The sequence below is a fragment of the Gossypium hirsutum genome, chromosome D03 (assembly GCF_007990345.1).
Source record: "Gossypium hirsutum isolate 1008001.06 chromosome D03, Gossypium_hirsutum_v2.1, whole genome shotgun sequence".
Classification (NCBI taxonomy): domain Eukaryota; kingdom Viridiplantae; phylum Streptophyta; class Magnoliopsida; order Malvales; family Malvaceae; genus Gossypium; species Gossypium hirsutum.
The window spans coordinates 44,528,147-44,600,235 of NC_053439.1; the positions used below are offsets into that span (position 1 = coordinate 44,528,147).

Here is a 72,089-nt window from a genome sequence, read left to right on the forward strand (position 1 = left end):
AGAAATAAATGGGCCCATGAAATCGATACCCCATACATCAAAGACTTCGCATACATGAATTGGGGAAAGGGGCATTTGATTTCGTTTAGTGATGTTACCTGCATGTTGGCACCTATCGCAAGACTTACAGAAGTTATATGCGTCTCAAAAAATTGTGGGCCAATATAGCCCACATTCTAACACCTTATGAGTGGTCCGCTTAAGGCCAAAGTGACTTCCGCAAGCTTCAGCATGACAAAAATTAAGGATAGAGGTTACCTCAGTTTCTGGAACACATCTTCGTATTATCTGGTCTGAACAGTGTTTCCACAACTATGGGTCATCCCAAATGTAATATCGAGCGTTGCGTCTAAGCTTTTCCCTCACGGAACGTGCTAACTCAGTGGGTAATGATCTTGTGGCTAGAAAGTTTACTATATCTGCATACCATGGGAGACGTACCTCGGTCGAGAATAGGCTCTCATCAGGGAATTCTTCCTTAATAGGGATGTCGTCAAAAGGTACTTTTATTCTGCTTAAGTGGTCAGCCACTAAATTCTCGCATCCTCTTTTGTCTCGAACCTCAATGTCAAATTCTTGGAGCAGCAAAATCCACCTAATGAGCCTCGGTTTTGCTTCTTTCTTCGCGATCAAATACCTGAAAGCTGCATGATCAGAAAAAATAATCACTTTAGTTCCCAATAAATAAGGTCGAAATTTATCTAAAGCAAATACAACGGCTAAAAGTTCTTTTTCCGTAGTGGTGTAGTTGCTCTGCGCAGCATCTAGGGTTTTCGAGGCATAACATATGACATGTGGTTCTTTGTCTATCCTTTGCCCCAACACGGCTCCTACACTGCGCTTGCTGGCGTCGCACATAATTTCAAATGGGTATTTCCAATCTAGTGGTTGTACTATAGGAGCGGAGACTAACTTTTGCTTGAGTGTATCAAATGCCTCCTTACATTTTGGGCCAAACTCAAATTTCTTATCCTTCTGCAACAACTCATACAGTGGTTCAGCTACCTTCGAGAAGTTTTTTATGAAGCGCCTGTAAAACCCTGCATGGCCAAGAAAAGAACGAATTTCCCTCACAGTGGAGGGATAATGCAAAGAATTTATAACATCAATTTTGGCCTTATCGACCTCAATTCCATTAGATGAAACAACATGACCTAGAATTAAACCCTTGTCTACCATAAAATGAAACTTTTCATAATTCAAGACAAGATTAAATTCTATACACCTACTCAAAATTATCGTTAGGTTTTTAAGGCATTCATCAAAACAACTCCCATATACAGTAAAATCATTCATAAAAACTTTGATAATTTTTTCCACATATTCAGAAAATATACTCATCATACATCTTTAGAAGGTGGCTGGCGCATTGCAAAGACCGAATGGCATCCTTCTATATGCAAATGTACCGAATGGGCATGTAAAAGTGGTCTTTTCTTGGTCCTCCGGTGCGATTGGAATTTGAAAGAAACCTGAGTATCCATCAAGACAACAAAAATGAGTTTTTTCAGCTAATCTTTCAAGCATTTGATCTATAAAAGGAAGAGGGAAATGATCTTTTCTAGTGTATGAATTCAACTTCTTGTAATCAATGCAAACGCGCCACCCATTTTGTACTCGGGTAGGTACCAAGTCACCTTCAGCATTTTTCTTTACTGTCACACCTGTTTTCTTGGGCACGACTTGAACCGGACTTGCCCACCTACTGTCAAAAATAGGGTAAATTACGTCAGTGTCTAAAAGCTTAATTGTTTTCTTTTTTACTACCTCCATCATATTCGAATTTAGCCGTCTTTGCGCCTCTCGCCTCGGCTTCATGTCTTCCTCCAAGTAGATCATGTGTGTGCATGTCAAAGGGCTTATCCCTTTTAAGTCGGTAATGGTCTAGCCAATCGCCTCCTTATGACTTTTTAGTATATGAGCCAAACTTTCCTCTTCATGTGTGGAGAGTCTATTGGAGATTATGACTGGTAGGGTATTACCCTTCCCCAAAAATGCATATTTCAGATGCTCAGGAAGTGGTTTCAACTCCAACGCTGGTGCCTGTATAACAGAAGGTAATAGTTTAGTATTTGGAGATAATAACTCATTAACAAATTCAATTTCATCAAGTTCAGAATCATCTCCATAAATTGACTCATAATTTTCCTCCACCAAATAGTCAATTATGTCGATACGATTTACACTCAAGATTTCGCTTGGATGGCTAATGGCGTCGTAGACATTAAATTTTACAATCTCCCCATCAAACTCCATCGTAAGAGTTCCACTTCAAACATCAATTTTAGTACTAGCTGTACTAAGGAACGGTCAACCCAGTAGGAGATCTGAAGATCCAGGAGTGATATCTTCCTTCATTTTGATCACATAAAAATCTGTAGGGAAAATAAGCTCGTTAACTTTTACCAGAACATCCTCGAAGACTCCTTCTGGGTGCACAACAGTCCTATCCGCCAATTGAATGATAACATCTGTTTTTGTCAAAAAACTCGCATTAAGTGATTCATAAATAGAATATGGCATTACATTTATAGAAGCCCCTAGATCACACATAGCCTTCTTAATTCCCAGATGGCCTATTTTGCATGGTATTGCAAACATGTCCCTATCTTTGCATTTTGCCGGCATTTTTTGTTGTAACACTGCGGATACATTCTCACCAACATTCACCCTTTCATTACCTGTCAATTTTCGCTTGTTAGTGCAAAGCTCTTTAAGAAATTTAGCATACCGTGGTATTTGCTTGATGGCGTCCAACAACAGAATATTGATCTCGACATTCCTAAATGTTTCAAGAATTTCCTTGTCCTCTTTACCTCTTTGACACTGATTGAATCGTTCTGGAAATGGAGGTTGAATTTTAGGCAATGGAGGCTTCAGTCGGACCTGTTCGTCTTTCTCGGGTTTTTCCTGGGCGATTTCTTGGGCAAGATTCCTATCAGGAATCGATTCCAGTACCTTTCCACTTCGCAACATCACTGTATTTACATTTTGTCTAGGGTTTGGTTCTGTTTGTGACGGCAGCTTCCCTTGAGAGGTCAATTTCTCGATCGATGTGGTCAACTCTCTTATGGACGCCTCGGTTTTCTGTTGGAAATCCTTCGTCTCTTTTTGGAAATTAAGAGTTTGCTGTTGAAAATCAAGAACATTAGCTGCTAACTTATTGACCATGGTTTCTAGAAAATTACCTAAACCTTGTGGCTGTTGCGGAAACCGATTTTGGTATGGCTGGTTATTTCGTGGATTGGCCCCATAGCTTAAGTTAGGATGGTCCCTCCATCCTGGGTTGTAGGTATTAGCGTAGGGGTCGTACTGCCTTTGTGGTGGCCCAGGGAAATTTCCAACAGCATCCAGATGGGCCGTGGTATCATCATACAAACTAGGACATGCATCAGTTGCGTGATCAGGTGTAGCACATATTCTGCATAATCGAGCTGTCTTCGCTTTTTCTGCAATAAGAGAATTCATCATATTAGTAAGTCTATCAACTTTATCCTCTAAGGTTGAATTACTTAGCTGGTGAACCCTTCTAGGGAGTTCAGTATTGGCTCGGAACTGCTGAGAATTTGCAGCCATCGTGGAGATCAAGTCTCTCGCTTGTTGGGGAGTCATGTTGACCAATGCTCCTCCACTAGCAGCGTCTACCATATTCATCTCCATGGGCTTCAAACCTTCGTAAAAGTATTGGAGGAGAGATTGCTCTGTTATACCATGTTGTGGACAGCTTGCATACAACTTTTTAAATCGCTCCCAATAATCGTAAAGGGACTCAGCTTCTTTTTATCTTATTCAAACGATTTCTCTTCTTAGCTCAGCTGCCCGAGATGCTGGAAAAAACCTATTCAGAAACAAACGAGATAGATCAACCCAAGTTGTAATAGATCCAGTGGGTAGATAAAATAACCATTCCTTAGCAGAATCTGCTAGGGAGAAAGGGAAAGCACGCAATTTAATTTGATCCTCAGTTACCCCCTGAGGTTTCATGCTAAGACAAACCATATGAAATTCTTTCAGATGCTTGTGGGGATTTTCATTTTGCAACCCACGATAAGTTGGCAGTAATTGGATTAAACCTGACTTCAACTCAAAATCAGTATCAATAGTAGGAAACACGATGCACAATGGCGGTTGTTCTGTCGGAGCTTCGGCCAGTTACCGAATCGTTTGAGCCATTGGTTGGTGTGCTTGATTCGGGTTTACGTTAACCCTAGCGTTAAGCACTACTTCTGGTGAGTCGACTTCTACTTTTTCGCTTTCAAGTGTTCGAGTAGGGTTTTCGTTAACCCTAGACTCAGCTTCGTCGTCGACTTCGATTTCTAGCGGTGGGTTACTTTGAGTTCCAACCACCGCTGACTGCTTTTTCCGTAACTTTGTCTCTTTGCGATTGGCTCTAGTAGTCTTCTCAATTTCTGAATCGAACGCAAGAGTACCTGGAGCAGATCTGGTCATAAGAAGCAAAAAAACAAGATTAGTACGTTGCCAATCCCCGGCAACGGCGCCAAAATTTGATGCGGTCGTTGAAAGCACCAAAAATATCCTATCCCTAATAAATAATGAAAAAGAATAGTAAAAGGGAAGTAGGGTCAAATCCTCAGGGACTGGACTTGCAAAATATCTTGTTCCGTGAAATCCCAAGCAGAGTCTTGCCCAAGACAACCTGCGTTCCTGAAAAAAAAAGAAAAACAATAGCAGAATTAAATTATTGGATCTAGAAACGAAAAATAAAATAAAAACAGAATTAAGAATATTGAATTGAAAATTCGAGAAATTAAAAATAGAGTTAAGAGAAGGAAAATTCTTATGGGAGATTCCAGCCTCCAGTTGTCTCGTTCCGCCTTGGGTTCAATCCTCGGCTTTTAGATGATCCTTCCCAAACCGAATAAGCCACTTATAGTGGAAGAGGACGTCTACGACCACCAGCTCCAAGGATTTAGACTTACAATTTAGTGGAACCTAACTCTAGCCAACAATCGCTTCTGTGGGATCGTATTATGCTAGATCAACGCTTCTCAATGGCGAATCCCATGCCATTTTGTCTCTTGGGCTCGCCAACCTCTGACGCAGTAAGCTAACGAACCGACTGTGCAACCTCCCAAAACATACAAAGCAGTCGTCTTTGCATACGTTGAAAAACTTACTTCTTAAGGGACTTGGACGGAAGCGTCAGCCCCGTAGTGCGGAGAAACGATGAGTACTCAACGAGGAGGCTAAGTACGGATTCTAAGCCTCATGAACCCTTTTGGGGATTTTTGACAACTTTTAGCTAGATGGGTTTAATGGCTCATGGTTGTGGTAGAAAAGAAAATAAATAAAATAAAAATAAAGATTTTATTGAAAGGAAATATGAAGAAAACAAAAGCCTAAACTTTTGGGGAGAGAGTGTTTACAGAAAAAGAAAGATGATATCCCTTTTTGAGTCACTTCACCCCCTATTTATAGTGCTAGGAGAGATATTCTAATCCTACTTAAATTCCTAAAAGATAAATACATTTAATTGAAGATAAATAAAGATAAAATAAAATCCTAAAAATAATCTTTAATAATTATCTCAATATTAATTATCTTAATATAATTAAAATAGAGTTTAATAGAATAAAATCTCTTCTTTTTGCATTTCAACCCTTATGTCCTCCATGCTTGCACTTTTGGCACAAACTTTTCCTTGTGTCCCACATTGGCCCATTTTATCTCTAAATTCATGCTTTTGGCCCTTAATTTCACTTTTGCCTCAAATTTAATCCCTATGAGATAAAAGATCATAAATAGCTCAAATTAGCAGGATAATACTCAGAATAAATACATAAATAATACATAAAAATACGCTATTCTAGAGTGTTATCACTTAGTTTCTTAAATTCTAAGTCTTTATTTCGTAAACTTACTCTTAACCAACCACCTCTTTAGATTGTTCAATTTTCCCGGATCAAAATCAAGACGATCCACAGATCTCTCCTTTTTGACCGATATAGAGGTCGATCGACATAACATATAAAATCGTCAAACTCGTAAAAGGAATCATGATTCTTAATTCATAAGGGTTATCCATTGGAAATATCTAAGTGTAGGCATCTTAGGGAGTTGTAACACATCGGATCTACAATCAGGTGTGGGTTCTACATTAATTAAAAAAATGAAAATATGTTTCATGTTGTTAAAAATTTATTAGTATCACTAAATGGTGTTTATCAAGAATACTCTATGTATTCGAAAAGAGGAATAAAAATCTATCAAATTGGAATATCTAAGTAAGTGAAACTAAACCGTTGCTTTTGTGATTTGTATGATCGTAATTATTATTATTGATATAAAATGTATGAAAATATCATTCTCATGTTAAGTGATATTATGGCATATGTGAGTTTCGCATAATTTATAAAATGTGAAATATTAATATATATGTATATATATTGTGTAAATATGTGATTAGCATGTGAAGCATGCCTATGTAATTTTAAGTGATGAGCGATATAATGAGCATGCCTTACATGCCAAAGTGAAAAAATTGATTTTTAAAGTGAAAAAGTGATTTTTGGTCATATCACATGCATAAGGTGAGATATGTGAAATGAGGAAGAAGTGGAAGTTTATTTGCAAAAGTGGTGACTTGTCCACAATATTATAAAGTGGCAGTTTATCTGCAAAAGTGGTGACTTGTCCATAATTTTATTAAGTGGCAGTTCATCTACAAAAGTGGTGGTTTGTCCATAATATTATTAAATGGCAGTTTATCTGCATTACTGTGACACTGTTCACAAATTGGAGTGTTTGGATGGACAAGTTTTGGGGAACTCGATTGTGTTGTGTAGCGGTGATAGGTAAGATGTTTTAAATAAAATTGCATAAATGTTTTATAAAACAACATCGCCATAACCATGTGCATAAAGTGAAATATTTACTTGATTGATGATTATGTGTTCATTTACATTTATTTGTTAAAAGACCCACAATGGATTTTAAAAGCTCACCCCTTTTAGTGTTATAACCTTTTAAGAAATACTCGGACATAGGGCTTGGATTCAATATTCGGTGGAGCCTCTCGGATGGTTTATTTTATGGATTTTTAATAATGGTTTTTTAAACTATGTGGTTTTTGTTTGTTGACTTTGGACTTTGGACTTTGGACACTTCTTTTATTTTGGGTTGTTGGTTATTTTATAACTTAGAATTGCTATGCATGCATGAAGATTTTATGCGACTTTAAGTATTTTAAAATATGGAGTTTATTTAAACTATTTACGATTTTACGTGGTTAAAACAAATTTATATTTCTAAGTAGTTTAATGAAAGTCCGTTGCAAAACATTTTTACCCAAAACCTTTTTAATAAATTATTATAATAAAAAACCTTTATTTTCAAATAACTTAAAATGGCATTATAATATAATGTCGTACTTTACTTTCAAAAGATTATATTTTTAATAAGTATTTTTTTTAAAAAACAAAATCATTAAATATTCAAAATTTTAAGTTTTCACAAAACACCTCAACCCTAGTCAATTTCAAAATGTAAATAATTTCAAGCGTTGTTAATGTAACTTCTGAGATTCGGTCATAACGTCTAGGCCGGGTTTGGGGTGTTATAGAAAGAATTAAGTACTAAAGTTGTTTTGATTGATCTTTAAAATTGATGAGCTCTCTACTTCTTGTAGGACCTTTGAAAAATGGTATTTATACCCTCTAATACATTTCCAACCGTTGGAGTTGTTGTGAAAGTTAATAGAGTCGTTGGGGATGAAAATACCATATAATTAAATTCACCTGTAGCAAAAGGTATCGATACTTTTTTTGTGAGTATTGATACTGTTAGCATTTAATGCCTGATTCAGTGACCGTTGAAATTAGTTTACAACGATACCAACAATAAATTATCGATACATGGTAAAAGGTATTGATAATTTTTGTAAAGGTATCGATACTTTTTGTGTAAATTGAAAATAGAATGTCAAATTAGTATCGATTTTAGAATGGGTAGCGATATCTTGAAAATTATTGATACTTGGTCAAAAAGCATCGATACTTTTTGGCTTGGAGCAATACTGACTTGTTTAAAAACAATTTTAACATGATTGAAAATTTTTAGCTCAATTGAAATCATTTTAACTTGATTTTATCAATTTTTCCAATTTTGTTCAACTTTAACTTTTATTCAAAAACACTTTAATTTGTTATATCAAAAGATATTATTAAATAAAGCTTGGTTTAACATTTTAACTTAGCCACACATCACAAGTCAGTTGTTGTTGTTGTTGTTTTGTCTATCTCTTCTTCTCATGTACAAACAAAAAGAAAATTGAACAAAAATTATTTTATGAATTTTTTCTTCTAGTTTTCTTTTCAATATTGAGACTGAAACTAAAAGAGGATGTGGATCTGCATGATCAGATAGCTAGCGCTATCTTGGCAAAGTGGATCTCAACCTTACAAAGGTTTTCTAAATTTCTAGTGTGGGTTACCATTAAAGGTCGGACATGTGGACATCAGTTGGTTTTCGACAATTGAGCTCAGTATTCTTATGAAAATAGAGAAATAAGTAAATGAGGATGGTGACCACCCTTGTTTCAGGTGTTATTCTTCTATTGTATTTTGTGTTTCATAATGTGATAAAATCGTTCAAATTTATCCTTGATAGGATATGATTTGTTTTATGTTTCATGTTTCCACTGCATTTAATTTGATTCTTGTTTCAATTTTATTTGTTGGCTATAATTAGGTTTCATGATTTTATCTCATTGAGTTTTTCCTAATAAGATTTTAATGAGACACATTTTCGTTGATGAACGTCCAAAAGAGCTGTTGTAAACCCATTGTTAAATGGATGTCCATATAACTCTCAAAACTCTCTAAGAACTTATTCTCTTGTAACCCCTAAAGATTTGATAAGGTTCATTAAGTTTCTTATTTATGTATTTGTAACATATGGTGATTGAGACCCTATAAATAGAGGGTATATATAAGCTTATTGCATTCTAAGTAAAAGATGAATTATACTTTCACTTTTTGTCTAATCTTCGCTCTTGTTCGTACTATAATTCCTCTAATTTCATAATAATATATAAAGTTGAAGCAACACCTTATATTTTGCTTTAAAGCGTGTTTGCTGCAGATAATCTTATATTCCTAGAGCTAATGTAAGATCTTGGAATAACATTTTCCGTTTGGATTCGAAGATTATCTTAAGCCAATAATCCTAAATTCCTAACGTTTTAGAATATGATAATCTCAATAACACATTTTCCTCAAGTAATCTTATATTACCTTGATAATGTGAAATTTTGTACTATTTTACCTTTTTTATTGACTTTTATCAAATTTACTTTAACAAAAACAAAATAATAATGAAAGTAACATTTATATTGAAATCATTAATGAATTTCTTAAAAATCAAATGAATTAAAAAAGTAATGTAGCTACCATCCAATTAAAAAAAGAACACATCAGTGGAGTTCTATAACTGGAATTATTTTTCGGCGATGAGTGATTCTGAAAATTTGTCTGGTGATCGGGTTGGGGCCGAAAATGATACCAATGGGGATCGTAATACCAAAAAAGTCAGGTTTAAGGATGTGGGAAAGGATTCCACAAAAAACATACTGGTAGATATACATCTAGTGAGTGGTGTTTCATGGAACGATAAACTTTTGGGAGGGAGAGGTTCGAGACCCTCTGATGGTGCTACTGATATGGATCTTGAAATTGAAGATGGCGACATTCTTCGATCCATATTTAATGGTATCCCCACTCTTGATTTTTCGGAGCGGTTAAAAAAAATCCTGGTAAAAGACATGGAATCGACTGTTGTCGTCAAGTTGCTAGGATGCAATATTGGGTATGGGGTCTTACATAATCGGATCTCCAACCTTTGGAGACCTTCTCAACCCTTTCGTCTGATGGACGTGGAAAACGGGTACTATCTTATCTGATTCTAGAATAGAGTAGATTATGATATGGCTCTAACTCAAGGTACTTGGATAGTGTTTGGGCACTATCTCACAGTCCAGCCATGGACGGTAGATTTTGACGCTCTAAGACCTTTTCCAAGCACGATTTTGGCTTGGATCCGCTTTTCGGGACTGCAGGGATTTTTGTACAAAAAAAGTGTTAAAGGAGATCGGAAACTTGGTGGGAACAGTGGCAAAAGTAGACATAAAAACAAATAGTGGAGTAAGAGGGCAATTCTCCAGAATGGCAGTGTTTGTAGATCTGGAAAAACCGCTTACCTCGTAAGTGTTGATCAATGGCAGAATTCAATGAGTGGAGTTTGAAGCTCTACCCATGGTATGTTTTTCCTGCGATAAATATGGCCATTTTAATATGTTTGTTCTTCCTTTTTGACAGATCAGAGTACTCGCGGTAGAAAAGAGGACTCGACCGAAGTGATGTACAATGAATCAACTCAAGCAAGGACGGGAGGTCCTTGGATGGTAGTTGAGCGCAAATATAGGTGAAATCAATCTGGAAAATAGAATCAACATGCAAGATATTCGGAGGAAAATTCAATTGGAACCAAACTTACGGCGTTATCCTCTCTGGAAGATCAACCGGTGGGATTGTTGGCTGATATTTCGGACTTGGAAGGAACGAAGTTTAAGTAGGTATAGTTTACTAAGAAGGGTAAATTACACTAACAATCACTCAACTTTGAGGTAACTAACAAAACAGTCACTTAGGTTTCATTTCAATCAGTCAATTTTAGAAAAATAACAAAACAGTTACTAACGTTATTTAAAAGTGACAAATTAGTCACTCATTAACATTTTCTGTCATAGGCTTAACGAGATAGATGACGTGGCCAATTAACTAGCTGATGTGGTCAGATAATTTGCCACGTTAGACGAGTAGTCAAAGAGTCAAAGAAGAAAAGAAAAGATGATTGGTCCTTCTCTGTGTCTTTTTTCTTTTTCTTTGCATCTTTCTCTTCATCTTTTTCTCTCTCAACCTCTTTTTCTATCTGCTTCTTTTATTTTTTTTCTTGTTCTTCTCTCCTTTCTCTTCATATTCTTTCTCCCTCAACCTCATCTTTTACCATCTCTTGAATTTGGGTCTTTTTCTTTCAATCCAAATGGGTTATTGCTAAACAAAAACCAAAAGGTCAAACCCATAACAGAACAGTGGCTACAAATTAGGAGCCACAACAACAGTTGCTGAACAACCCCAAGCCACCCGCATCCCTAAAAAACCAAGCACTCAAGCACCATGGAAGCCAATGGTTCCAATCAAACATGAACAAACTATAGGATTCAAAGAAAAAGAAAGGACCAATAATTGGTAAATACAAATTTCAAAGCATTAGATGACATAACATGGTACTAATTTAGATTTCAATTTCCATAGGAACAAGTAAAATAGGTCCATAATACAAAAATCCAAATGGATATTCAAATGAAGAATGAACTCAACATTACACATTTGAAGTTCAACGGCAAACAATATAAATGGAGGTAAATAAGTAGGGGCTTGATTGTATTGCTGCACGAAACTTAGTTCATATCTATAGGGATCTCACTTTTTCTTTTGCAGCCTCTCCAGCTTTGGTCTGCAATGTGGGAAAAGTCACAAATAATAGATAAAATAATTTCAAGAAAAAACAGTTGAAAAAACAAACACCCCAATTACCTTCTTTACACCTCTGACTTTCTTAACCCTGTTTTTCCTTTTCTTCATCTATTTCTAGACTTTTCAACCTTGGCATCAAGTCCATTCTATCATCAGAAGAAAAAAACTTCAAAATCAATGCACAGACTGCATATGTGCATTAGCACATGCACTCAACTTGTGCAGCGGAGGGCGTTGGCCATGGAGGTGTCGGTGCTGTAGAAGCGTAGTCGTCTTTGAGTTCCTGAATTTTGACCATTGGCAATCGCTGATACGAAGCTCCTTTCATTTTCTCTTCTTCTTCTTCTTCTTCTTCTTCTTATTCTTATTCTTCTTCTTCTCTTCTTCTTCTATTGCCCAGGGCTCTTAAATGGGTTTAAGGTTAAAAAGGACTGTTAAAATAATAGCTAATTCACCGTTAAATGCCATGTCATTTTTTCATTACGTCTGTAACGGGAAATGGTTAAAAGGATTGTTTTGTTATTTTTTCAAAGTTGAGTGACTGAAATAAAACTAGGTGACTGTTTTGTCAACTACCCCAAAGTTGAGTGACTGTTTGTGTAATTTACCCTATTAAGAAAATCAAGAATAATAGGCTAGATGTTGGGTTAGTGGTGGAAAAGAATAAAGAAAAAAAAGTGGTGGGCCATGGTATTATGAAGGGCTTGTGGTGGAAAGGAAAAAAATAAATAAGTGGTGGGCGAATGCATTAATGAAGTGCATATGGTGGAAAAGAATAATGATGAAATAGTGGTGGGCGAAGGCATTAATGAAGGGCCTGTTGAACGGTCAAATGGGTTGCTAAGAAATGAAATTGGGTTAAATGGGTTATTAAGAAATGAAATTGGGCAAGATCCTTCATGTTTGATTTCAAGGTGCGCCCGAGATAGCCCACCTTTGGGGGAACATTTGGGTCCAAATCGTCAGAAGGCCAATGCCCATTTACAGTAGAATCGGTTTTAGAAAAATTTAGGGATAAGGAATAGACGGTATTGGTGGGCCCCGTTTTAAAAAATAAGAAAACCATCATTCTTTGCACTTCAATCCCACCTTCGAAGGACAATTGGAATCGGTGGTGAATTTAAATTCAAATTTTTTGGATTCCAAACGACACTCAGTAGTAACTTTCAAAGAGAATTTAGAGCCTAATTCGAACCCACAATAGGTGAATAAAAAAGGAAGTGGGCGTAATGGAAGATCTTTAAATAAAATGATTCGTGGATGTGCGGAACGTTTTAAACTTGTTGGAAATTCACAAGTCTCTCTCTCAGAAGCCATGAATTCTATGGCAAAGCTTATCGGTGAGCAAGTTGAAATTCTTTCTGATAAGACTGACGTCAAACACGGGGGTGAATATAATAAAGAGCATAGGCCAGATTTGGTTAGCCTATTAGAAATGAGGGTTAGTGGAGAAAAAGCAGATTCGATAAAAGCAGATTCGATTATCGCAAGGCTTAGTTTTCTGTTTTCTCATCGAGTAGAGGCTATTGGGTTTTTGGGAGGTATCTGGATTGGATGGAAAGAATCAGTTTTTGTGGAGGCACTTAAAAATCATTCCCAATTTGTTTTAGTGAAAGTTTCTGATAACTACTCCAAGCAGCACTTCCTGGTCGCCTTTGTTTATGGTAGCCCTAATACAGAGATATCTTTGGGAGGCTTTACGAAGAACTATTCCAATTGATTGGACTCCATGGATGGCGATAGGTGACTTTAACGCCATTATTTCCTCTAATGAAAAGAGAGGCAGACGGATTTTAGGGAAAAGCTATCCTTTTTTTTGGTGAGTTTATGGATGCAGGCCAATTGCAAGACTTGGAATTTCGAGGTTCATAGTTCACTTGGCAAAGAGGGGGGATTATGTAGTGTTTAAACAGGGCCATCTGCAATAACGTTTGGTACTCTAAGTATCCAAATTCTATGGTCGCTCATTGACCGCTACTCAAATCTGATCATAGGCCTTTAAAATTGTCTCTGATGTCTGATCACTATGCCCTCAAAGGACGTCCATTCAGATTCTTAGAAAGTTGGACTGTGCACCTAGGTTTTTTGGATTTTGTTAAGGAAAATTAGAGAGTCTCTAGTAATATGTCGATGGTGCATTCTGAGTTTACAGAACAGGTTAAAAGGTGGAATAAAGATGTGTATGGTCATATTTTTACTCGTAAGAAGCTTCTGACTAGGAAGCTTAAAAGCATTAAGATCGAGCGGGATAGAAGGGAATCTTCTTATCTTAATCAGGTTGAGATGGAAGTGGGAGAGGAATTGGAAAATGTATTACACCATGAGGAGGTTCTTTGGCGTCAGAAGGCACAATGTGATTGGTTGGTTTTAGGGACCGACATACAAAATTTTTCCACACGTGTACGCTAAGGAGGAAGAAACAAAATAAAATTACCGCCTTAAAAAATGATTTGGGTGATTGGATTATGGATAAGGATCAACTGAAGACTGAAGCGGTCAATTTTTATAATACTTTATATGGTGAGCACCCTAGCCCGATGAGAGGTCTACCTCCTAATTCTTTTCCTCGCCTCAATGACGAGTATTTTAATCTCCTTAATAGACCAGTCTCTGATGAGGAAATCAAAGATGCTTTTTTTGACATGACACCTCTGAAGGCTACAAGAAGTGATGGATTTCATGCCTTATTATATCAGAGTCAGTGGGATTATGTAGGTGCCTCCGTTTGTAGATGGGTTAAGGGTGTCTTTGATGGCAAAAGCATTGATTCGGAATTGAATAACTCATTTATCGTGCTTATCCCTAAAATTTAAAATTCGAAGGGCTTCACTCACTTTCGACCTATTAGTTTATGTCCTGTCCTTTACAAACTGGTTATGAAGGTCATTGCAAATCGGTTTAAGGTGGTTTTTTCGAGAATTATAGCTCTTGAACAGACTGGTTTTGTAGTAGACGGAACATCACGGATAACATCATCACACAAGAGGTTATACACTCTATGATGAGCACGCAGAGAAACAGGAGATGGATGGCCATAAAAATTGATCTAGAGAAAGCTTATGATCGGGTACGATGGGATTTCATCGACGCATCACTTCAAGCTACGTGTATTCCTAATTTTATTCGTAATGTTATTATGTCTGCAATTTCTAGCTCTACTATGCAGGTTTTGTGGAATGAGATTCCAACTCCTAAATTCCGTCTAGTTAGGGGCATTCGCCAAGGATGTCATTTATCTCCTTATTTGTTTATCTTGTGCATGGAATGGTTGGGCCATAGAATCCGTGTTGCTATTGATGCTGGTAACTGATCCCCTATTCGATTAACTCGTAATGGTCCACCACATCTTTTTTTCGCGGATGACTTGATTCTTTTTGGCCAAGCTGAGGAACATCAAGCTCGGGTAATAAAAGACATTCTCGATGAATTCTGTGGTTACTCAGGCAGAGGATTAATATGAGGAAGACAAATATTTTTTTCTCTAGGAGGGTTGATGGCAGTGTAGGGAGGAGTATCAGTAGATTTTTTGGTTTCCAGGAGGTGAGTAACTTGGGAACGTATCTGGGTGTGCCCTTTTTCCATGAGAAGGTTACCAACAATACATTACACTTCGTGGTTGATAAGGTGCGTAATAAATTGTCTAGCTGGGATGCAAGACAACTCTCTTTAGCAGGAAGGGTGAACTTAGCTCAATCGGTTCTGCTTTCAATTCCAATTTATTTTATGCAGACGATGATGGTTCCCAAAGGCCTATGCGAAGAGATTGAACACATTGTATGGAAATTTGTTTGGGGATCTTCTAGAGGCAGTGCAAAGATAACCTTGGTAAGTTGGGATTCGGTGTGTCAACTGAAAACTCATGGTGGTCTAGGCCTAAGGTATTTGAAAGATCACGACACCTCTTTTATGATGAAGGTTGGTTTCAATGTTAAATCAAATGGTGATGCCCTTTGGGTTTGGGTTCTTCGGTCGAAGTACGGGGTTTTTAGTGGATTGCCTGAGAATTTAGCATGAGGAAGCTGCTCTTTTTTTTATGTAGATCCATTTCTAAGGTATGGCACCGTATTCACAAAAACCTTTTATGGTCTGTCAAAGATGGAAATAGTATTCAATGTTGGTGTGACCCTTGGATTCCAAACTGTGATCCTTTATTTGTACAAATTCCATCTCTTACTAACCTTAATATGGATTGTCCTCTTAGTAGTATGGTTGCAGGTAATGGATCATGAAATTTGTACCTTTTCAGACTGTGGGTCTCAAAAGAGATCATTGACAAAATTGCAAGTGTTCCACCATTGCACCCCTTTTTGAGTCCTGATAAAAATAACTTGGGGAGCTACTTCGACTGGTTCCTTTTCTCTTAGGGTTTAGGAAAAGCACTTATAGGAAGATTTGAGAATGTACATTGAATTCGAAAGATCAAATTTAGATCAGATTTGAGAGATACCTTGGAAATTTAAGTACTATAATTTTGGTTAAAACTTAATAATAAAAAATTTTCAAACTATTACCAAATCCATTTTTACAAAACATATTTTCAAAAAAAAAATCATCTAAACGCGCTAACTTCTAAAAATCTGAGAAATAGATGAAATAAAATTTGACAAAGCATATTTTCTTAATAAAAAGAAATTATGTAATTTGTATCCTCAAAATCAGCATCAATATCAAAACGTACAAGATTAAGTTGCACCTTTGACTATGACTAATAATATTTAACATACAAAGTGGGTAGTATGTAAGGAGACACTTCTTAATAAAACATATAAGCATTTTAACATTAAAAAAAAAAACTAATAAATTTTCAAATTAATATTTCGTTGTGTTTTAAAATGACGCATGAATCATTTCTTTTGTTCCTATATATGGTTATAACATTACCCATATCCAAATTATCTCGTTGTAATCATCGACAAATGAAAGAGATCTATGGTCTGAAAAAATAAACTTTAGGCTGAAGTTAAGACAATTCATCCAAGAAAAATCCAGTGTACACCTATGATACAGCTGAAAGGACTCGAGAAACAATGGATTCTATGATTTGCCACAGAATCTGAACCCAAAGATATTACAAAAATGCATCAAGGTTGAACAGCTTCTAGAAGTTTCTCATACACCTGTCTGGCAGACAAATCCTCAACCTGATGCAACAATCAAACGTTAACGTCCTTGCCTCGTCCTTGAAAATGGAGTGCAAATTATGTAAAAGTAAAACACACTATTTTGCCAGGATAGAATTTAAGGTGAAATTTTTACCAGACGGCAATGACAATTCAACACTGAGAGATCAAATTCAATAAGGGAAAGGATGTGAGATTAGCATGCATTCTAACATGAAATTACGGGCATTTGATTCAACTTACCACGAGAAGCTTTGATTTGTTATTCCATCCTCTCTGAAGAGTCATCTGGCTAAGTCTCAGTCCAAGCACCTGCGTAAAAGACACGGATGATAACTTCAACAACTTAGCTTCCCTATACTACATAATAGTCGATCTTAATTGAGTAGCTTTGGATAAATACTGAAGAAAACCTTTCCCATGAATTCCAAAAGTTCATTGTTAGCTTCACCACGGGCTGCAGGTGCAGCCACAGTAACACGTACATCATCTGCATTTACTCCTGGAAAGAATAAAAGGCCAGGAAAAAGTTATACAACCATGACTATTTCAAAATATCTTCATCCTTCATGGTTTTAATAACTAACACATAAAGCATCATTAAGGGTTACAGATAAGATGTCAAGAAAAGATGGATTTTGTCTGTAAAGGTAAAATATTTGCTTAGCTGTGATAAAGCATTTTTCAAGAATTCTAAGAGTCTTAGTCACTAATATAGTATTGTTTTTCCTTTGACCTTGTTTTAAGTTAATGGTTCCAGTGAAGGTAGCATGTCCATGGAGGTCTCAAATCCTGCCTCAGATTGTGATGCTGTGGGCTTTAATGTTTAACGGTCCAAGAAGGGGCAGTGATGGGACCAAGAAAAGGAGATCATAATGCTGGTACCATTCCCTTTGAATGCCATTATTCTAGAACCAAAAGCCGAGCTAGGAGCACTTAATGTTTTCCAAGGCTCTAGTGACAGTCAATAACAAGTAGCACTACAGAGATAGTGGTTCCAACTCCGTAAATGTTAGATAAGTTTCCAAACTCCAGAATTAGTTGTGGGCAAAATCATCCCCTTCAATCAAATCTCTGAATTGGTCACTTTTTTTTTGGTATAACCACAGGTGTCCTCATCTGTTTTATGGTCTGAGCCTAGCTTGTTCGGGCTGAGATGGTATTCAGGTAAAGCCCTCCCAAAAATGTCGACTCCAGGATTCAAACTTGGTCCAAATACATGGAGAGGAAATCATTTCCACTTCATTCAACCACTTGGTCCACTTCATTCAACCACTTGGTCTGAATTGGTCACATTAAGTGTGAAGAAAAAGGTCCCAAAACACATATATTGGAAAATTAACTAAATGATATATTAAAAAAAAGGAAAAAAGAAAATTAACAAAATGATGAGAATTTGACTTAGCTAGTAAAGTCGTAACACATTCAAGTATTACAAGAAAAAAAATTCAGGAAATATATGACTCTAAAAATATGGTGTATGTAAAGAATATAAATAGGTGATTGAAGAAGCCTATTACTTGTAATTGCTGAACGTTGTGCACGATCTTCCACCTCTATTGCCACCTGAACAAGTCCTCCCTCTAACTGGGATATGCAAGGTGGCACAGGAGCATCCTAAAACACAAAATAAAGGAAACCACAAAAAGGAAGTATTTAAGTTGTACTGATATTTATAGTAGCTGTCCCTTGCAGAAAATCAAATAGGAAATGAATTTGAGCCAAAAAAAGATGTGTGCACCAGACCTAGAGACAAGGTATTGGAAAATTCTAAATAACTAAAGGAACAAAGATGATGATGACGATGATGATGATGATGAAAAAATATTGTTTGTAATTGTACCTGAGGGTTGGTTTCTGCTGCAACTGTACTAAGGGCACCATCAACAGCATAAATGAAAGACGCAGTTTCAAGATCTTCTTCAGCCCGATAGCAAACAAATAGGCCACAACCTATACAATTCATACGGAATTGCTTCTCCAATTTCCCTTCTCCCCTAAAAGAAGTTAACAAACATAAAACATTGTGCAACTGTAGTTTAATCACTAAAAGTTAAAGCAAGCAAGCATCATAATTATGCACGTATATTATAAAAAAATAATAAACACTTACCTCTTCAAGAGAACTTTTCCCGCCTCGCTGATGTTAAGCCTAGCAAGGTGCTTTTTCTTGTCTAGCACATCTGCTTTATCAGTCTTTCGCTTGGGCATTTTCTGCAATTGGGTATCTTATAACAAATATTTTTCAGCAACAGAAAAAGCAATATGTAAATTAATCAAGCAACTAAGACATTCAATCTATAAAAGATTAATCAACCAGACCATGTCAAAATAAAGAGCTTTAGCAAGATAAAAGGAAAGCTTTCTATAGCGGTCAATTCCACTGCCATGCTTTATATATCAAGGTAGAGGTTTAGGCTGCTCCATTAGGATGCATATGATTTATTGAGTCACATACAGTCATTGAGAACGGAACTACTTGTCCATATGTAAAATCACATAAAAAGGAAATCTTTTGTAACAACGCAAATAGGAATGAAGTGGACCATTCAAGAATCTAAATTTCATTAGGCATCCTTACGGTTGCATTTATATTTAATAATGTCTTAATCATTGCAAAAAACTCACGACAAGGTTGTATCACGAACGACATTTCAAAAACCTTTTGAACCTATTGTAAACTCATACCAAAGATAACAGTTGGATAACACAATAAACTAACGGCCACCTAACTAGACCCGTAATCTCACTAATGCAAAGAGAGCAAAGATTAATAATCCTCACATAAAAACAAGGTGAAACCATTTTATTGTTCAAAAAATGTTTAATCTAGATTCGGAATAGGTACTAATGGAGCTATTAGTACAAGATTTCTTTAAAATAAAACCTAGAAATCGAATTGTAGACCTAAACAGCGAAATTAGAATATTTGGATAAGATAGAGAGAAAAGAAGAAGGGGGGAAGAGTAAACCGGTAATAAGGACGTGGGAACCGCAGTGCTTGCAATAGTAGACGAAAAGATCAGAGTCAGGTCCATCCGGTGCTGCGTCTTCGCTTGAGTATGTGTGCGTTGTTCTCTTCGGCATTTTCGCCTTTTTCTTTTTCCCTTTTCTCTATTGCTTTTTTTTTGCCAATTATATTCCGCCGGCGAAAAAGAGGAGGAGTCAACTCGCGACCTAAATCTGATAACTAAGTGATGTCGTTTAGATGACCGGATTTGTATTGCGTTATTGCGGTTTGGTTAGGAAAACGGGTAACTAAGGTATTTCGAATTTAAATTAAGTTCTGTTCGTTTCATTTAAAAACAATTTTTGAAAACTATATTAATTTTATAGTAAAATTGATTTTTTTTTACATTTGCATAATGTTACTTAAAATAATTTTTTATTGTTTCACAAATTTTTAAAATCATTTTCTAAACACAACATACAAAATATTATCTCTTTTTTATAATAAAATAATGTTTCATAATATTTAATATCATATATTTAAAAACTTAATAATAAACAATGCCTAATTAAAACTTAATTTAAATACAAAATACTAAATCTAACTGAAACAAATAATATATTTATATAACTAAAATATTCATATTTTAAACTATAATTTTTTTAAATAAAAACATTTATTATTAAATATTTATAAATTGTAATATATTTATTATTAAAATATTAATGTAAATATTTTTCAATAATATATTAAGAAATTATTAAAATAAGTTTTTATATTAAATAAGTTATTAAATTATTAAGTTATATTATTAAATATACAAAATTTAAATATATATGTTTAATAATATTCAACATTATAATATTTGATATTAATATTTTAATACTTTTAAATATTTTAAAATTAAATTAAATTTTATTTTTAATATAATAATATTATGTTTGATTCAAGTTAATTTTTATATAAAAATATAAGTATTCATAAAGGAATTCTTCTCGAAAAATACCTTATGCTTTTCAAAAGGGCAAAGTCAATTTACATGAAAATTAGTTTATTTTCCATTAAGCAAGTTGTTTTTCATGAAACAAACATAGGGAAATATAGAAAATATTTTCCCTATGTCATTTTTTGTAAAACAAATGCACCCTATTTTAATTTGAATCATAAAAATAAGGTTTTGTGATTTTTAGTGTTTAATTCTCACCATGTGAATTTAAAAAACATTAAGTTTAATTTTTTTTAAATTTTGTTATATTAACTAAATTAACTTATCAGATCAGCTCAGTCCAAAACTTATTATTCAAGTGTATATATAAGAGTGTTTTTTCGGCTATTTTACCCAAATAGCCCAAAAAATATTTTATTTACAAAAATAATCCAGATTTAAAAATAATAACGAAAATAACCTAAAATGAACAGTAAAATCGGGTTGTGGCCTGTCAATGGCCAGAACCAACTCGTATTTTGGACTCATGATTGCCTAATAATTGTGTCAGACTAAAAAAATTTAATTTTTTTGGTTTTGGCCTGCCAATGGCCGAAACCAATGTATTTTTTTAAGATTGTATAATACTGATATACAAAGAAGAAAAAATTAAAAAAATTTTGGGTGCTGGTCTGTCAATGGCCGACACCCCTGTACACAAAAAAAAATTCGATTTTTGGTCTGTCAATGGTCGGTACTAGAGTACGAGAAAAAGTAAAAAAAAAATTGGTGGTGGCCTGGCAATGGCCGGCACCACCTTTTAAATTTTTTTTTTACTTTTTTTGTGTTAGATAAGATATCAGTATACAAAAAAAGTAAAAAAAAAAATTGGTGGTGGCCTGGCAATGGCCGGCACCACCTTTTTAAAAAAATTTACTTTTTTCGTGTCAAATAAGATATCAGTATACAAAAAAGTAAAAAAAATTACTTTTTTCGTGTCAGATAAGCTATCAGTATACGAAAAAAGTAAAAAAAAAATTGGTGGTGGCCTGGCAATGGCCGGCACCACCTTTTAAAATTTTTTTTTTACTTTTTTCGTGTCAGATAAGCTATCAGTACTTCTGTACTCGGAAAGTCTCCAAGTCACGCGAATACAATTCTGCGTTCATTGTTTGTGCCCTTCGACTATTTACCGCCATGGCCTTTCGGACGACCTCTACGTACACGTGCCCGGCCTTGGTCTGCTTAGCTTGTTTCAACCCAATCTTAGGCATCAATGTCGCCAACCTATAGAATGTTGCCGAGAATACAGCAGAAATCGAGAGATGGCGTGTGCACCTCAATACAGAGTTCACCGCCTCCACGAGGTTAGTTGTCATCTGCTCATACCGATACCCTTCATCGTAACTTTGAGTCCATTGCCAGTTTTCCATACTCCCCAACCTTGTCCGGAGATTTGTTGGAAAAGATGACATCTGAGATTCAAGTGTTGCGAACCTCAGCCTGAATCTTCTTGGTTCTAACTCATAAGCTGCATATTTAATTTGACTCCACCAAATTAAAAACAAAAAATATTTGAAAAGTAATTTTTGAAATAAATACAAACAAATATTTTTACCCATGTTCACGAGCTCTTTTTTCCAATCTTTATTCTTGTAATCTTTATGAAAGTTTGTCGCGATGTGCCGGATGCAATAAACCGATCTCCATGGAACCCCCAATCGCCTTATCGCAGTAAGTAATCCTTTCGAACTATCTGATATAAGGAAAAAATATTGTCTTCTCTGACAACGTGCCTCCTCAGATTTGTGAGGAAAAACTCCCAAGACTCGAAGCACTCACGCTCCACGATGGCAAAAGCGATCGAAAGTACATTTCGATTGTCGTCTTGTGCAACAGCAATCAGGAGGATTTGCGTGTATTTGACATACAACCATGTCCCATCCACCTGCACCATTTGCTTGCAATAAGGGAAGGCCCTAACACACGGTTCAAACATCTAAAACTGTCGGTGAAAAAATCGTTTCCCCGGTTGTATCTCCCCATCAGGGCTTTTATACGGCAGTGTTTGCAAATCAGTCACTGTACCAGGCACATACTCATGCATTCCAGCTATCCACCCTTGAAGCTCGTTTTATAACACATCCCAGTCACCATACAACTGTCGCATCGCCATTTGCTTTGCCCACCATGCCTTTCAGTACGACACTTTGTACTTGAATCGAGCTTGCATATCCGCAATAAGGACCGACACTTGAATGGTGGGTGACTCTTTCACCAAAGGGATGATGTAGTTGCATATAGTTTTTGCATCTAACTTTCTATGGTCTTGCGACATATGAGCGGACGTGCATGTGTGTGGACCTTCTAGTTTCCTTATCATCCACATCTGTGTCCGCTGCATTAACGCGGCTCGGACACGCCATTTACAACCACTTGATGCTTTCCAACATTCTCCTGTGTACAAAGACTGCGTCGACTTCGTTACTTTATAATCCACACCTAACTGCAAGCTAAGTTGTTTGATAGCATGTAAACAGTCTTTTTTGTTATCAAATTGTTGCACTACAAACAACTCTTCTTCATCAAATTCATTGTCAACTAAGTGAGTCGGCACAATATTTGGGTATTTCGAGAACTCACGTGCAAGAGCCGCATCAGGATCCACGTCGCTCATGAAGGTTCCTGGATTATTTCTTATAACTATACCAGGGTCTGTGTTTCCAGATGAATGGGGGTTCGCATTTTCACCCTCTACCGGCCCTTCCTCGTCTATGTCTTCAAGGATATCATCCAAATCAGGGTCACTAAAATTATCGTTGGGGTGGGACTGGTCATCATTATCGGACCCTTCATCACAATCTTCTATGGTGGCCAACACCTCTGGATGGATCTCTAGACAATGACTCGAGTATGGGGTGTTATACGAACACCCACCAGTGTTTGGATTTTCAGGAGTTGGCGCTAACCGTACAAAACCTGACTAATCTTCCTAAGAGACGTTAAGATCAAAATCAATTCCGGAGCGCTGGCTTGTTGGAATTACCATTTGAATAGGATCCGGTTCAACTATCTCCGCGAACAACTCAACTGGACTGGGATTTTCTATTCCAAAAGGGCAATAAATTGCTATCATTGTACCTAAATCATCATCATCTTCAAGCTCCATATCTGAGAACTTTAGTGGATCAGTTGAAATCGGAAATCTGTAAAACAGTCTCGACATTTGTTTTCCGCAACGGCTTGCTATCTTTGTATTGATTTTTCGTTTGAAATCCGACAGTTGAATCTCATTCCTATTTTTTTCCGGCTTTGAAATACACATCCTTCTTCATTTGTATTTATCATTTCACCATCGAAATGAATATAAACAAACAATAGTTGAGAACTCATTTTTTTTAAAAAAAACTATTTTTTTTTAAAACTGCTTTTTTCTAAACAGAGGGAAAAAACTTTTCAAACTAGACAAAATGGAAGGTTAAATACCCTATATATATTTTAAAAAAGGTGGTGTCGGCCATTGGCAGGCCACCACTAAATTTTTTTTAACTTTTTTCGTATACTGATAGCTTATCTGATACGAAAAAAGTAATTTTTTTTAAAAAGGTGATGCCGGCCATTGGCAGGCCACCACAATTTTTTTTTACTTTTTTTGTATACTGATACCTTATTTGACACGAAAAAAGAAATTTTTTTTTAAAAAAAGGTGGCGCTGGCCATTGCCAGGCCACCACTAAAAAAAATAATTTTTTTTTTACTTTTTTCGTATACTGATATCTTATCTGAAACGAAAAAATTAAAAATTTTTTAAAGGTGGTGCCGGCTATTTCCAGGCCACCACGAATTTTTTTTTACTTTTTTCGTATACTAATATCTTATCTGACACGAAAAATGTAATTTTTTTAAAGGTGGTGCCGGCCATTTCCAGGCCACCACCAAATTTTTTTTTTTTACTTTTTCTCGTACTTTGGTACCGGCCATTGACAGACCAAAACTCGAATTTTTTTTGTGTGTACAGGGATGCCAACCATTGACAGGCCAACACCCAATTTTTTTTTAATTCTTTTCTTCTTCGTATATCAGTATTATACAATCTTAAAAAAAATACACTGGTTCCGGCCATTGACATGCCAGAACCAAAAAAATTAATTTTTTTTAGTCTGACACAATTATTAGGCAATCATGGGTCCAAAATACGAGTTGGTTCCGGCCATTGACAGGCCACAACCCGATTTTACTGTTCATTTCAGGTTATTTTCGTTATTATTTTTAAACCTGAGATATTTTTGTAAATAAAATATTTTTTGGGCTATTTAGATAAAATAGCCGTATTTTTCCATTTGAGTGATAACATTAACAAGTGGTTTAATGGAATGGAATAAATAAGGAATGTAATAATTATAAGTAAGAATAGAATGTAATAATGGAATATAAAAATAATAGATATTACATTGTTTAGTTGAATGGAATAAACAAGTAATACTATTAGCTTGTATGGCTGCTAAATTGATGGTAAGGAATAGATAAAGAATAAGTGTTAAGTGATATTATTACCCTTAAATTAAATAATAATATTTTTATTATTCTATTATTATTAAATGTTTATATAAATTTTATTTAATTAATATAATTCATAAAAAACAATAAAAGTAATATATGAAAATTTTAATATTGTGATTGAAAATTATAATTTAGTAATATATAGTATAAATATATTTAGTAGTATAATATATTATTTATGAAAATATGATTTATTTCTTAATAACTTTATAAATATTATATTAAAAATAATATTTGAAAATAAATAGTTCTAACATTTTATATTTAATAATAGAAACATTATTTAACAATAAATTTAATTTTTAAAATTTAAAAATAAATCTAAAAATCATATTTAAAATTATTTTATTATATTTAAATATTTAAAAATATTATTAGAATTCTACCTATAAAAGTATAAAATTTTATTTTAATATTACTTTAGCTCTTTTTTTTTCTCTAGAGTTCTATTTCTCTCATTCTTGAATGAACTTTGATTTTTCCAAAGTCTTCCCATTTCTAGCTCACCACTATCGTAGTTGTTGTCATTGTCATTGTCAAATTCAACCACTGTCAAACATCGTCGGAGCTTCACGAAAATCCTTTTTTCTAACTGGTATAATAATATATTTAGTTCTCAATACTTATATATTCTATCGATTTAATTTAAATTCTAAATAATTCAATAAATTTAACCTTTCACATTTACAAGTTTTATCAATTTGATCCTCACACTTCTTAATAGAAGCTTTCAATTTTTAAGAGGCATTCCACATTTATAAATTTGTAAAACCCCAAAAAGGAAAAAAAACCTCTCTTTTTTGAGTCAATTCCTAATACCAATAAGTTTATCCTAAAACTTTATTCTTTTATTTTTATTCTAAATATGATATTCTATAACCCTTTGATTGATAAAATTTTAGTTAAATAAAATGGGAAAACCTTTAAAAAAAAGAGCACTTTAAATTTACTCTTGTTGTTTACGGTATGTCATTTCCTTCAAGGTACATAAAAATAGTCTTCGAAGTTGATCCTTGAAATTAGAAATTAAATCCAAAGTTAAAAATTATGGCTTTGAAAAATCCAATTGTTCAATCAATAATTATATAAGAAAAAATTATGAAAATGTCTATTTTCTTAAGAAAAAAATGTGAAAGAATTAATTGAATTTCCTTTTCTTCATTGATAATGATTTTTTTAATTTTATAAATTGATTAAGAGATTATTATGTTTTCTTTTTCTTTTTAATTATTTGTTTTTAATTTTTAAATCAACAACAAGCAATATGTATCACTAATAATTTGATTTAGTGTCAAATCATTTACAAAATTAATTTTAAACTAAAATTATGCTAATCATAGTGAAAAAATATTTTTTTTACAAATATTAAATTATTTATATAATTTTATTATATATATTATATTTTTAAATTTTGTATTTTCTATTATTTTTAATGGTTTTAGTTCATTTCTACCACTAACTTCTTAAAAATATAAATAAAAATGATTATGTACCGAATTGGATAATTTCCCCCATAAATAAAACAATTACTAGATGTAGAATGTCTTTGTTTTAAAACCTGAAAGCTTTGGTTACGAAGTTTGAAGACCAAAATGATAGAATTTGTCAATGTGAAGGGTTAAATTTATTGAAATATTTAGAATTAGAATCAAGTTGATAGAATATGTAAGTGTTGAGGACTAAATGTGTTATTATACCAGTTAGAAAAAAAGTTTTTCGTTATCAATTTAAAGGAGAGTGACCAAAACAGGAACAAATTTAGACGTTAGTACCTAAATTAAAAATTTTTAAAGTTGAGTGACCAAAACAAGAATGCAAACATACTTGGGTGACCATTTGTACACTTTACCCTAAATTTTAAAAATTAGGGTAAACTACAACATTAGTCACTAATCAATGGATAAGTTTTCGTTTTTGTCACTTAATTAAAAAAAGTTACAATTTGGTCATTGAACTATTAAAAAGTTTTCATTTAAGTCACTGGGCTGTTAAAATCGACGTTATATGACTTTCTCTGTTTGCACTACCTGCACCAATTGAAAGATCTCTTTCTCTTCTTTTCAACAATTTAGTTTTTTTTTCCATGAAATAGTTTTGGACGTCACAAATTTGCGAACCAAAATTCAAACAACTTTTTTCTCCAATCTTCGACATTAATCGTTAGATCGATTGGGTAGGGGTGAGCATTCAAATGAATCCAGTGAAAAAATTTTGCGTTAATCGAGTTGACAGGTCCTATTTTATCATCCTAACTCGATTTGAAATTTTTTTGAATCGAGTCTTGTGAAATGAAATTCGAGTCAAGTCAAACCGAGTGAAATTGTTTGAGTTAAATTAAAATCTTGTTACAGTATAACTAATTACATATTAGAGCATATAAATTTGAAATCATATATATTTGAAAACTTTTTCAAAGCAAAAAAAAAGATACTTTAGTATGATAAACTTAAATCATTAATTAACTTATTTACGTCCCTAAAACTTGAACCATATGTATTTAAAATTATTATTTAGGTACCAATCGTTGAATCACCGCTTGAAGCTCACTAGCGGAATTAAAAAAAAAACTTAACAACCCAATGACAAATAAAAAACTTTTAAATAATTCAATAAATAGTTGAAGAACGAAATTATAATTTTTTAATTATGAGAATAAAATTAAAATTCACCCATAATTTAACGAGGATGTACATATGGTTTTACAATAATTTTAACTAGACGAGTGAAGAATAAATGAGCTCTCAATTATTGAATATACTAGTAGTAATGTCAAAAAATTAGTAAACGTCATTTCAGACAAGTGGGATCCATATTGAGCTGCATCATTAATATAAAAGAGAATATGACATCATTAGATAAAATAAATAAACGGAAATTAGAGCCTTAGAATATTATATTCCTCTAACTTTGATTGCTTCACCTACAATCAAACGAATTTTCAAGTACTTGGGGTTTAATCCAAAATCCAAGAGCAGAGCTTTGGAATATGAGGAGAATCAAAGTTAGGGGATTTGGAGGGGTGCTCTCATTTACTTTTGTATAAGCAGATTTAATACAATGGATTTGCATATCCTTTCCTCAACAAGTTCCTGCTTTACAGGTCTCAATCATGGAAAACAGAGACCTTAATAACTCTGGACCCATGAAGAATTGGCTTCTTAGGTGGCTTCATCATGAGGGCTATGAACTTCATTGCTTCCTTCTTTGTTTACCCCATAATGCCCAAGAGGACCTTTCACAAGTATTAAATTCTATCTAATTGTTGGAATTTGGGATATCTTTCAGGTTTTAAGACGCAATTGATTGATTTAAATTTAGGTAAAAGTGTTATACGGTTGTTTGCGCGAGGAGTTAGATTTTATTTTATTTTTATTAAAATTTTATTTATTTTTATTATTAAAAATTGATCTCTATATATCAACGTGAGTTACACTTGGACCATCATTCCATCAACTATGCAAATTTTTAATTGTACTAATGGATAAAATTTTTAATAGAAATGTCTAATTTATTTTTAATATAATGTACATGAATTAGTTCATCTATATTTTAAGTAAAAAGAGTAAAATATAATTTAACTCTTAATACATTAGGCTACAATATACGTTTCCCCTAAATTTAATTAAAATTTAAATCTATTAAATATTTCATTTTGAAAAGGTGAATGTGATGCTAAAAGATTTTGTAAGCTGGCACCTAAATTCAAGGTGCTTGTTCTTTTCTCCCAGTTTAAATAATATTAAAAAATATTATATGAATAGATAGATGATGAATTTTGTTTTAAAAGTACTGTTGAAGATTTTTTTCCCCTTTTGTTCCTTTTAACAGCTTGTCTACAAAAATAATGGTAATGTATATGACTTGATAATGTGGTCCAGGCAAAAAACTTATATGGTTCATATTTGTATGCATTTGATATAATCTAACTATTGGTTATATGTTATAGGTGGGTACGAGTTGCAGTTCATTCTTTTTTCTATGGTCCCAATATCATTGAAAATGGATATACGATTCACTTTTTGAAATGGTTGTAATTTATTGGATATTCAATACCTTAAAATAACCCATAAGTTTTTATACTCTTTATAAAAAGTGAAATTTAGTTATTCTAATTTCTTTTAGAAATTTATTCTCATATTTTTTTTAGATACTAAAATTCATTAACATTGTTATTTTTTGGTTAAATTGATTGGTATGACATTTTAAAATAAAAAAATATTAAAGTACACTTATGGTCACTTTAAAATAGGGTTTGTCTTATTTTTGTCACTTAAATTTTTTTTTTCAATTTAATCATTCTAAATAAAATAATTGTGCGTGTGACACCCCAAACCCGGCCGAGATGGTCTGGTCCGAATTTCGAACGACACATTAGCCACTGAGGTGACTCTTTGAAAAACTACCACAAATTATCACACCAACCAGCCATACTCACCATACGTATACATAATATTTCACACAAGCATTTAGTCCCAAGAGTACGCTTTTTTAAATCAAACAATAAGTCATATAATAAACGAAATATGACGTACCTGAATTTCGGCATACTCTACTAGTTGCAAAATGTCTTGTTAGTTCTTATAGACAGTATCATATAATTCAAACAACAATTTCAACCAAACAAGCAAACACGGAGACCAAAAAGTCCCAAAAATTAAACAGACCAAAAAGTCCAATTACACCCTTTAAAAAAGAATTATTTTTAAATTGTCTAAAATTATCTAAGTCCCATTCTAAGTCTCTAGCTCGGGTATGTCCTACATTGCCTTCCTGGGGTTTTATAAGCTCAGCGCACATACTGTAGAAAGAAAGTTTGTGTGAAGGATTACTGAACTGTCACCCTCCTCGCTATCCCACGCACTACTTATCTAAAAGGGGAAAGAAAGTAAAGAGAAGAGCTTGGGAAAGCTCAGTGAATACAAATGTAAACCACAATAGAAAGCATAGCAATAGTTCACATACCAAACAACCCCATATAAACAAATCACATATAACAATAGGTGGTTCGCATTCAATTAGTTCGCATATCATTAGTTCACATATAACAAACCCAGTTCAATTTAGTGATATAATGGCAATTCGTGAAAAAGAAACATAATAAAATGTTATACTCATTGGATAAACGAATATCCCAAACACACCCTAAGACTCATAGAGTCACTCAAGTCGCTATATAAGTGTAACACGAATGCTCACACTCCCCGAAAAACACACCCTTACGATCTCCGAGGAATGGAGTATTGCTCAACATTCCCTTATTTCTCCATCGAATCACTGGTTCACAATGCCCTATCACACTATATGGGTGAGCACTCACAATTTAATGGCATGCCAACTATATCTAATGGTTCTAAAAATTCACAATGTCAATATATCACAATATTACACATTTACAGATCACGTCATTTTAGACTGAAAATTTTAATGAGCTTGCAATACCACAACATGTCATAATATAGTTCACACAGCATTAAGCTCTCATATACAAAACATCAAGTATAAAATAACAGGGTTCACATATGACATATGTTCGCATGCAATGTGGGTTTTCATAATATTATAGGTTCAACGACATGGTAAACCTCACATATCACATGGGTTCGTAGTTCACTTTTAAAGGTTCGCACATAACATATATACATTTATATACATTAGACAATACAAAACCCTTTTAATGCAAAGATATATATTATTTATAATAAAACCTGCATAAGCATTCATTGTATATAGTAGTACCCTTTTACATCATGATTATATATTATATAAATTAAGTCCCATAAACACCTATATAATATGTATAACAGTACACATATGTATATTATATAACAAAATTTAGACTCCGATACATAGAGTATATATTTAACCTAACCCTGGATGCATATATACATTTATTTCAAGGTTCGCATAACATGTAAAAACTCACGTTTACAGATTCTTGCTAAGGGTTCGCACAATGCGTAGAAAAGGTTCGCACATGCACATGTTTAATTCACAACATGAAGATAGGGTTTGCACGTCTTACTTGGCTTCTAGTAGAGTGCGATCTCATTTTCAAGTGCAATATACAGAGTACTCACCTTAGTTCACCACAATGTTGACAATGTGACCTTCTCCTTGCCTTTATCTCTGCTAGTCGATGCTCCTCCAAAATTCTCAGCTTCGCATGAACAATTACACATCACATAATTGTTTAAAATAATTTAATTCATTCTTCGTTCAACTGCAACCCCTTATTTACGTTAACTATGACAGATTCTCACTATGCTATTACTTGACTTTATTTTTCTAATTTTTTGACCATCCTAACTTACATATATTTGCAAATCTAGACTATTAATTAAAGGTAACCTCACTAAATCCTATTCTTTCAAAATAACCACTGTTCATCATCTTCTTCAAGAGCAAAACCCTTCTGTTTATAAGTTTTCTTAAAAACTTTGCTAAACAGGATCGTAAACCTTTTATTTTTTTTTATTAAAGCTCTTTGAAAATCATTTTAGAAAACATTTCATAGATTTTCCAGCTTCGATCCACCATTTTCATGAAGCCAAACATATAAAAAAATAAAGTTTATTTATAATTATTATCTAAATTGTAGATACTTTAGCCAAAATCATTTCATGCGGATTTGATATTATGAGAATAGATTGTTTACATTTGATCTTGCTATCCTCCGTGACTCCCGAGTGGTCCGCTCAATAACCGAACCAAACCTTAAGAGAGCAAATGGTGTTTTGCTTGAGAATTTAAAGAAGAAAAGGTTGCTTGGTTGCTCAGAAAATGCAATGCGCAAGAAAAATTTGAAAGAAAGTTAACTACCAGTTGTAACAACTTTTGAAATGAAGAAAGTGTGAAAAGAGAGAAAATTATAATAAAAAAAGGAAATTATATAGCCAAATTCATTTATAAAGTTGGTTTATTTATCCTATAGATCCCTCCTAACTCTACCATTGTTTTAATAAATCCCCCACTAACCATTAGTCCTAATTTGCCTATATAAGTTCCCCACTTTAGCTTCTATTCCTGTTTAGTCCTAATTACTAACTTGTTTTCTATTTACTCTATTTTTAATCTATAATTTAATGTCAATACTACCGACCCTGTTTCTAGGATGTGACAGTGCAAATTAATCACTGTCGTTAAATTTTCTATTTTTCTCTAACGGATTGCACAATCAACAATCCATCTAATTATTTTTCCACATAATACATAAATTTTCTTTTTTCCTTTTTTCCTTTTTCCCTTTCTTTCCTTTTATTATTTTTTTCCTTTTTTTTTCTTTTTCTTCTTAGCCCTAGCTGTTGTCATTGAGGTTGACCACCACTGCCGAATCCAACCTCCGTATAGGCCATCAATACCATTGGACGAAAGCATGTACTCTCCTCTCTCTCAATCTACCAATGCCTATCTTCCAAGAAACCAACTCCAAATCTTCTAACAACATTTAAAGCTTTGAACCACTCTTTCTTCGATCTCTGTTTTGCACCGTCAGATCATCGTCGGTCAGGGATATGTTGTTCCCCACGATTAAATACGCCTCCTCACCATTTGGATCCTCGAATGGGAATTCAATGCTTAAGAATCTGGGTTCAAACTAAGATAAGTACTCTGGCTTTTCTTTTTATTTTTGCATCTCCTTTTTTATTCTCCAAGTTTTTTCTTTTTCTATGCTTGCAACTAAGGTTCAAAGATTGTCAAATCCTTTATTTTTTTGCTGTTTTTTTTATTGTGTTTATTGGCTTCCAGTTTTTTGGTATTCTAGGCTGTTGAGGGTGAGTCAGGTTAAGGGTAAGATTGAAGTAGCCAAATGGTTGTTGTGTTAGGATCTAGTGCCCTTAGTGTAGTATATTTGTCAATTTGTATCAGTAATTTTTTGAACATATTGGTTTAAATTAAAATTCCATTATACATTAATATCATTTCTATATGTCTTCAATGGTTTTTGCATACAAAGAAAAATGTAAGCAAATATTAGCTCATTGATTATCTAATATTTAACTAATATTATGTTGCATTATGTGGTCAAATCATAATGCGAGAAGACATATTAGTAGATAACCTAAACAGTCAATAGTCTAATAGAAATTGAGCAAATCGATTGAAAGACTATTATGTTGTCTATCAAGTCAAATTAGGGAGATGCCTTGTCTTGAGTATCGGAATGAATGACTCCTAGAAGATAGAGACATAGATGTCATTATCTAGACTAAAAATACATCAGACTTAACCCAAGTTGAAATTATCCTAGATTCGTTTACGGATTTATTCATTTGTGACGTCCATAATGTAGCATACCTTAATCTTGAGTGAATGATGGACAATTTATGTGTAACTAGTATACTTTGATCTAAATGAAAATCTGAGTTCAAGTAGATAAGGAACTAAAACTTAGTGTGTTGGGTATACGACTTCTTTATAATATAGTATCATCCCACAATAGTGGAATTCATAGTCCAATAAAAGGGGAAATGATATCCTCTCATTGACATTACATGATTGATGAAAAAGGAATGTGATTGTAGGTAATTTGTCATAAGAAAAATAATTTAATTACTATGTGTTAGTAATTGACTTTTTCATATAAGAAGGTGTAATAGAAACTATGGGATAAAATAGAATCATACTGAGAGAATGAATTTATCCTAAAGAGATTAAGGGTATATTATGAGTGTAACACATTTATGACAATGTCATTGGACGAACACTTAATAAAGTAACTTTAGTAATGATATATAATAAGAGGGCATTCAGTCATGGTACTATAGTGGAATGACTCTATGATTAAATGAGTTGTAATTAATCGGCGAAGAGCTAAAACTTAATTACAAACTATTTGAGCCCTAATTATATATGTCTAATCGGTCCCTCAACTAGCTCGAGATAACTTGAAATGAATTGCATGTAGATTTGATAGATTCTGAAATGAATGAAAACAACAAGTAAGAGAAATAAATCGCATGTATCACTATGTGCAATGAATGCATTTTCTCACTAAGTATAAAAGGTGACTTAGAAAATTAATTTAATTTATTCGAATTATTATTTAAATTGATTGTAATTAAATCATTGAAATTTGAAGTGAGAATTAAATTAATTAGTCATAATATATTTGTTGAATAAGACAATTAAATTAAATTTCTCATAGATTCTAATATGGTAAAGTTGTCATGACTTTAGTGAATTTTAAATTGGGTTGAGGAAATAATTTAATTAAGAAATTAATTTAATTAATTAAATTAATTGATTAAATAAATAATCTTTTGGGTAATAAAAAATATTTATTGTGTTGGATAAATTATACATGTTGAATAAAAGTCCAAATAACATAATTAGACCCAATACATGAAAGACCCAAATAGCCTGGAGAATATAAGGGGTGGCAAGCCTTAGTGTATACTTGGGCATGCTGCCGTCCCCTAGTTCTACTTAGTAGAACTCGTATTTTTTATTAAAATATTATTGTTTAATTAGACCTTATTCGAACAGAACTCTTGTACTGTTTCTCTATAGATAGGAACTATGAGTTAACCTACTGACATACACTTTTTGAGCACTGATATTCTGTCGAAATTAGTGACAATTTATTTTAAGAATAAATTTTATTTTTCTCAAGAATACTCATAATTTTCGATGCATATAGAGAACAAACATTCCTACTGAAAGTTAAACAAATTTTTTTTTATTTTGTGTGCTAATTCGATTTGTTTGAGCCTACATTCAAACAATTCGGGGTTCAAGGATAGCGGAGAAGATCGATTGGTTGAAAGCTGGGAAACGACCTAGATTAACTTCAAGCAAAGTATAAGTATAATTTCGGTTAAATTTTATTACTATAAATATCACAATGGCTTAGTTTTAAGAAAAAATTCAAATTTTCGTTGTGCTTAAAAACATTGTTTTCTAAATTGATTTTTCCAACATGTTGTCTTGTATGGTGTAGGGCAATTCAAGTTGATGGCGATGAAGGGAATGGTGGTTAGGGTTGATTCCGATGAAGGGAATGCCATTTCTTTCTCTCTCTCTCTCTCTTTTAAACCGTCGTTTTGGCTAGTTCATTCAGTTAATTTTTTTTAATTAGTTAGAAATATATGTATTACATGGAAAAAATATATTAGGTGAATTGCTGATTGTGCAAACCTTTAAAGGAAAACGAAAAATTTAACGGAAGTAACTAATTCGCATAATTATTTTATTAAGAGTGATTAAATTGAGAAAAAAATTGAGTGACCGAAATAGGACAAACCTTATTTTAGAGTGATAATGGGTGTAATTACCCTAAAAAATAATTACTTGGTAGCCATGTAACTAAAAAAATGATGTTGTTATGAACTTGAATTTAATAAAATAATTAAAAAAAAGGGTTATGGACCTGAATTTTGAAAGTTGAAAAGTACATGAACTAAATTCTTAAAAATAAAAGTACAAGGACTAAATTCTAACTTTTTAAAAAGTAGAGGGACTTATGACATATTTTAACGTATTCTATATGTAATAACTGAAAAGTACTTTAAAAACTAATTTCGTAGCCTTTTTCAGTATTCATTTTGATAGCTAAACTTTAGAGTAGATTATTGTTTACTGTTTCAATCAATCATTTTATACTTTGAATAAGTGAAAGACACTCTGGAAAAAATAAAAAAATTCCCAGGATTGTTCCAAAGGAAGTTTTATGTATTTTCTTCTTCAACGCTTTTTTCTTTGTTATTAATGGTGACAAACCACCAGGAATCTATGAGCAGTGTTGGAAGGAGGCATGGATGAAAAAAAAAATGGGAAACAAGTGGGGTTATCACTGAAAACCAGGCTTTTTTGTTTTCCCTGATAGTTTATTATGGATAATTTTCCAAATCAAACAGGCCCTTAAAAAGATCTTCCATGGATCACTAAAAGTTGTAGAACCTGCTGTTCTGGTCTGGGTTTGAATCAATGAAAGCATTTCACCCTTTTCTTCTTGTAAGTTTTACATTATTTTTGTTATAGATTGTACAGTTTCGATGAGGTTTTTGTGCTGCTAACTGTGTAGGGTATTGTTGTTCCTCCATTATTGTAATGTTTTTTGTGTTAAATTATTTTGATTACATGGAAATGTTTTTTGCTTATAACTTCATTGTTGTTCTAAATTCCTGAAGGTGAAGAAGCAAGTTTATAAGGCAATGGATGAGAAGAGAATTTCTGGTTCATGTCTAATCATCTCCGAAGACAATAAAAGTGACAGCTTGTATCCAATGTGTTTTGGTGTTTCTTGTGCTTTCTTTGCTCTCAGATTCCTCATAGGAACCGAAAAGGGTGATGAGAAATGGTGTGAATTTCGTGATAAAATGATTCAAGGAAGTGCCCAGCTCTTGGGGTTGCTTGCATGGAGAATCCAGAGAGAAGAAGTCAATCTAGCAAAGGCTGAACTTGTTCAAAAGCTTGAGACGGCTGAGAAAGAGATTGAGGAGTTAAAGAAAATGAGACATGAAGATGCAAAAGCGAATGAGAAGGTTGTCGGCATCTTTGCATCACAAGAGCAAGGATGGTTGATTGAAAGAAAGAAGCTTCGGCTGCAAATTGGAGCCCTTATAAATGAATTGAGAGTCCTGGAGAAGAAGAAAGATGATGAAATTGCTGGCTTGAAACAAAAATTGGATGAAATGGAAATCTTGGTGAAGTCTAAGGATAAGATGATTGAAGAAATGGAGGTGAAAGGGAAGGAATTAGAAGAGAAGGCAATGAAGTTGGAAAGTGTTGCTCAAGAATTGAGGGAAACAGCAAAGCGTGAAGCTCAGGAGCATTCCAATGAGATTTGGAAACACAAAACTGCTTTCATTGAGATTGTTTCAAATCAAAGGCAACTTGAAGCAGAGATGGGGCGAGCCTTTAGGCAAGTTGAAGCTACAAAAATGGAGCTTGATGCTGTCCTAGAACAAAAGGAGGAATCAGTTGTGTTGGCACAAAAGCTGTCCATGGAAATCATAAAAATGCGCAAGGATTTGGAGCAAAAAGACAAGATTTTGTCCGCAATGTTAAGGAAATCGAAGTTAGACACAGCAGAGAAACAATTGCTTTTGAAAGAACTTAAAGTATCAAAGGCAAAGAAGAAGCAAGCTGAGCTAGAAACAGAAAGGTGGAAAGCAGTCTCTGAGACTAGACACGAGAGACATTCATTGAAGGGTATGTTCAGTAACCAAGCCCAAGCCAGTGCAAAATTGGATTATCCAGAACTGAAAACAGACCCAGAAGCCTTTTCTCTTCTTCCAGATTGTCAATCTCCACAAGGAACTGAGGATTTAGGTGAGAACTGAGAGCCTTTATGCCTTTATGTCTCATTGTGTTTATGATCTAATCGTTTCTGCATTGGGTTTTTGTTGAAACAGTGGTGACAGCTGATGTTAAAAGGCTGGAAAGTTGGGTTCGAGCGGAGGCAGAAAAGTATGCCAATGTGATTGAGAAAAGACATCATTTGGAACTGGATGCATTTGCTGAACAAATGAGACTGAAAGATGAGAAGTTAGAGGGTTTTCGCTGGCGACTGTTGAGCATGGACCTAGAGTCGGAGCGGTTGCAGTCCCATGTTGAAGGACTGAACCAGGATGTGTCTCAGCTCAGACAAGACAACATGAAATTGGAGGCCATGCTATTGGAGAGAGAAGAAGAATTAGATTCCTTGAAGGATCAGTTTGCATCACAATTAAAGCCTATGAGTTGTCAAAAGAGTGACATATTAAATATATCTCTGCACGATCCAGCTTTGACACATGATTCCTTTTGGCCTAAAGTCAGGATTGTAAAGAAAAAGGCAACCGAGGAGCAAAAAAAGAAAACAAGCTTGCTAGATAAAGAAGAGGTAATCCCATCTTGCAAAGACTCCAAAAACATCAGATTGATTGTTCAATCACCTGAAAAGGATTTTGAAGAAGAAAGAGAGTCTGTCGACCCTGGTTCACTCCAGAAAGAAACTAATGATTCATTGGTGGTGGATTGTGTTGACCAGTCGAGGGGTGCTAGTGCTAAAACCAAAAACAACCCATGGAGGATGGATCTTCAAGCTCTTGGAGTTTCTTACAAGATCAAAAGGTTGAAACAGCAACTTCTCATGCTTGAGAGGTTAAAAGGAAAGCAAGAAAGTGGAGAAGATTTGGATGGGGGTGACAATGGGATCAAAGGGTTTCTATTGTTGATCTCTTTGCTTAATAAACAAGTCAGCCGCTACCAGTCCCTTCAAGGGAAGACTGACGATCTCTGTAAACGGATGGTAAGCAATGACATCAATGACTTTCACTGGTGATCTGCAAAATTTTGAACATTTTCTTCTTTGTTTGTTGCTAGAAATGAAATCAAACGCTACTTCATTACTTTACTGTGGTCTATGACTACTTTCTCATCACAATCTCATCTACAATTTTCAGAATGAGAATGAGGTAGACGCGAGTCAAGGAGATTGCAGCAATGCGAAAACGAAAGTAGGAACCACCAGAAGCCTGGAGCATTTCCTAGAGGAGACATTCCAGTTGCAGAGATATATGGTTGCAACGGGTCAAAAGTTGATGGAAATTCAATCCAAAATAGCCTCTGGGTTCAATGGGGTGGAGCTAGACAAGACAGCCACCTTCGACATGAAGCAATTCTCTGATAATATTAAATCTTTGTTTCAGGAAGTTCAAAGGGGTCTTGAGGTCCGAATAGCTCGAATCATTGGAGATCTTGAAGGAACATTGGCTTGTGAGGGAATGACAGATTTTAGAAGGTAGGAACAGCATTGTAGGAAAGTAAAAGCTTAAATAAGGATTATTAAACCACTTGTTCTTCTCCATGTTGAATATCTATAATCCAATTTGTATATATGGTAGCATTTACTGATTTTGGTTTATGATTATTTCTCACCCCTTAGACTGAGATTGCTCAAATCCTCAAAGCGCTCCTTTCCTCACCTTTCCCCTTTTGAAACTAAAACACCATTAAAAGTAGAAAAGAAAAAGAAAAAGAAACACTTAACAATTAAATATGTTAGAGAATGTAGATACTTAGTTTTGACTATTTGTATTTTATCTCTTCCTTGATATAAATAATATTATATTTTAAGAAATTATGCTACCAAGCGTAGAACAATTAACATCCTCGTTTCACTTAATATCTCTTCCAAAGCAATAACTCTTATTTAGAAAGTTGTTGTTCAGAATAATTGTTGTTGGAGAATAACTATGTCCAAAATCGCTATGTTCAAAACATAGCTTTAGTTGTTATTTGAAAACAACTCATATCGATAACAACTAAACTTTGGAACAACTCTTATTCAGAATAATGACATTTCGAGAATAGTTATGTTTAGAACAACCATTGTTTGGAACTTGCATTTAGAACAATTGTGTTTTTTTTTGGAATGATCATTATTCAGAACAAGCTCTATCAAGAAAAGCATCACCACAAAACAACTGTTGTTTGAGACCTCTACATTGAGAATAACTATGTTGAGAACAACTCACTTTTGGAACAAGTCAAAATAACCATTATTCAAGAATAACACTCATCCAAAAAACAATCATTACCTTACGTTTCAAGAGATGTTCCGCGAAAGATGTTTCATATGGTACCGTTTCACCAAAGTAAAAGAAGCAGAAGTAACCTTGAAATATGGCAGGGTTCTTGGGTTATATTCACTTTTAGTATGTTTTGGAGAGCTTGGAATTGTGGATCAAATATGGAGATAGTTAAGATTTTTTCTAACTTTTTACTGTAACGTTGAGTGCTTTTTTCCTCCTTTTAGAAACATAATGAATTCTTATTCACTATTCACCATTACTGACAAAACCTTTCACCATGCCTTCTTAATTATTAATGCAATGTAATTGAAAATTAGTTTCATTACGCGTATTAATTACCTAGCTTTCTAAGTCCTAATTTCAAATATATATAAATAGGAAGCCTTCACAATTAGTGAGGGGACTTTTGGCACTTTGGCATTCTAACTTTCAAAGCTCTCTCTAAAATTCTCTCTATAGGGGTTATTTCCAAAAATAAAAATTGACGGGGACTAAATGTCACTCTTGTGTTGTTAAGTCAAGTATCTTTTTGACAAATTATTAAAGGTGTGAATACGATAACACGATTTGAACCCGTGTCAAACAGGTGTCTGATAAAAACTTTAACCATTGCTCCATACAAATCAAGACTTAACTTTATTATTTTAAAATTAGGATAGGGATAAAATTAATAAGGCTTTCACATAACGGTTTGATAGATTGAGTAGCATTAAAAAATGTTAAATATTGAACAAGTAATTTTAATGCTAATATTAATTTATTAATTTTAGAGGGGGAGCACGTTAAGGAATTCTCTTGGTGCATTTTAGCAAGAGTTTTTGTATTGGACAAATTCCTTGTTCCTCCTAATTTTTAGCGATTTTTCTTGATTTTTTAATTTCTTTCTAATTTCTTGCTTTTGCTTTGATTTCTTGATTTTCTTCCCTGTTGTTATGGTGTTGTCAAGACCGCTTGACTATAAAATGTTGTTTGAATCAAATTTAGAGTAGAATTTAGAAATTTTCCCTCTTTAGATGTAGGATGGTTTTGCAACTTTCAAGCTCGGAGTGAGGTTTTCGAATAGGGAGCTTGCATTTGGCAATTCTCTTTAGTGGTGCAATTTCTAGGTCGACCTCCAAACTTTGGTTCAATGTAGAGACTTGTTAATCTTTTTTGGAGCAAGCTGGGAAATGTGGAGGTTAAGCTCGCTAGGGACAATTTGTATATTTTTCAATTTACTAATTCTAAAGTGAGAGATTGAGCTTTAGAACATGGGCCTTGGCACATATAAAATAAGCCAATGATTCTACGTAAATGAGAGCCAAACTTGAAGAAATTGGAATTTAATTTGGATCGGATGCCTATTTGGATTCAGTTGAGTTGTGTTCCTTTGGAGTTTTTCACACAAAATGGGTTGAGTTACATTGCGAGTGCTATTGGATCTCCTTTATACATGGATAGTACAACAATTTCTTAGAATAAGCTTTCTTATGCGAAGGTATGCATTGAAATTGCTATAGATTTTGTTGTACATGTATCTGTTAATGTTGAGTTGAATGATGGATCTATTGTTACAATTGATGTTGAGATTCCTTGGATGTCTTTTAGATGATTCGCTTGCCACTTTTGTAACACCCCAAAATAGGGCCTAGGAGTTTTAGAGGTAATTTAGGAATTTTAGCCTTAGAGTGTTCGATATTTTGTGACATGATTTATCGATAATATTTTTTACTATGGTTTTAAAAAAATTAAATTAATTTTTGAAAACAAGTTTTAAAGACCTTGAATTTTGAAAATTGGACTGATTTGTAAAAGAGTCAAAATTGTGATTTTTAAGAGGCAATTAAACCAAAATTTAAAATTCAACCTAATACTTCCCCTACCTACATATATTTCATGTTAGTTTCTTCCCCTTCTATTCTTGTTGCCGTCCCTTTGTTTTTCCTCACCATCTCCATTTTATTTTTGATTCCAAACTCTAGTCTTTTGATTTCCAAATAATATTAAACCTCCATATTACTTTAAGAAAAACACCCAAAAACACCATAGATTTCTCAATTGTCAAGCTTGTGAGTTTTTCGGGTTTTTGATCAAATGCTCGATTTTTCATAAACTAAGGTAACGATTCATCTTCTTATTAGTTTTAAATGTTATTTAGTCTTTAAAACCAATTTTTTAGCCATTAAATCACATGTTTTGAATAAAAGCTAAAAATTAGATCATTAATGGTGGATTTCAGGATTTTGCATAAAAATGTGGTTTCAAAGTGTTTTTCAACTTTTTTTAACATGATTAGAAGGTTTCTAAATTTACTTTGACGTTTCGTTAAAGAATTCTTGAGTTTGAATGAATTTTCGAAAAATAGCCATAAAATATGTTGAAAAAATTGATACTATGAATTGAGTATTTTATTATAGTTTAAAGGTTGAGAATTAGTCGTAGGTGAATTATAAGATGAATGGAATTGGTTTTAAGTGAAAAGATTGAGTATACACTGAGATATTTGAGTTTTAAGTTGGCTATGTTAAAGGTTTCGGTTATATGAAAACTTTGTATAGGTTTATGTTTTTGGATTGCTTGTGGTGAGTTCTTAGCTGATTATTGAATGCATTATTGTGTTGATGTTCCGGATTCGATAGGACCTTCTACAAGTAGAGATAAAGGCAAGGAAAAGCTAGTTTGAGCTTTCGACTTTTCGACGAAAGCGTAATTGATGAGTGTTTGGGATTGCTACTCATAGACATGAGTCATGTGTTAATTGGGAATTCAGTAGTAGTATAAACCCCTACTCTAAATTTTGAGTGTAAGTTTTCTTGTATCTATACTCGTTCTGTGGTTTTGTGCTTATATGATTATGAAATTATGCATGGTAATGAGAATCTCAAACATGTGATATGTGGATATGGTAAGTGTTGTGAAAAGTGCAAATGTATACTTGATATATATATGTTAAATGAAAGTGATAGTGTTTTGCAAAAGATGCTAACATGCAGTGATTATGCATGGATAATCGGTAAGTGATATGTGATTATTTTTCGGATATTTTGGCATTGTGCTCTTGAAATCGTTGGATATAATTGACATGCCATAAGATCGTGAGTACTCACCTATATGTACAATGATTTTGGGCATTGAGGCCTTGGGACATGTTAGAAGGATAAGGGAATGTGAGGTAAGCTCCATTCAATGGGATATGTGAGGGGAAATAAGGAGAGTGTTAGCTATATGCTACACTTTTGGGACATGTTTGACTCTATGAGTCTATGTTTGGTGTGTTAGAGATTTGTGTATCCGATGAGTGATGATAGAGCTCACTTTTATGTTTCATAGCTCAAGTGCCAAATTATCTTAAAATGTATATATGTGTAATGTGATGTATGCCTAAATGAGTAAGTGGTTGTTATGCAAATTATCTTAAATTATGAATATGTGAGCATTGTGATATGTGTTTATATGACATGTGACCATTATGCAATTTATCGTTATATGTGACTTGTGTGAAATGTTATATATGCTTAATTAAATATGTGTGTTATATGATTTATGTTTGCATGAGTATGTAAATGCTTTGTAGATGAACCAGTAGATAATGAATGGATAGGTACTCTATGGCACTAGACATAGAACTATTGTAATTGTACTTATAAATGGTCGTCTTGAAGATACATGATGATACGTTTGCAATGTGGTTATTCTAATCATTCGCTGAGCTTGTTAAGCTCATCCACTCCATTCTTTACCCATTGCAGATCAGTTGCGTACTAGTGTGAGCGGTGTGGTTTTCTGAGAGCTGATCTAAGCCAATTTTCTGTTATTCCGTAGGTGTTCTATATTTATTTACTTTTTGAGGAAAAGGCAATGTGGTAGACTTGTTTATAGCCATGTTAACTTCTAGACATTTTGCTAGTTTTTGGTTCGGTTTATAAGGATTACATGTTATTGTTATGCTTGCGTTCATAAACATGAGGATGGATTGACGTTACTTGCTCAAACATGATTTTGCAATATTGAATTGTTAATTAGGCTGTTGAATGATTATTTGTTGAAGTAATTGATGCATGATGTTTAGGAACAAAATTGTAATGGATTAATTGCTTATGTATGCTGTATTTTTTAGGTTTGGAGCAGAGGTATTGATAATCAGGTTTTAAAATCAATACTTCTGTGTTTTGAAACGTGCAGGAAGTCGAAATAGAGATTTGGTATCGATACCTTTGCTTGAGTATCGATACTCGGGGTTAAAGTATCTATATTTAATAATAGGTACTGATAATTTTTGAGACTTTAGCGTTTTTTATCGAGAAATAGAATGCAAGTTTGGTATCATTTTTCCAAGTGGTATCAATACCCTAGTGTCAGTATCGATACTTACGGACATGTTTTGGAAATTTTACTAAATGGACCTTATGCATGTTTTAAATTGTTTATAAGACTAATTATTGTAGGATTTGCGAGAAACAATGATAACTATCAAGTTTGAGTGCCTTAAGACCTATGCAGATAATAAAATGATGGACGTATTGTTTAGAATGAGCTTTCTACTTGATGTATGCAACATGAGACGTTGGCGTGACATCCCGTATTTGGACTTGGCGACCAGGCCGAGTATAGGGTGTTACAACTTTTTTGGGTTTTATGATAGAGGTTGCCCAAATAAGGCTAATTGTAAGGAGAAGGTATTGAGGCCTAAAAATCTTGATAGTGCTAGTAATGATATTTTCGAATGTAATTTGTTTTTGTTAGAAGTACAATTAAATAGAATAAGGCACCAATTGTTTTATAAAAGCATTTTTGTGCTTGGATTTATGTTTGCAATTATAGTGTTGCAGTGAATGGAAGGATATGGATTACTTGGAACAATTATCTTATGCTAGAGCCAATTTTGATCACTTGTCAGAGTATTTCTTGTAAATTGCAAGTTCATAATGAGACTATTTTGTTGTCTGCCATTTATGCTAGTAATGATTGTGTTGAAAGAAGAGAGTTATGGTCTGATCTTGAGGCTGTAAGAAACAAGTTGGTAATTGCTTTTGATTTCAGGGGGTGATTTCATTGTTACTATCCTACCAAAAGAGAGTTCTACATTTGATGGTACTCAAGCTTGCACTAGTGATATAAGAGACTCTTCGGAAGTTGTGAATGGTTTGGGAATCTTAGACCATGCTTTCTTTGGACCAGATTACACTTGGTCTAATTGTAAGCATGGTAGGTATCTTTCGAGGAAGCTTGATAAGGTCTTGGTGAATCCTGAATGGATGTTGTGTTTTCTTATTTTTATGGTTGAATTTCTTACTCTTGGTGACTCAGATCATTGTCCTCCATTAGTATGGTTGGATAGGCCTATCTACTCTCCTCCCAAACCTTTTAAGTTTTTTTTTAATTTTTGGATTAAGCATAAGGATTGTATGAATATTGTTGCTGAATCTTGGTAAGATGAAGTGAATGGCGACCCTATGATGATTTTTTTCTTAAGTTGAAGAGATTGAAGACAATTTTAAAGGCCTTTAATAATGAAACATTTGGTGAGATTTCTTCAAGAGTAAAAGTAAGAGAGTTGAATTGGATAGAATGCAACTTGATGTGTTGAGTGATTGTGGTAATCCTAATGTCTTGGAGTAGATTGAGAAGTTATAAGTTGAGTTCAAGAATCTGTAAAGGGAACAAGGAAAGTTTTTTCAGACAAAAGGCAAGAGTAAGCTAGCTTAGACAGGGGGCCAAAGTATCAAATTCTTTCACAATGTTGTTGCAATAAAGAAGAATAAGCATACTATTAAAACATTGATTGATGACAGAGGAAATATATTGGAATCTCATGAGCAGATTGCTTCTAAGACTATTCAGTATTACAAAGGACTTATTGGTATTACTGATGACAAAGTTGCTGGTTGTTCTGATCATTTTCTCAATGAGCTATTTCTTCTATTTTGCCTATGAATGTTCAAAATGATATGGTTAGGCCTATTACTATTAAAGAGATTAAAGTGGCACTATTTGAGTAGGGGAATGATAAAGCTTCTAGGCCTTTTTTCTTTAAATTTGCATGGCACATAGTTGGAAAGGATTTTGTTGATGTAGTATAGTATTTCTTTACGTATTCCAAGTTATTGCTTGCTTTTAATGCTACCATTATTGCACTTGTTCTTTAGTGTGAAAATCCTAATCACATTAAGGATTCAGACCTATATCTTGTTGCAATATAGTATACAAACATATTTCAAAGGTCTTGGTGAATAGAATTACTCAACACCTTCTTGATTTAATTTCTAGCAATCAAAGAGCATTCGTTAGAGACAAAAGCATTATTGATAACCCCCTTCTTGCTCATGTGTTGATGAAGGGTTATAAGAGGAAGAATATTTCTCCTAGGTGTGCTCTAAAGGTAAATATGTAGAAGGCATTTGATTCTCTAGATTGGGTTTTTGTTCTATCTTTTTTTAGACCCATTAGATTCTTTAAGCAACTAGTAAAATGGTTGAAGCTTGTATTGCTACTCCTAGATTCTCCATCTCTCTTAATGATGAACTTATTGTAATTTTTATAAGGTTTAAAAGCTTAAGACAATGAGACCCTCTTTCTCCCTATTTGTTTTTCATTGCCATGAATGTTTTGTCCAGGTTCTTGGAAATAGAGGTTGAGTAAGGAGTTTTCAAGGATCATCCTAAGTGCAAAATCACTCATCTTTCCTTTGCAGATGATTTTATTATTTTTGTAAAGGGTATTGTTGGTTTTATTGTGGGAATTCGGTACATTTTAAAAGAACTCTATTTTGTTTTTGGATTGCAGATAAATGCCTCCAAAAGTGAGCTCTTTGCGGCTGGTGTTTCAAAAGATGAGTTGGAAATCATGAAGGATATTAATGGATTCAAGATTGGTAAAATACCAATGAGGTATTTTGGGATACCTTTTATGTCCAAGAAGTTTTGATATTTTTTTTGTAGTCTTTTGATTGAGAAGACTACTGCTAAAATTAATGGCTAGTCAGCTAGGTGTATTAGTTATGCTAGTAGACTTCAGCTAATTAAAATTGTGATCTTTAGTATGCAAGCATTTTGGTGTAGACACTTTTTCTTGCCAAAGTTTGTTCTTAAAAGAATTTCTCAGCTTTGTTTAAGATTCTTTTGGAGAGGGAAAGATTATGCTACTTTCGTATCTAGATTTGGATGAAAATTGATTTGTTCATTAAAATCAAAAGGTGGCTTGGGGTTGAGGGATTTAGATGAAGGGGATAAGGCTTGTATATTGCAATGAATTTAGTCCATTCTTGAAGGAGAAGAGTCTCTATGGTTATTTTGGATTCATGAATATGTTCTGAAAGGGAGAAGTTTTTGGGATGTCAATCTGTCGCGAATTTATTGAATTATATGGAAGTGTACACAATCATCAACAAGTAACAAAGTAGTGAGTTAAGAGTATCGTCTCCATAGGGATTGTTTAAGTAAGGTAAATATTGTGAAATTTATTAATGACAAGTTGGTGAACAATAAAAATATGGTTAAGGAATGAGCTAATTAAATAAATGAAACTTAACCTAGTTGAATACACAACTCAACAACACAAAATAATAAGCAAATAGCAAGCGTTAACTACAATAGCATGGATGACTAGAATAGTTAATCCCCTTTAACCTATATTCATTAAAACAATGATAAAGACTTTTACGGGTTGACCGTGGCATAAATGGTGAATTACTAACCTTGATTTTACAAGTGCTCGACTTCTCTCGACCTAAGCTTAACCTATTAGTCTCTTCGAATATGCCTATGTCGAGTCTAACTTCAAGATTACCTTTCTAGGCTTCATTCTAAAGAATTAAGTGAGGTAATAGTGATATGTCTATGCTGAAGCAAGTTTAATCACATTAATTCTAACAGCCCGATTTTGACCCTAATAGGACATAGTGGTTTTGGGACCACAAATCTGAGTCAAAAAATATTTTAATATTATTTTCTGTGTTTATTATGTGTGAATTTGATTATGTGAAATTTTCGTGTTTTAATTTTGTCGTTTGTGTGACCGATTAAAGAAAATGACTTAATCGCGTAAACTGAAAATTTAGGGCTTAAATCTAAAAGTGCCTAATTGTTGTTGTCTTTATAAAGTGGAGGATTTAAGATGCAATAAGGCCAACAAATAGTTAGTGGGTGGCAAAGGAGAAGTATAACCTTATATATATGTGTTTATGTATTTATATAAAGGTCAATTAGGTAAATTAATTATTAAAGTTAATATATGTTAAATATAAAAAAAATTAGGCCATATTCTTCATCATTTGTCTGAAACTAAGAAATAAATAGAAAGGCTTTAAGCTTTGGTATTTTCGGCAGATGCAAAGCTTGATTAATGTATGGATTTTGTTCGGTTTTTGATTATTTTTACGTTTTTGAGATCGTTACTTCGAATACTTCAAAACTCATGTCTTAATTTTGTGAATTGATGATAATTTTGAAATGTGCCATTGATGAATGTTTGAGTTTTATGATGTTAGTTGATGAAAAATGAAATATATGTGTTAGATTAACATGTTTTGTTTTTGAATTTCTGGTGAATTTGAGTAATTAGGGCTAAACTGTGAAAATAAATTTTTGAGGGAATAAAATGCAAAATAAATGAAATGTTTGGGCTTGTATGAAGACTATGAATATTCGGCCCTAGCATGATGTGTGCAAATTGTGTGTATTTTGTTTTTCCTGCAATAGGGACTAAATTGAAAAAAGTGTAAAATTTTTGGGGAAAAATGGTAATTTTCCCATTTATGTGTTTTTGGATAAAATTGAATGATTTGATTAATAAAAGGGTTAAATTTGAAAATGTATAGATTGAGAACTAAATAAAACGGAATTAGATCGGGGGAAGTCGAAATTAGTTGATTAGTCGATTTCGTCTGTCGATATCCGAGGTAAGTTTATAAGCATATAAATACTGTTAAATTTAATATTATATATAGATTAAGTGAAAAATGAAATTTTATGCAATTTAATTGGTGATGGCCGAATATAAATTGAGCAAGAGAGACGTATTTTGAGTTTGATTTGATTAGGTTTCAGTATCCGAAAGCCCGTACGAACCATAGGAATAGATAGGATACTTATGTCATGACATAGGATTTCTGAAATGTGTTTTCATGTAAGACCACGTCTGGGATGTTGGCATCGACTTGTGTTTACGTGTAAGACCCTGTCTGGGATAGTGGCGTCGATTTGTGATCACATGTAAGACCACGTTTGGGATGTTGGCATTGTACGAGCTTTTCGATTATCCACGTATCCTTTTTAATTCCCAACGATTCAACGGGCAATGTTAGGTGTGAGACCGAATGTGAAAACGAAGTAAAAGTTTCAGATATGTATTTATACCATGCTATGAAATTTAGGTAAGTATGTTTGTATTACCAAGTAAATTGGCTTATTGAAGTAATTGTGATATAAGAAAATTTGGCTTATTATTATAGTTGTAACTTATGAAATGATGAATAAACATGTATATGAGTATTTAGGCATCTAACTTATTAAAGTTAAATGCTTAGTTATAGTTGATTTAGTTGGCTTGGCAAATTGGTTTGAAATTAATGTTAATATGAATAATGTTTGCTTATGAATTACTAAGCTGCGAAAGCTTACTGTGTGTATATTTATTCTTCGTTTTATAGATTTTGGAAGTGGTTACGAGCTCGGGGATCATCAGCAAGACTTATCACACTATTGACAGTTTCTTTCAGTACTTTACTAAGTTGATTTTGAATATATGGCATGTATAGCATAGTTGGAATATTGATTTTGGATCAAGTACTCGTAAATGTAAATAATAGCCATGTGAAAATGGCTTATCTTCTTTTGATTGAGTTTGGTGTCTATGCATATGGTTTTAATAGTTATTAAAATGGAGTTTATATTTATGCCTATTTGATTATGGTATAATTTTGTGATAGGTAAGTAAGTGTGATGTTTATAACTTGGACATATTGATTTTGGTTGAGTAGTTAGTATATGTATATTTTTATATATTGGTTGATGTTGAGTGAAATGTATGTGTGGATAGGTATTAGAAAAAATATGTCTTACTTGTGTGGTAATTTTTGGTTTTGGTATTATATAGGTTTTGTTATGGTAAATAAGTATAAATTTATGTTAGGTCCTTCAGCCTTTAATAAGTTAGTCTGAATTAATATTGTTAGTTATGTTTATTCGGCTATGGTGTAAGCTTGTAATAGACAATTAAATGTGATGCAAATGAATTTGGTTTTGTGTTTTGTCCATGAAATTTGTTATAAGATCGAATGTGTATGGATCATGGATCAAATGTTATTAAGTTGAATGTGTATAGGTTTGCTTATAATTTTGATTATTTAAAATCATGAACTTATAAATAGCCATATGAAAATAATTTATTTTTTTTCATGTTTGTGTTCGGTTTGTTAATTAAGATATTGAGATGAGGTAATTCAGTATCTGGGAATATAGTAATTATTAATGGAGTATAATTGAACATGTTTGATTCGATGATGTATGTGACTATGGGATTTGGATTGGTGCTTATATTATATTAATGAGCATGTATTATATCTTAATAGATAAAATGGTATAATTGGCTAAAGCTTGAAATTTTTTTAATGATATATATATGTATATGTATATGTTTTGGTAAATATCATGAAGACACAAATATACTATGGTTTGAGAGTTTATAATAATCGTATATGCATTAATTAACTTTGTAATTATCTTGAATTATGGGTTTACGAAATGGTTAACGGTATATATATACACATAAATAAGTGTACGAGTTAGTAAATAATTAAATTGTATATCTTTGGTTCTTTGAAATGTTCAATATAGTATATGTTATTTTTTTTATCTTAGTCATTTGTTTTTAGGTTATGATTAGTTTTAAAATGTTAACAATAAGTATATTTTTAAGTATAAAAGTTTTTAGTAAATTATTATTATAGGTTCGAATAAGTATAGTGTACTTTGATTTAGTTGTAATGGCAAAATGTGCACTTTTATTATGTTTGAGTGATTATTATATGTAATTGGATTAATTATTAAGCATGCAAATTTGGTATAATTTATTTGTTTCATTTTGTATATGCTACATTAATGAATATATATATATACAGTACATTATTTGATTTGGTCAAAAAAAATTGTAATAGGCGTTATGTCCGGTAATGCCTTGTAACTCTGGCGACGGAAATGGGTTAGGGGTGTTACACTTTATTGGTATCAGAGCTACGGTTTTGTCGGTTCTAGGACTAACGTAGCGCGTATGTGTCTAGCTATACTTGCCATATTTTTTGCTGCGATAGTGTGATGACTTCTGACATCAAAAAATGTGTTTTCATATAGCAATGGATCCCGATCGAGTCGTAGCTGATGATGTTGAGAGTATAGCGCCTTCTCCCGTGCAAAGGATAGAGTCGACAGATTCTAGACTGACCTCGAGTAACTAGGAGGGAGAGGCTAAACAAGCCTTTTACCAAATGATGAGCGACTAGTTTACTCAATATATCCGGACCAACCCGGCTGCGCAACAACCTCCACGCCCGATTAAACCATCTTGATACCTGCTATACCTCAAGTGGGTGATCCGTTGAGATTGCTTAAGCCTCCTTTTGATAAAATCTAAAACACGGGGCTGAAGAATTCAGAGCCACTGATGACGATGATGCTGAATGAGCTAAATTCTAGCTCTATAATACTATTCGAGTGTTTGATGAGTCATCTTGCACCCCTGATGAGTGTTTAAAATGTGCTATATCTTTGCTACGAGACACTGCATATTACTGGGGGAATACATTGGTATCGGTGGTTCAGAAAGAGCGAGTGACTTGGGAATTCTTTCAGACTGAGTTCTATAAAAAATACATCAGCCAGAGATTGATTGATCAGAAACGCAAGGAATTTCTCGAATTGAAACAGGGTCGGATGACAGTGATAGAATATGAAAGAAAATTTGTGAGACTCAGCCGGTATGCCTGAGAATGTGTTTCAACTGAAGCTTTTATGTGTGAAAGATTTGAAGATGGGCTGAACGAAGACATTAAACTGTTAGTTGACATATTTGAGATAAAAGAGTTCGTGGTACTTGTTGAGCGAGCTTGTAAAGCTGAAGAGCTCGGGAAAGAGAAAAGAAAAGTTGACTCTGAAGCTAGAGATTCACGTAAAAAACCATTCAGTAAGTCATTCCTGTTGACATCAAAGAAGTTTCGAGATGATACTAGCCAAGGCTACCGCGGTGTATTCACAATGGGATCAGGATAGACCACCTGTGAGCTTGAGAGGTATCTCAATAGCTAATATGGGTAATGTAGATTGAGGGATCATTTCATTCGAGAATGCCTAGAGTTAGCGGATCAAAATCCGATACAGAACACGAGATCGGGTAACACTGCAGCTAGAGGTAGACAACCCAGAAACACGGGTAATATGAGTGGCAGTCAGAGAGGCACCAAAGATACAGCTGTTAGATCCGAGGCTCGTGCACCTGCCAGAGTCTATGTCATTCGCGTACGTGAAGAGGCCTCATCCCCAGATGTTATTACTGGTATTTTCACTCTCTGTGATACTAGTGTTGTTGCATTGATTGAACTTGGTTCGACTCATTCTTATGTGTGTGAAACATTAGTAACCAGTAAGACTTTTTCTGTTGAGTCTACTGAGTTTGTAATTAAAGTATCGAACCCCTTGGGCTGGTGTGTTTTGGTTGACAAAGTGTGCAAGAATTGTCCGTTTATGATTCGAGATTCATGTTTTCTGGCTGATTTGATGTTGTTTCCATTCGTCGAGTTTGATATAATTCTAGGTATGGACTAGTTAATAGTACATGATGCTGTTGTAAACTGTAAACGGAAGACTGTTGATTTACGAAGTCAAAATGATGAGGTTATTCAGATTGAATCTAATGATCTGAATAGTTTACTAGCTGTGATATCTTCGATGTTAGCTTAGAAATATGTAAGAAAATGTTGTGAAGCTTACTTTGCATACATGCTTGATAATAAAGTAACCGAAAGAAAGATTGAATTAGTACCTGTTGTGTGCGAGTATCCGGATGTGTTTCCTAAAGAATTGTCGGGTTTGCCATCGATACGAGAGGTAGAGTTTGGGATTGAATTAGTGCTGGGGATGACTCCTATATCGATAGCTTCGTATAGAATGGCACCTGTAAAATTAAAAGAATTGAAAGCTCAGTTGCAAGAGTTAACAGATAGAGGTTTCGCGCGACCGAGTTTCTCTCCCTAGGGCGCGCCAGTTCTGTTTGTTAAAAAGAAAGATGGGACTATGAGAATGTGCATTGATTATCGATAACTCAATAAGGTGACCATAAAGAATAATTATTCGTTGCCACGGATTGACGACCTATTTGATCAGTTGAAAGGGGCTTCAGTATTCTTGAAGATAGATTTGAGATCAGACTACTATCAGTTGCAAGTTAAAGACTCTGATGTGCCAAAGACTGTTTTCTGAACGAGGTACGAACATTATGAATTTCTAGTTATGCCTTTCGGACTTACTAATGCACCTGTTGTTTTCATGGATTTGATGAATAAGATCTTCAGATAGTATCTGGATCAGTTTGTGGTAGTATTCATAGATGATATTCTGATCTACTCCCGTGATGAAACCGAGCATGCTGAGCATCTGAGTCTAGTGTTACAGACTTTACAAGATAAACAATTTTATGCAAAGTTCAGTAAATGTGAATTCTGGTTACGTGAAGTCAGCTTTCTGGGCCATGTTGTATCAGCATCGGGTATTCGGGTTGATCCGAGCAAAATTTCAGCTATATTAGATTGGAAACCTCTGAGGAATGTGTCTGAAGTTCAAAGCTTTCTGGGGCTCGCTGGTCGCTATAGAAGGTTTGTGAAAGGATTCTTTATGATTGCAACCCCGATAAAGAAGCTATTGTAGAAGGATGTTAAGTTTGACTGGTGAGAAAAGTGCCAGAAAAGTTTCGACTAGTTGAAAGCCTTATTGACCGGAGCTCCAGTATTAGTTCAGCCAGAATCGGGTAAAGAATTTTTCATTTATAGTGATGCATCTTTGAGTGGTTTGGGTTATGTTTTGATGCAGGAAGGAAAAGTCATAACTTACAGCTAAAGCCTCACGAAAAGAACTATCCGACACACAATCTGGAATTGGCAGCTATTGTTTTTGCATTGAAGATATGGCGCCACTATCTATTTGGTGAGAGATGTCATGTTTATTCTGATCACAAAAGCCTGAAGTATTTGATGACTCAGAAAGATTTGAATTTGAGACAACATTGATGGTTAGAGTTGTTAAAAGACTACGAGCTTGTAATTGACTATCATCCGAGAAAGGCTAATGTTGTTGCTGATGCTTTAAGTTGAAAATCATTGTTTGCTTTGCGAACAATAAATGCACATATAACTATGTCTAATGATGGTTCGATAATAGCTGAATTAAAAGCAAGACCATTATTTACTCAACAAATTTGTGAAGCTCAGAAAGTTGATAATGATTTGTTAGCAAAGTGAGCTCAATGTGAATCGAGTGTTGAAACAGAGTTTTGAGTTGGTACCAATGATTGTTGGAGGTTTAGAAATCGAATATGTGTTCTGAAGAATTCAGAATTGATTTAGATGATTCTGAATGAAGCCCATTGCAGTCGGTTATCTATTTACTCAGGTAGTACAAAAATGTATAATGATCTGGAACAACATTACTGGTGGCATGGTATGAAACGAGACATTTCAGATTTTGTTACAAAATGTTTATTCTGTCAACAAGTGAAAGCCGAGCATCAAGTGCCTTCTGGGTTACTTCAGCCTATCATGATACCCGAGTGGAAGTGGGATAGAGTTAGGATAGATTTTGTATCTGGTTTACCGTTGACCCCGACCAAGAAAGATGCAAACTGGGTTATTGTGGATAGATTGACTAAATCAGCACACTTTATTCCGTTTCGTACAGATTATTCGCTTGATAAGCTGGCTGAATTATATGTTTCTTAGATTGTGAGGTTGCATGGTGTGCCTATTCTATTGTTTCAGACAGAGACCCGAGGTTCACATCGCGATTTTGGAAGAAACTGTAAGATGGTTTAGGTATGAAACTACACTTTAGCATAGCTTTCCATCCGCAAACAGATGGTCAATCCAAACGAATCATTCAGATACTTGAGGATATGTTTAGATGTTGCATGCTCGAGTTTGAAGGTACGTGGGAACGATACTTACCTTTGATTGAATTTGCATATAATAATAGCTTTCAATCTAGTATCAAAATGGCACCTTATGAGGCTTTGTATGGTCGTAAATGTCGTAAACCATTGTATTGGACAGAACTCAGTAAAAATAAGATACACGGGGTCGATTTGATTAAAGAAACTGAACAGAAAGTGAAAGTGATTCGCGATAGTCTAAAAATAGCATCGGATCGTCAGAAATCGTACGCAGACTTGAAAAGAAAAGATATAGATTTTCAGATTGGAGATAAAGTCTGTTTGAAAGTATCACCGTGGAAGAAAATGCTCAGATTCGGTCGTAAAAGGCAAATTGAGTCCGAGATTCATTGGGCCGTATGAGATTATAAAGCATATCGGACTGGTTGCTTATAGACTGCTGTTGCCACCTGAACTAGAAAATATTCATAATGTATTCCATGTTTCGATGCTCCGTAGATACGGATCCGATCCTTCACATGTGATTAGTCCGACAGAGATTGAGATTAAGTCCGATATGACATATGAAGAAGAACTGATTCGCATTCTGGCTCGTGTGGTTAAATAATTGCGAAATAAGAAAATTCCATTAGTTAAAGTACTATGGCATAAACACGGAGTTGAAGAAGAAACTTGGGAAGCAGAGGATACAATGAAAGAATGTTATCCAAACCTATTCACCGCTATGATTTTCGGGGACGAAAATCCCTAAAGGGGGAGAGTTGTATTATCCCGATTTTGACCCTAATCAGACATAGTGGTTTTGGGACCACAAATTTGAGTCAAAAAATATTTTAATATTATTTTCTATGTTTATCATGTGTGAATTTGATTATGTGAAATTTTCGTGTTTTAATTTTGTCGTTTGTGTGACCAATTAAAGAAAATGACTTAATAGCGTAAACTGAAAATTTAAGGCTTAAATCTAAAAGTGCCTAATTGTTGTTGTCTTTATAAAGTGGAGGATTTAAGATGCAATAAGGCCAGCATATAGTTAGTGGGTGGAAAAGGACAAGTATAACCTTATATATATGTGTATTTATTTATATAAAGGTCAATTAGGTAAATTAATTATTAAAGTTAATATATGTCAAATATAAAAAAAATTAGGCCATATTCTTCATCATTTGACCGAAACTAAGAAATAAATAGAAAGGCTTTAAGCTTTGGTATTTTCGGCACATGCAAAGCTTGATTAAGGTATGGATTTTGTTCGGTTTTTGATTATTTTTACGTTTTTGAGATCGTTGTTTCGAATACTTCAAAACCCATGTCTTAATTTTGTGAGTTGATGATGATTTTGAAATGTGCCATTGATGAATGTTTGAGTTTTATGATGTTAGTTGATGAAAAATGAAATATATGTGTTAGATTAACATGTTTTGTTTTTGAATTTTTGGTGAATTTGAGTAATTAGGGTTAAATTGTAAAAATAAATTTTTGAGGGAATAAAATGCAAAATAAATGAAATGTTTGGGCTTATATGAAGACTATGAATATTCGACCCTAGCATGATGTGTGCAAATTGTGTGTATTTTGTTTTTCTTGCAATAGGGACTAAATTGAAAAAAGTGTAAAATTTTTGGGGAAAAATGGTAATTTTCCCATTTATGTGTTTTTGGATAAAATTGAATGATTTGATTAATAAAAGGGTTAAATTTGAAAATGTATAGATTGAGAACTAAATAAAACGGAATTAGATCGGGGGAAGTCGAAATTAGTTGATTAGTCGATTTCGTCTATCGATATCCGAGGTAAGTTTATAAGCATATAAATACTGTTAAATTTAATTATATATATAGATTAAGTGAAAAATGAAATTTTATGCAATTTAATTGGTGATGGCCGGATATAAATTAAGCAAGAGAGACGTATTTTGAGTTTGATTTGATCAGGTTTCAGTATCTGAAAGCCCGTACGAACCCTAGGAATAGATAGGATACTTATGTCATGGCATAGGATTTTTGATATTTGTTTTCGTGTAAGACCACGTCTGGGACATCGGCAAAGACTTGTGTTTACGTGTAAGACCCTGTCTGGGATAGTGGCGTCGATTTGTGATCACATGTAAGACCACGTCTGGGACGTTGGCATTGTACGAGCTTTTCGATTATCCGCGTATTCTTTTTAATTCCGAACGACTCAATGGGCAATGTTTGGTGTGAGACTGAATGTGAAAACGAAATAAAAGTTTCAGGTATGTATTTATACCATGCTATGAAATTTAGGTAAGTATGTTTGTATTACCAAGTGACTTGGCTTATTGAAGTAATTGTGATATAAGAAAATTTGGCTTATTATTATAGTTGTAACTTATGAAATGATGAATAAACATGTATATGAGTATTTAGGCATCTAACTTATTACAGTTAAATGCTTAGTTATAGCTGATTTAGTTGGCTTGGCAAATTGGTTTGAAATTAATGTTAACATGAATAATCTTTGCTTAGGACTTACTAAGTTGCGAAAGCTGACTGTGTGTATATTTATTCTTCGTTTTATAGATTTTGGAAGTGGTTACGAGCTCGGGGCTCATCAGCAAGACTTATCACACTATCGACAGTTTCTTTTGGTACTTTACTAAGTTAATTTTGAATATATGGCATGTAGAGCATAGTTGGAATATTGATTTTGGATCAAGTACTCGTAAATGTAAATAATAGCCATGCGAAAATGGCTTATCTTCTTTTGATCGAGTTTGGTGTCTATGCATATGGTTTTAATAGTTATTAAAATGGAGTTTATATTTATGCCTATTTGATTATGGTATAATTTTGTGATAGGTAAGTAAATGTGATGTTTATAACTTGGACATATTGATTTTGGTTGAGTTTAAACTAAAGTTGCATAACCATTCCAACCTCAACCAAATTAGTCATTGTAATTAAAGAGAAAACACAAAAACAATAAGCAATCATGTTTTCAATGTAAGAACAAAGTAAACAGATAAAGGAAAGAAGAAACTGTAAGGTGATTCCTAGTGGTTCTCCGTGCTGCCTCACGATTGTCCTCATCTTTTCTTCCTTTGCTTCACTCTTAGCAATGCTTTCTCAAGCTATTTTCGAAACTCTCTTGCTTCTCACTTGTGGAATTGCTCTTTTCCTTTGTAGAGTAAACTGTGTATTTTCAATGGATGAATGCCCCATTTTTATACTAATTTAAGCTCCTAACTCCCTTTCTCTTTTTATCTTTGATTCCCTTGATTTCCTTTATGTAGGTAACGTCCCCATGCACTTCTCAAGGGCTGGTAAGTTTGCTCCTCAAAAAAAGGGATGTGGTTGGGATGTTGAAGATAATATATTTCATTTTTGATTTTTTTTCCTTCCTTTCCTTGTGCATATGGTTTGGGCTCTTATTGGGTTAAAAATATTTTCAAGCTCCTCCAAAATTGGGTTGGACATGAGGTTAGGCCCAAATAAAGCTCTAATGGACATCCATGCATGTGAATTCTTAAGGCCCAAACCGTTGGAATGATGTTCTAGCAATAGTTGTAGTAGTGAGCCTTTATCTGTCAACTTCCATTATTTATGTCCATTGTCTTCATTAAACACCTAATAGATGAAAAATCACGAGTTTAGCATAGTAATTAGTAAAAATAAAATTTTTTTTCATATGATTACTTTAGTAAAACAAAATTATAGGTGAAACTACGAAAATTAGTTAGAAATCACTCAAAATTTCCATGAAATATGAGCTGTAAAGTACTAAAAATAAATCTATATTTTAGAGTTATCACAATCCTAGCTCTACAAGTATTTGGAATTGAAAATGGTTGATCAAGCTTTGGGACATTGATGCTTCTACTATCCAAAGCTTTTCTTCAGATGATTAGATTTCTACTTCCAAATTGTGAGAAGTAATTAAAGTTAAAGGCACCAAAGTTTGTTGGCATAAGTTAATATGGTTTCCTTTACATATTCCATAACATGTAGTTATCACTTGGATAGTGGTGTTGAATAGGCTTCCAACCAGAGATAGATTACACTTCTTTTGGCTAAATATTGATGTTTGTTGCTTATTTTGTTCTAGCGTGACTTAATCTAGGAATCACATTTTCTTTGAATGTGTAACACCATACATCCGACCTAGAAGGTAGGTTCGAATACAAGTTGCTACATTAGATGCCGAAGCATCTCAAACAAAAAATCACTTAAACAAATAATTATCAATATAATTTATTTGGCAATGAGAATGCATGCAAACATAAAGAATGGGGGCCACATAAGAAAGTCCGGGGTCTGAGGTATCCAAAAATAGGGCCAAGATACAAACCTTGGGCTGAATTATCAAATTTCGTAGCCATGTCCAGAGACATAGAAGCCATGTCTCGGGACATGCCTCCCTTGACAAGTTAATTTAGCTTTGATGTTTGGTGTCTCGAGACAATATCCCCTATGTCTCTATGTAAGACTACTTGACTCGAAACCTTGGACCTATTTTATCCTAATTTAGGTTTGATGTTTTGTGTCTCAATACAAAGGCCACAATTTCTTGAGACAAATCACCCAATGTATCGAAACATGTTCTCGTGACACTTACACAGAAGTGCACCGAATGGTCAAAATGTTTTTGATGCCTCGACATATCGTTGTCTTGAGACACTAGTGCAAATATATAGAATCTGACAATTTAAAGCATGCAACCAAACTTTCATGCACAAGTTACACATACTAAAACCAACTCAAAATAGTCATTTCATTATAGTATTGTGACTCAACACTACCTAATTATATATCATTACAAAAGATACTTAAGAAATGCTCGTCCAATGACCTTGTCATAAGTGTTTTACCCTCATAGGATATCCTTAATCTCTTTGGGATAAATTCATTCTCCCAATATGATCCTATTTTATCTCACGGTAACCATGACATTTTCCTTCATGAAAAGTCAATTACTATAAGATAGTAATCAAATCATTTATCACAAAGACAATAACCCATGAGTGCATTTACTTTTCATCTACCATGTAATGATGATGAGATGATATCACTTATCCATTAATTGGGATATAAATTCCACTATTGTGAATGATGCTACATACTGTAGAAGTCATATACCCAACACACCAGCTTTCGGTTCCTTATCTATTAGAACACAAACTTTTACTTACATAAAAGATACGAGTCACGCATACATAGTCTATCATCCACTCAGGATTAAGGTATGTCATGCTATGAATGTCACAAGTGAATAAACCCATAATCGGATCTAGAACCAATTCTGCTTGAGATCTTTCTCTAGCTTTTGGGAGTTATCCGCTCTGATGCTTCAGACAAAACATCTCCTATTTGCAATTGATAAATGAGATATTAGTCTTTCAATCAATTTGCTCTTTTCCAATTAGACTAAGGACATTTTCATATAATTTGAAATGTGAACATCATTTATCGCATTTTCTTCTTCATTCTTTTCAAGCATGTCATTGTCAACATTCTCAAAATATTCACTACGGAGTGTAGTTGAAGAAGGTGCCCATGCTTTATCACCATGGCAACTATCCCCATGAACATCTGGTCCAACTTCCCTTCGAATTCAGGATCAATGCCCAAAGTTCTAAATTTTTTAGCTTCAGGTACAACCTACATATAAATTAATAATTTAATAAGAAATTATCAATAACCTCATAAATAAGAAAAAAACAAAAATATGATAAAAATTATTAATATACATTTAGCCTACTTTCCCACCAACCATTTGATGCATCAACGGTTATTTTTATAGGATTCCATCCTAGACCAATATCTTTGCCTTTAAACTTTTTCCAAGCCTTCCATTCTTTTTTCAACGGTTCTTTTCGAAGTTGGCCATTATTTCCAGCCATCCCTTATTTTGTGAAATGAGTACCAGGTCTATTGCTTTTCAATATATCTTTAATACAAAGATCACAAAATATTTCTACCAATCTCTTATTCAACATTGTTTTGACCTTTTTGGCACTAATTTCAACCATCGAATTCATCTATTACATAAATAAGAAAATTATTGACTCTAGTTAAAACCATGACCGTTTCACTCAACTCAATCTTCCATTTCAATCCACTGAAAATGTAAAACCAAACAAGATATTTATTTGGTTTAATTAAACATTATTTTTGAAACACTTTTCTTCAGCTTTAAGTTTCTCAACAAATAAGCGTTACCTTTAGAAATTGCGAGTTCTCCACCGAGTTAACACACTTTCTCCACTTTGCTAACAAATTCAAAGAGTTAAATCAAATAGAATAAACATAATTTTTAAAGAGAAAATAGAATTACAAGGAAACACACACAGTGAAATCAATGGCACATAAATAATAAATTACTCATACGTGGTGTGTCAGGTAATTTTGTGTTAATGCTCTCAACTTAAAGCCAAAATCCTTTTCGATATCACTGATCTCCTGAATGAGTCTTTTCTCTTAAGGTTTAACAATCCGATGTTAGTATTAATTTTTATCCTTCTTTCATTTAATACCATAAAAATTTTCTAAAAAATATCCTATAGAATTTCAATTAAGATAAAACAGTCATACAAGTTTCACTGGAATTTGATATTGAACTTCCCAGAAACAATCATACAAGTTTCAATGCAATTTAATACAAGTCTCAATTAAGATAAAAAGTTTCTAAGCATAAGTTTGGGTTTTAGCTAGTTTGTTAATCAGAAGGAATATGTTAAACTTCACAAAGGCACAAGTAATTGAGTGTATTTGACTGGCTAGTTACCTGACAGACTTTAGAGTTCAAGTAGTTTCAAAAGGAATAAAATTTTCAACATTTTATGTATATAGTGGAGATAAAGTTGGATAGATAATTTACAAGAAATGTTGCATTAAATCAAGCATTAAAAACTAATCAACTGAGAACTAGATCCCTGTAGAATTTGACCACATTATTAAATTACAAATTAATATGCTAGTAAGGCGAATCTCTAAATTAGACATAATGTTATATTTACTTCACAGTTTTATTATTGTTGTTTTGTCTTATAATTTTGCTTGCATGTTGGAAGTCAACTGCAATCAATAATTTATAGTACCATCAGTTTACCTTAATTAAGAGAGCTTCTATATAATTACTAATTAGGGTTACACTAAATTTCCAATGTTTTCCATATTTTTCTAATTAATTAGCTAAAACAAGACATTAGCAAAGACAAAAACAAGCCACAAGCCACAAGCATTTGAATATGAAACAAGAAATTATTTATGATACTTTCTGCATTGCTTGGGGGAGATGAAAATAGATATCTTTATATTCAATGTTAACATGGAAGACAAACAATTAAAAGTTTTCAATATTGTAAAAATTACACATATGTTCTGTAGAATCTTTGCTCATTCTTAATGGCCATTGGCATTTGTCACAAATGTAACACCCTATACCCGATTTGGTCGCTAAGCCCGAGTAACAGGACGCTACATCAAACATCGAACTCATGTATATGCACACAATCTCGAATACATGCAACCATCATCACTTTGGAATATTTAGAGGAGTAATGAGCCTTAAACACCTTAGACAACATTTAAAACGACTTAACATACCTTAGTCAACATTAGAAATAATTTAAAAATATGCTTAGGGACCATTTGATAAAAATATTAAGAACCCACGTAGGTATCGATATGCCATCACAAGTATCGATATTTATGTCCTGAGTATCGATACCTCTGCCCAGATTCGTAAAAACATAGCAAAACAAAGTATTAACATGCTTAACATAACTTTATTCTAACTTGCATTAATCATCACAATGTCAAGCATCAAATTTACCCAAAACACAGTCCAACACAACATCTTTAAATTGTTGATCCAAATCATGGTGATAACAATTAAAAATAGTAATAATTACCAAGAAAAAATTCTAGAAGTTCACAATCATGTTAAACCAACAAGAACATAATAATAACCAGCCAAAGTTCTAACCACATTGCCTTTATTTCCACAATACAATGAGTAATAATATCACTTACTTAAATACTAAAGCCTAACTTGGATCGCTCCCTTGGAATTTTTGAACAACAAATGCTAAATATCTACAGTGGTTAGAAAGAGTGGGTGAGCTTAAGCAAGCTCAGTGAATGTCGGAATAACCACCAAGTACACACAACATCAAAGGTTAAATAAGAGCATACTACCACACATTCAAAACCATATTCTAACCAAATCAAAATAACATATTCACGCTTCATTCTATCATAAAACTAGCATATACTCTCACATGCAATTACATTTAACTCGTATATATAGTTCACTTAACGATAATTCATCAAGACAAAACAACAAATTCATACTTTAATGACCCACAAGTATAGCTTATATATTCACATGCATTTACACACAACATTTTCATGTATTAATCAATTAATGATAATTTGGAAACTTGGAAACATGAAACATAAGAGTGGGCTCTATCACCACACATTGGATATACAAATCTCCATCTCCATCACACCAATGACTCGAAGAGTCTAACATATCCAATGAGTGTAGCATAAAGCTGAACACTCTCCAACTCACCAACATATCCCAATGAATGGAGCTTAGCTCGGCATTCCCTTATCTTTCTGATCTGTCCTAGGGCCTCATTGCCCAAAACACAAAACACAAAGGTGAGTACTCACAATCCTATGGCATGCCAGCTATATCCAACGGTTTCATGAGATCACAAGGCCAATGTATCCACAAACACATACATTTAATTATTGTTTTTATGCATTTAATCTTTGTTCATAAACATCAATTCACATCACAATTTGTACACATAGAAAACTTATCGGATTCACATTTAATTGCACTTTAAGTGCCACAACTATGCTCATTGAGCCATCACATATCCGTTGACATATGAATGCATTAAAAATCAGATTATCACATGCCACATACCAATATTCACTTACGTTACCTGTCACATCAGTATCACATTCCATAATTCAACACATATGTATTTATCAATTTCTGCACACTTTCACTGCACATTTATATCCCTAACGCAACATCATTACTACCAGTCAGTATGTTTAATATGTCCACAACTAAAAAATTCACAGGGGCTATCACAATATATATCACATTTCACATTATCACAATTGAATACTCAATCCACATCACACAATCACATACTTTTCAAATTAAATGAGGGGTATAATAGAGCTTACACTCAAAACTTAGAGTAGGGATTTAGTCTACTCTTAACCTCCTGATTAACACTATGAATTGTGTCTACAAACAATGATTGCAAATACTCACCATTCGCGCTTTTGCCTAATTGCTAAAAGCAAAAATTAGCTTTTCCTTGCCTTTCGCCTTACTTGAAGAAAGTCCTAACGGTTGCGAAGCTTCAAAAAAATTAACCACACGACAAACATAATTAATTTACAACTATAAACACACCCAAACAATAAAAAATGTAGGTCTAAGGTTTCTTCCTCTTGGAACTGAAACTTTTGACTTGCATATTTGAAACTCAAATATCTTAATATTTACTCATTCCCTTTGCCTAAAATCAATTCCAATGATCTAATTATTTATTTAAGAATTATTCTCAACCTTCAAACTACACAAAAAACTACATAGATTCGAGGTTCTAAAATTTCGACGTACAATGACCCTTTTTCATGAAAACTTAACAAAACCTTAGTATCTTTTAATGGAACTTTAAGGAGAGTTTAGAAACCTTCTAATCACATCAAAATGAGTTGAAAAACACTTTGAAACATTGATTTCATTCAAAATCTAGAATTTCACCATTAACGCCCCAAATTTTGACATTTACGAAAAATCGTTAATTCAATGAATAAAAAATTAATTTAAACGTCTAGATTACATTCAAAACTATTAGGAAAACAAAGAAATACTTTTATTGAGAGAAAAGGGAATGTTTGATTGAAAATCTGAAAAACCCACAAGTTTGAATGATAGTTAAATCATTGGTGTTTTTGGTGTTTCTCTTTGAATTTGGGAGGGATTTGGTGCTTGGGATTTCATGGAAATAAAAAGGATTAGAGTTCTGAAGATCAAAATAGATGAGTGAGGTTTGGGGTTTCAAGGAACAACACAAATAGGTGAGAATGCTCTTTTTTTTAAATGGTCAAAATAAGGTGAAAAGGGAGAAGAATTGGGCTGATTTAAAACTTGGTACATTTGTTTAAAAACTACTTTTAAGTTAACCCTTTTTACAAAACATTCATCTTTTCAAAATTGAAGGTCTTTTTTTACATTATTTTCAAAAATTGATTTAACTATAAAAAATCCATAGACAAAGACATTTACGGTTTACCATGCTTCAAATTTTCAAACATATTTTGAGCTAAAATCCCTACATTACCCTCAAAACTCCTAGGCCTAATTCTGGGGTGTGACAACAAATGCTTCTTTTTCTTTATGTCAAAAGTATTATTTTTTCTATTGACATGTATGTATGTGTTGAGCATCATGTTTGTTGAAGTTTCAATTTTTCCAAACCAGACATGAAAAATTCAACTCAATAAAACAAAGTTAACAACTTGTTCAAGGTATATTCATAATGATGATACTGTTCTTACACAGTGACTACAATATGACACACTGAAAGGCTAAATTTTTGACAGAAGGCAAATAGATTTATATATCAAAGGCATAAAAGCACTAACTGATGATGGAGAGTAGAAGTAAAGAGCCAAAGATTGAAATGGAAATCTTTCTTAATAAAAGTTTACAGTGGTAAGTTTAGGTGGCAAATATTATGCATAACTAAAAAAGTTGGCTAGTATTAGTCAATAGAGATGTTTTTTACAGAACACTGAGGATAGAAAGTATGTTTAACTTTGCGAATGGTTTTTTTAACAAAGCACTGAAATTTCAATTAGAAAAAAGAAAAAAATAGTATAAAAATTAGAAGGAGAAGAAGGGCAAAGTCATTTACCTCTCACGGAGAAGAAGAATGGCAAGTCCTCTTCCACAGCTACTTCACAAATCAGGTGCATGCTTATATACCAACTTCCATACTTGATCATCTTATACACAATTTACCTTATAGACATATTTTTGAATTCACTAACCAATACAAATCTTATATCTTTTACAAAAAGCAGATACATTTATCAGAAGAATACCCCTATAAACTTACTTTCAGCAGATCTTCACTCAGACGGATAATGTATACTCTTTCAGGATTGGAGTACTCACAGAATACCAGTCAGATCATATATCAGAACAACCCAACTCACATCTTATTATGACAGAGGTAACATTTTAAGTCAATTTAAGATGTCTCAGAGAATTATATCACGTCATAAGAACGCCAAGTTTGGCGGATAACTTAAACTTTAGATAACATTTTCTATACAGCACGAAACTCTCAGATTTAGCAAGTACTAGATAATTCAAATTACTTCTTTAAATAGCATAAACAAATTCAAATCTAACAACTCTTAAACTACTCATGATTTTGGTTATAGTAAATTACCTGTACTGACATACTACTATGATAGATTCAGCCTACAAATTACGCCACTGGGAACTCTTTCAGGAGTATCCCTTAGGTCATATTCAAAATTTTCCATAAGACTAACCAAACAGAGATACCATTACACTTACCAGAACTTTAACATAGCATCAACTAGTAGAAAAGTCTTAAAGCTTACCCAGATCATGACACAAAAGCATTTGACCAAACTTCACCTCAAGGACATTACATAATACATCACAAAAATATCACATAGCACGCCACACAGGCTTCACCGAATACGCCATTACAGAATATGCCATACGGGCTTCACCAAATACGCATTACAGAATACGCCACACAGGCTTCAGTAAATATACTGTTATAGAATATGCCACACAAGCTTCACTGAATATGTTATTACAAAATACGCCATACGAGCTTCACCGAATAGACCGTTACATAATACTCGACACGGGCTTTGTCGAATACGTCATGAAGGTCTTACTGAATACGCCATGAAGATGCCATAGAGAGTTACGTGTTTACGGTCCCATCGGACTATCTCAAAGGATGCTATGTTTTCTCCTACATGGTCTTATACATAACTTCTATTGGATTTGGTACCCTAAGTGTAGTATTTTTGTCTAAGTACACTTGTAATTTTTCAAACATATTGGTTAATAAAATTATTCATGAATTACATTAATACTTTGCATATTTTTCTCACATGGTTTTTGCATGCAAAGTAAAATAGAAGCAAATGTTGCTCACTGGTTATCTAATGTTTAACTAATACTAAGTGGTACTACGTGGTCGGATCGTAATACGAAAAGATAGATTGTACTAGTAAAAAAAACCTAAACATGTCCTTCGTTTAATCGAAAGTGAGCAAATCGACTGAAAGACTAGTATGTTATCTATCAAATCCAATTTGGAGATGCCTTGTCTTGGGCATCAGAGCAGATGATTCCCATAAGATAGAGACATAGATGTGACTGACTAGACTGATGGTACATCGGACAGGACCCAAGTAGTATAGATATTGAATCTGTTTATGGATTTATTATCTTGTGACGTTCATAGTGTGACAAACCTAAAACCTGAGTGGATGGCGGACTATGTATGTGTGGCTCGTACATTTTTATGTAAAGTAAAAGCTTAAGTTTAAATAGATAAGGAACCAAAAGCTGGTGCATTGGGTGTACAACTTTTGTAGTATGTAGCGTCATTCACAAAAATAGAATTCATAGCTAAAAATATGGGTAAATTATATCCTCTCATTGGCATTACATGGTTGATGAAATGTAAACGTGGACACAGGCTGTCCGTCTTTGTGATGGATGACTTGATCACTGTTAATAGTGATTGACATTTCATAAAGAAATATGTAATGATTGCCATGAGATAAAATAGGACCATATCAGGAGAAAAAATATTATCCTAAAGAGATTAATGATATCTTATGAGAGTAACACACTTATGATAAGGTCATTGGACGAGCACGTAGTAGTTGTTTTCGTAATGGTATGTCATTGAGGAGAGTTCAGTCATGATACTATAGTTGAATGAATTCGTGACTAGATGAGTTTATGATTAATAGGAGAAAATCTATAACTTAATTATAAATCATTTGAGCCTCAACCACATATGCCCAATCGATCCCTCCACTAGCTCGTTAAAACTAGAAATGAATTGTGTGTTTGAATAAAAATGAACGGAATGAATAGAAAAAGAGAAATGAGAAACATTCAGTAATGATTATGGTTTTCTTCTAACTGGAGAAATGGAATCATTTGGAAATGAATGTAGGTTTCCAAAAATGGAAATAAAAATGAAAGTGGAAACTTGCAATCCTATATAGGATTAAAAATTGATGGAAGAATGAGTTTATGTTTTTGGACTGTTTTGAAGCCCAAAAATGAAAATAAATTATTCAAACATGTTGAATCTTGACATATTGAACGAATTTTTTTAAAATTTTATTGGGGGTAAAATCGTCAAAATTTTATCGGGGGTAAAATTGTCAAAATTTTACTGGGGTAAATTTGGGGTGAGAAAATTATTTAATATGTAGATATTAAAGTTTATTTTGGGAAATGGAAAAACTTAACCGAGTTGGATCATATTATAGAGTACTAGGTCAAAAAGTCCCAAGAAGTACTCGTAATTAGACCTAATATGAGAGAGGCTGAAAACCGCTCATGTAAGAAGGTAGGATCGAAACACCCTAGTATCATTAACTAGGGTTGCCACCCTTCATATCCTAGCCCTAAACCCTAAACTTTATATCCTAGTTAAACTAGAATATCATTTTTCTAGTGGTAATAAACTTTTACAACTCTTTAAGGATTCTACCTTATCTTCCTATAAATAGATGGCATTGGTAGAGATATGAACACAACTTTTGATAGATTGTTATTCTACCAAAAAATAAAGAGAATTTATTCTCAATTTATAAACATATTTTTTTAGAACAACAATTTTACCGATTTCTATTAAAGAATAGAGAATTTATGTTTTCACCGTTTCACCCCAAAAGGAAATTTTTTTTCTAATTTTGTGTTTTGATTCAATTGGTTTGAGCCTACACTTAAAGCAGTTGTGGTAAGATAATAGTGGAGAAGATCATTTGGTTAAAAGTCAAAAAACATCAAGGATCTGCTTATCAGAAAAACACAGGTGCGTATTCGGTTAAGATTTATTGCTATAAATATCACAAACCAGGTCGATTTTCAAAATTTTAATTTTTTACTGTGCAAGAAAATCTTTTTCAAACCAGGTTTTTTTTCCAGCAACTTCATGTTGTGATCTACCAGTCTAGTCTATATCTTACTAGAGGCATCACCATGAGTATTTTTATTATCATACAGTGCCATGGGTCTTAGCCATATGGTCTTACACATTTCATTCTCATGTCATGTTCTGCCAGTCTAATTTACATCTCATTGGAGGCTACACCATGAATGTTCTTATTATTATCGTGATCTGTCTATCCAGTTAGCAATATACCTGCCCTACGGAGACATCACAAATGGATGTTTTCTCAAAAGCCACTTACCAAAATTTGCTCACATACCTGACTGATTGATACTCTTTCATAACAGATTTCACATGCATACTTACCTTACATCCTCTGATTCCTACAGTAACTATTTTACCTCATTTATGAACATGCAACACATTATGATACTTCATACACACTTAACATTTATCCAGGATAACATCAGTATACAAATTCCAATTGTAAATTAATATACATGAGTTAGGTTAAAGACTCACCTAGAACTCACTTATACTGTAGCTCAGAGTCCCAAATCCAATTGTCCTTCTCAAACCAACAATAGTAACTACTTAAAAGAACATGGGACTTCTATTAAAATCTCATTTACAGTCGGTTTACTAACATCTTGATTACAGATGACCCATATTTAGGGCCTCTTATCCACACCCTACTGTTCTTATGCTTCTAATATCCTTACTTTTTCAAAATTATAACATGCAGAGTTATCAGACTTACTAGATGTTGAAACATCCACTGATTATCCTAAAATCTTTAGCTTCCAATTTAACAAAGAAGGAAAGACTATTTGAGTTTAACAAGAAAAATCCAGAACTTGGATTTGAAGGAAGGAGAGATCCTTTCAAATATGCCCTTCTTACCATATATATACCCAGTTCCTCTTAGTGGAAGTTGACAAGTGTCAATTGTTTACAAAAATTTTCCTTTAAATGGCCTACAAGAATGGAGAGAAATATACAAGAGAGTCATGTACAGTTGTTATTTGACAGTCAATTCAGTTGGCTCCTAACCATATTACTTCACAAAATCCAATTGACACAATATTCAATCAAACTAGGCGTACCATACCTTTGGTGGTACCTCTCTCAAGGCGTACTCTTCATTTTTTGTACTCTTCCTTTGACTAAAGCATACCCCGAGATGAAATCTTTAGATACTTTTACAAGCGGATACTTTATGCGCCAAAATTTAGTTCGTCAAAAGTCTGTAGATTGGCAGACTAAACTACCATTATGCGCTAAAATTGGTAACATTCATATCTACATGCCTTCTTTTCGGATTCGTTAAATTTGGGGTGTTACAAGTGCTTTTCATGTCAAAAGTGCTTCTAAAAAGCATTACTAAACACAACCTAATATGATTATTTGTTCAGGATTGTATAGGTGCAATTGATGGTGCACATATTATCGTTATTGTTCCACCAAATGAACAAATTCCCTATATTGGAAGAAAAGATGTCCCGACTCAAAATGTTACGGCAGTATGTGATTTTAATGTGTTTCACCTTTGTGATGGCTGGATGGGAAGGACTGACACATGACACTAGAATATTTCTTGATGCCATTCGGGATCCAAAATACAAATTTCCACACCCACTAAATGGTAAGCTATTTCATTTATTTATTTTTTAAATAATAAAGTATAAGTTATTTAAATGATAATTTTAAAAAAAATAAACAGCCCTTGAATTAATTGGTTATCATATTATGGCATGTAGAAAAATATTATCTTGTATATTCTGGATATCCTAAAATGAAAGGTTATCTTGGACCATATAGAGGACTGCAATATCATTTGCCTAACTTTTGTAGAGGTAGACCTATATCTGGTAAAGAAGAGGTATTCAATCATTCACATTCATCATTACGTAGTGTGATTAAAAGAACTTTTGGTGTTTTGAAAGAAAATGGTCATTTTAAGGGATATGCCAAGTTATAGTTTTGAAAAGCAAACAATGATTGTTGTTGTTACAATGGCGATACACAATTTTATCGGAAAACATGTAGGTTGAAATGATGCAGATTTTTATGGATTACGAAAATATTGATAAGGAATATGAGAATATCATTGATCTAGAAGATGTGCATGATGGTGATATGTTGAATCAAACAATTTAAGTGGTTATGAAATGGAATTACCAAGAGATGTCTTAGTTTTTAGTTTAATGAATTCACTTTAAATAGAAATTGCTAATGTAAAATTTTTAATATTTATACCGGGTATACAATTATTACCCTTTTTTGAAACTTAATTTAAATATATAGAATATTTGAAATTGTTAGGTTTATGTTTTCTATGTTATGTTAATATCTAATATGGTTTATATATTTAAATTACATTTTACAAAAAAAAAATAATACAATTTATCTTAAATATATTTAACTTCTCTAATTCATGTATTAAAATATTAATAATAACTTATAATAATTTTTATATATTTTATTATAATTTAATTTGATGTATTTCATATATAATAACATTAACGAATTTTATTATCATTTAAATATATCTTTTTTTCTTTAACATCATCATATCTAAAATAGACATTTTATCTTTTTAAAAGCATTTTTTCACCCATATTAAACACTTAAATATTAAACCAAACTTTTCAAAATCACTTCTGCTATGTACTTTTCCACGTCACTTTTTAAAAGCATTTCTAGACAACAATACTAAACTAACCCTAAATTATACATACTAATAATAAGGTACATGTTACATCCAATTCTAGACAATTATGTCTATAAATATTATTACATATAATTCAAATGTCGTTGATCCTCTTTTTCTAACATAGGATATTTTTTTTGCTAAAAGTAAAAACCAATTATTTCTCAATAATGTTGTGATATATATTGACAGGATTTTAGATTTTTAATTTCATTGATCAAAATATAATTATAAATAATTTTAAATAAGACACGATTATTTGGCCGTATATAAAATTATTGCTCATTGGGTTTCAATTAGTATGGATAATTTTCAAATTTCAGTTTTTTTTCTTCATATTAACGGTGCAATATAAGTGTTAATTACAAATTTGATGTTAAATGAGGGAGTCAACGTAAGTTACCCTTCTAGATTT

The 72,089-nt window shown here is 33.4% G+C and overlaps 4 protein-coding genes and 1 long non-coding RNA gene across 6 annotated transcripts; 2 read left to right on the top strand and 3 right to left on the bottom strand.

The window, feature by feature from the left end:
* The first annotated feature begins 12,855 nt into the window (after positions 1-12,855).
* Positions 12,856-15,994, top strand: LOC121215513 (uncharacterized). Its single transcript, XM_041090221.1, has 3 exons — positions 12,856-15,176; positions 15,282-15,377; positions 15,468-15,994. Exons 1-3 carry the CDS (start codon positions 15,009-15,011, stop codon positions 15,564-15,566), a joined length of 363 nt encoding a protein of 120 aa, XP_040946155.1. The 5' UTR covers positions 12,856-15,008; the 3' UTR covers positions 15,567-15,994.
* Positions 15,995-16,487: 493 nt separating this feature from the next.
* LOC107950188 (UPF0235 protein At5g63440) lies at positions 16,488-19,930 on the bottom strand. 2 transcript variants are annotated; one of them, XM_016884985.2, is made up of 7 exons: positions 19,645-19,930; positions 18,786-18,886; positions 18,516-18,669; positions 18,193-18,289; positions 17,086-17,174; positions 16,916-16,984; positions 16,488-16,693 (listed from the first exon to the last, which is right to left on the bottom strand). In XM_016884985.2, the coding sequence occupies exons 1-7, from the start codon at positions 19,708-19,710 to the stop codon at positions 16,634-16,636; spliced, it is 636 nt and encodes a 211-aa protein (XP_016740474.2). In that variant the 5' UTR covers positions 19,711-19,930; the 3' UTR covers positions 16,488-16,633. The 2 variants fall into 2 exon arrangements, with proteins under 2 accessions (XP_016740474.2, XP_016740473.2); XM_016884984.2 differs by having other exon boundaries at positions 18,786-18,900.
* Positions 19,931-22,744: 2,814 nt separating this feature from the next.
* On the bottom strand, positions 22,745-23,773 carry LOC107949947 (uncharacterized). Its single transcript, XM_016884703.1, has 2 exons — positions 23,594-23,773; positions 22,745-23,530 (listed from the first exon to the last, which is right to left on the bottom strand). Exons 1-2 carry the CDS (start codon positions 23,771-23,773, stop codon positions 22,745-22,747), a joined length of 966 nt encoding a protein of 321 aa, XP_016740192.1.
* A 5,863-nt stretch (positions 23,774-29,636) lies between these two features.
* LOC121215514 (uncharacterized) lies at positions 29,637-31,937 on the bottom strand. The gene is made up of 2 exons (XR_005911421.1): positions 31,185-31,937; positions 29,637-29,975 (listed from the first exon to the last, which is right to left on the bottom strand). It is a non-coding gene; the product is annotated as an uncharacterized lncRNA (long non-coding RNA).
* Positions 31,938-35,621: 3,684 nt separating this feature from the next.
* Positions 35,622-38,956, top strand: LOC107950190 (putative leucine-rich repeat-containing protein DDB_G0290503). The gene is made up of 4 exons (XM_016884986.2): positions 35,622-36,060; positions 36,237-37,380; positions 37,464-38,341; positions 38,496-38,956. The coding sequence occupies exons 1-4, from the start codon at positions 36,034-36,036 to the stop codon at positions 38,835-38,837; spliced, it is 2,391 nt and encodes a 796-aa protein (XP_016740475.2). The 5' UTR covers positions 35,622-36,033; the 3' UTR covers positions 38,838-38,956.
* The last annotated feature ends 33,133 nt before the right edge of the window (positions 38,957-72,089 follow it).

Coding starts and splice junctions, on each gene's coding strand:
- LOC107949947 (XM_016884703.1), bottom strand. CDS start 23,773: ATGTCGAGACTGTTTTACAGATTTCCGATTTCAACTGATCCACTAAAG. Junction 23,531..23,593: donor AACCGGATCCTATTCAAATG/GTAATTCCAACA, acceptor TAGGAAGATTAG/TCAGGTTTTGTACGGTTAGC.
- LOC107950190 (XM_016884986.2), top strand. CDS start 36,034: ATGAAAGCATTTCACCCTTTTCTTCTT. Junction 37,381..37,463: donor ACAAGGAACTGAGGATTTAG/GTGAGAACTGAG, acceptor TTGTTGAAACAG/TGGTGACAGCTGATGTTAAA. Junction 38,342..38,495: donor ACGATCTCTGTAAACGGATG/GTAAGCAATGAC, acceptor TACAATTTTCAG/AATGAGAATGAGGTAGACGC.
- LOC107950188 (XM_016884984.2), bottom strand. CDS start 19,759: ATGCCGAAGAGAACAACGCACACATACTCAAGCGAAGACGCAGCACCG. Junction 18,290..18,515: donor CAGCAGAAACCAACCCTCAG/GTACAATTACAA, acceptor TTTGTGTTTTAG/GATGCTCCTGTGCCACCTTG. Junction 17,175..18,192: donor ACAACGTTCAGCAATTACAA/GTAATAGGCTTC, acceptor TATTCTTTCCAG/GAGTAAATGCAGATGATGTA.
- LOC121215513 (XM_041090221.1), top strand. CDS start 15,009: ATGAGGAAGACAAATATTTTTTTCTCTAGGAGGGTTGATGGCAGTGTA. Junction 15,177..15,281: donor TACACTTCGTGGTTGATAAG/GTGCGTAATAAA, acceptor TATTTTATGCAG/ACGATGATGGTTCCCAAAGG. Junction 15,378..15,467: donor GCAGTGCAAAGATAACCTTG/GTAAGTTGGGAT, acceptor TTTATGATGAAG/GTTGGTTTCAATGTTAAATC.